This window comes from Rhinolophus sinicus, linkage group LG06, assembly GCF_036562045.2.
Source record: "Rhinolophus sinicus isolate RSC01 linkage group LG06, ASM3656204v1, whole genome shotgun sequence".
In the NCBI taxonomy this organism is placed as follows: domain Eukaryota; kingdom Metazoa; phylum Chordata; class Mammalia; order Chiroptera; family Rhinolophidae; genus Rhinolophus; species Rhinolophus sinicus.
Genome location: NC_133756.1, coordinates 80,936,158 through 81,007,111, shown reverse-complemented (window position 1 = coordinate 81,007,111; position 70,954 = coordinate 80,936,158). Strand labels below are relative to the sequence as shown.

Below are 70,954 nucleotides of genomic sequence, written 5' to 3'. Positions count from 1 at the left end.
ACCGCCACTCAATTTTTTTTCTCCCTCTGAGAAATCTTGCTCCCAGAGAAACCAAGAGTCTTTCTTACTAAGATTTTACCCACTGGGGCTCTGCCCCATCACACCTCCTCCCTCTCTCCTTCCTTTGTTAAGTAGAAGAGTTTCCCTCTTTCTCTTGCTGTCTTCCTAAGCATCATTTCTCCCTCAGAAGGACTCACCAAGATCTCTTCTCCCAATGTCCTGCCATTCTGCTCCCAGCTGCTAAGAAAATGGATTTGTCCCTCTATATTATGCCATTAATCAGGCAGGAAGACCATTCACTTAGGGACATATGAGCAGTAAGGATGGAAAGTCATGTTTTGGCTAAAAGGTGGGGGGTTCTTGGAGTTTAAACACTACTACAGACCATTTAGAAATGGCATGATGAAAAGAGTATTATATGAAAATTAATCCATAATCCAGATGGAAATGAACTAACAAAATAAAACAAAAACAAACTCATAGATACAGCCAACAGAATTGGGGAAGGAAGGGAAAAGAAAGTAGGGGAGGGGAACTGGGTAAAGGTGTAATGGAAGGAAACTAGACTTTGCAGGGGGTGAGCACTCGACAGAGTGTACAAATATTGAATTATAATGTCGTACACCTGAAATTTATATAATGTTATTAACCAATGTTACCTCAATAAATTAAATAAATTTAAAAAAATAATAAAAAAAATAAACATAGGGCCCCTCTTGGACATTTAGCATGTTTCCCCCAAAATAAGACCTCGCCAGACAATCAGTTCTAATGAATCTTTTGGAGCAAAAATTAACATAACTGGGTATAATATAATACCGGGTCTTATATTAATTTTTGCTCCAAAAGACACATTAGAGCTGATTATCTGGCTAGGTCTTATTTTGGGGGAAACACAGTACAAATACTTAATTATAGTTTATATTATCGTTTATTTTAACTATTAATGTCAATATTATTTATTTATATCTAATTATGTATTAATATTATTATTTTATAATTCAATATGTCCGCCGTGTGTTGCAATGGACATACTAAATGCGTCCATCTGGCTGACGATCTTAACTGGGGCTTATTTTTGGAGTAGGGCTTATGTTAGGAGCATCCTGAAAAATCATGCTAGGGCTTATTTTCTGGTTTGGTCTTATTTTGGGGGAAATACAGTAGTTAGGGTGGCTAAGGACTCTCAAAATGGGGGGTGGGGTGGGAGTGGGGGGTGGGGCATTGGGATACTGCAGGGCAAAACAGGCTTGTTTTTGTGCTTGAGAATTGGATCGGAAAGTGAAAGCAGTAGGGATGCCAATTAATGTGACCCACAGACCTCGAAACATTAGTCTTTGGGTAGGATATCATCAACACTTGCTTGGGTAACTTTCTGTTGTCACTGGGAAACCTGTGGGACTTTCTCTTGCAGATGAGCCAGGCCCATACACTTGCCACCTTCACTTGTCCCATGTGGCTGTTGCTGTGCGCATCTGCACTTGGCAGCTGCACGGCTCTCCCGTGGTGCTAATTTAGTGGGAAGGTAGCAGTGCACACACTCTCACATGTGTTATTGGCTCAATTCAGTTTCACACTTGGATCATCCTCTTTTATGTTCTCTGTTTTGTTCCTTGAATAAGGCAAGTCGTTGTAAGCGAGATATTGGTAATTTACCAGTTTACACTGACTTTGTACCCTTCAAAGCTCAGCTATTCTTACTCCTTTGATTATTGGAGTTGCCAAATCCCTTTTTGTCTAGGCTACTGGTTTCATGTAGAAACTGCTCCTCTCTCTACTTGCTCACCCAGATGTGGTAGTTAAGTAAATAAATGCACATCTGAACAATGAATTATTTTGTAGCCTATGTAAAGAATGACGTAGATCTATTTATACACTGATACAGAAAACTCCATAATATATTATTAGGTTAAAAGAAAAGTAAGTCACCAAACTTACTTGTGTGTGTTTGTGTGTGTGTGTGTGTGTGTGTGTGTGTGTGTGTGTGTGTATTTATAATTGCATAGAAATAGTTCTGGAAGGATACATTCTAAACTCTTGACTCTAGTTTTTGGAGTACATATATGACGGGAAAAAATAATTTCATTTTTCACTTTGATTATTATTTTCATTTACGTGTATTACTTTTGTAATTTGAAACAAAAATTTTAAAATCCCAAAGCCTTGCTTTCCGTATATTCACTTAAACCCTAATTTGGTGATATCCCTGAAGAAAATTCCTCAATTAGACTTCTTTCTGTTCTTGACTAAACAAGGGTTGATAGAACAACTATTCTGTGTCAGGTACAAGAATAAGCACTGGAGAATTAAAGATGAGAAGCACCTGTGTCCTTTTAAAGATGTCAAAGTTTAGAGGAGGAGAGAGACCAGAAAACAAGAAATTAAAGTACAGTGTGATAGATGCCTCAGAGCTACACTTGGGTGCTTGGAGAATAAAACGATGAACATAACCAACTTAGAGGAGGACAGAGGAGGAAGGCAGGAAAGACTTCCAGGGGAGGTAATAATCATGAACAGTCTTTTATTTTCACTATTATTTTATTATTAAAAATTTCAAACATACAGAAAAGTTGAAATATCTGCAGACCCACCATCTAGATTCAATAATTGTTAACATTTTACCATATTCACTGAATAAGTAATAAAAATAAATAAATGTTAAACCATTTGAAACCTCACCCCTAAATATCTAAGCACCTAACTCCTAAGAATGACATTCTCTTACATAACCACAATGCCATTATCAAGCATAAAAATTAACACTAATTTCCTTTAATATCTGATTAAAGTTCATATAAAAATCATTTCAGTTTCTCCAAAATGTCTCTCATGGGTTGTTTTCTCCTGATCCAGGATACACTCCAGTTTCACACATTGTGCATTACTGTGGTGGTTTGTACTATGAGAACTTGGTTAAGTTTGCCAAAATCCCCTTCCCTGGATGTTTTCAGGTTAGAGTTAGTCAAAAGAGGAATGTGCATGAGATTTGGAAGGCAGAAATGAAGCAGTAAGGATTATTCTCTGAAGGTCCTTGTGGTTGAGGTGGTGACAAATGGAGACAGAAGTGTTAGTGAGCTCAAGCTTGTTTTGCTTTGCTCTGATCAGTGTCCAGAAATTCTTCCCAATTTCTGATCCTGTTGACCAACAGCAGCCCCAAGCCTACCTCCAGACACTTGGTGGTGGACTCACAGAGGTGGCAGCTCCTCGAGCTTTCCCATCACTGTCCCATGTTAGCTAGGTGTGTTTGACTTCTCACATTGGTGACTCCTTTTTCTGAGTTCTCTGCTGATACCTCAGTTCCCCAGCTCCTTCCCAAACTGTAAGATCTCGTTCCTATAGTAAACTCCTTATTTTGTAATTAATAATGGTTCTGCTTCCCTGACTGCTACACTTATTGGTACTGGCTGTGGTCTCAGGGAAATAGAATCTTAAGGATGGAACTCTGGAATTAGTGCTCTGATCTGATTAAATTTAAATGCATTAATGATTATTGACAGTGGTAAAGGGGACACTGGTATTCCATGGCATGCAGTGACAAAACAGTCACTTAAATTCTCACTTGTAGTCACCGGTGATAAATGTTTATAGAAGGCAAGCCTTTGTGTAACCAAATATTTGCTGCCATAGAACATTTTAGTAGAAAAAGGAGTACAATGAGCTTCGTTGGTTGCGTCTAAGTACACTGGAGAGTATAGAGAAAGAAAATGATGAGCTTAGGGTTTTAAATTCCCAGCTCAAGATCTGGGAAAGAGACCAAAAAATTCCTATGACTGACCTAAAAGAAACTCTTATCTCAGGGTTAAGATTGTTGATAGCCAAACCCAAAATTTGTACTTGCATGGAATTAAATTTCAACATAAGTTGAATTCATAACTTAGCAGGGTCTCAGGTTAAAAAATAAGACATTGATTGGGAAGGAGTGAAACCCTGAATCTTAGGATGGGAACGTATAGACAAATTCTAATGAAGCTGAAGATCTTAAACTCTAAACTCTGCTAACCCTCCTTTAGCAGTAAAAGCAAAGTTAATCTTCCCTTACCTGAAGAACCTGTAGTGGCCTCCCTGAAGTAGTTGCCTTGCAGGTGACTGCTTATCTTCCTAGGTACCTAACCCTACCACCTCTTTTAGATCTATTACTAGATTCAAGTAATAGCAGGCCCCAATGTGACCCATGAGGAAGTACCACACACACCAAAAGAATATTGAGAGTTTGTCAATTTATATATTGTTTCACTTTTTGTTTGGACATAGCTTCAACCTTACTGAAAGTTACAAGAATAGTACAAAATAGTACAAAAATGATTCTCTTTACCTTTCATCAAGACCCCTTAAATGTCAGTGCATATTGACAGAAACCCAGAAAATATGTATGAGAAAAGATCCAAAATTTGTTGGCTCAGGATGGAAGGAATAAAATTTTGGATTGGGCTGAATGTATTAATCTCTGCACTAAGAGATTCTGGATTTAATGTGTTTGCTCGAATTGATTGGGAATATCACTAATAGTTTGCTCTTAAACCCAAAGATGTCTTGCACTGAATGAAGCTATGTCAAAACTTCCAGTACTGAAGAGGAAGGTTTCCAGAATGCTAGAGTGGATTTATAATGCAAACCGGCTAATGATATTTCTTGGTAGGATCCAGAGGACATTCCCTTTACCAAGGTTTTAAGAAATGCATTGGTGAGAAGAACACCAGCATCCCTGAAGAACTCTGTTGTAGCTATTCTCTAAAGGCAAGACAGAATAGTGGGAAAGGCAGTCATCAGAATGGGCTCCCTTAATAAATGCAATGGGAATGGTGGGCTATCAAAGTGTCAGGAGCCAAGTGGCAGCATTTAGTAACCAAGACAAAGTTAATGTAGTGACTGTAATGGGCAGAGCCAAAAGAGGCATCAAAGTGGTTTGTCCCATATAACTTTGGCATTAGCTAACAGAGCATAGTGTCTCTAGGATAGAAATGAATAGGCAGCCTACTAAAGCCTTACTTGGTTTGTGTAGGTAGAAAAACTCTTGTTGTGGTGAACAGAAAGAAGTATGACTTCTGACAATATATAAAGAGCCCTTTGACCAACTCTTAGATTGGAGCCAGTTCATAAACCCAATCCCCTGGAATGAAGGGAAGACTGGGACCACTTGAGGAAGAAAAATGCCAAAAAGTCACACTGTTAATCTTCCTCTTACCTTTCCCCCAAATGGACCTGCATCCATTTACCAGGGTGACTATGCATTTACCAGGGTAACTATACCTAGTATGCATTACTAGGATGGGGAAATATCAGATTTGGGGGGAATTACTGAACCTTTGCTCTGAACTTATACTAATCCCTGGAGACTCAAAATAACACTATGGTCCACTGTCAGAGCAGGGCTGTGGAAGTCAGATGATCTGTGGAGTTTTGGCTTGGTTCCAATTCTCAGCAAGCCTAGTGGTTCCCAGAAACCATCCCATTATTATTTCCTCAGCTCCAGAATGCACAGGTGGACATTGCAGTTTATATAGACTCAGTAGGTATCTGAGTAGATATACTCAGCAATTGGTAGACTCCCCACATTGGTTCTCTGACCCATGGTGTAAAGGCTATCATGATAGAAAAGGCCAAGTGGAAGTTACTAGAACTGTGTCTACATACTAAAATAGTAAACCAAAAGCAGGACCACATTTCTGGAAGGATTGAAGAGATTAATGCCACCAACAAAGTCTTGAAAGATACAGTGGTGGTGATTCCTACCATATCCCTGCTCAAATCACCTATTTGTCCAAAGACTGATGGGCCATGGAGAGTGAATGACAATGGATTATCCAAACCTTAGTGACTCCATTTGCAGCTGCTCTCCCGGGCATGATTTCTTTGCTAAAGCAAATCAACATATCCCATGGCACTTGGTTTGTTACTGATCTAGCTAGTGCTTTCTACCTTTTAGAAAAGAATATCAGATGCAGCTTTCTTTTAGTTCACAGGGCCTTCAATACATCTTCACTGCTCTAGTGACTCCTATGTTGTATCAATTCTCCAGCCTTTGTCATAATCTAATCTGCAAGGCCCTTTGATTCTCTTTGCATTCCATATAAATGTAAGTTTGTGCTGCTTGTTGGTAGGATACCTTAGTTCCTCAACACATGTGACTCCCCACAGGGATGCTGCATGTCCCCAAAATATTGTGGCTGGCTTTCCCAGAGCAATCTAAGAAAGAGCAAGGTAGAGGCTGCAATGTTTTATGCATTGCTTGGTGTGTTTTTTTGTTTGTTTGTTTTTAAGGAGGTTACAGCTCACAGTTGCCCATGTGGGGATCGAACCAGCAACCTACCTTGGGGCTACCAGCACCACGCTCTAACCAACTGAGCTAACCAGCCACCCCTATAAAGCTGCAATGTTATTTATGACATAGTCTCAAAGTCATACACTATCACTTTAACATACTGACTAATATCCTACTGTCACACAGGTCAGTACTTTTGAATGTTGGTAGGAACTGTCCAAGGCCATGAATACCAGGAGGCAAGGATTATTGGGGGCCATCTTGGAGGCTGGCTACCATAGTCATGAAAATTATGAAAGCTCTTTATTCTGTCTGTTCAACTTTTTGAAATTTGAAGTTGTTTTAAAATATGAATTTATTTCTTTAAATGCTATGTACATGCAAATACTATTATTAGGATTAATATTATCCATTGAGTGGATCAAGTCTTAAACCAGAAGACAAGGACCCTGGCTTTAGTTCCTACATCTAATGCTGACTTCGAACATGTCCTTGAGCATTTATTTCTCTTTACATCTTTAGAACTTAAATTCCCTGTTAGTAAATGAAGAACAAATTCTTGCCCCTTCCTCCCACTGCACCCCCAAATATGTTTGTAAAAATGATTTTAGTTCTTTAAAATCTGAATATTTACCTTAGAGGTCAATCCTATAAAGCCCTTAATTTTACAAATATGGAGACTGGTCTCTTGAGAAGTGAAGAGGTTTACCTAGGATCACACAGCTATTGTTAGTGACAGAGACAGGATTAGAACCTCGGTCTCTTACATCTCCTGTCTGTCCTGCTACCGTGTTTCCCTGAAAATAAGACCTAGCCGCCCATCAGCTCAAATGTGTCTTTTGGAGCAAAAATTAATATAAGACCCGGTATTATATTATATTATATTAGACCCAATCCTTTATATTATATTATATTATACCCAGTATTATATTATATTATATTATATTATATTATATTATATTATATTATATTATATTATATTATATTATATTATACCTAGTCTTATATTATACTAAAATAAGACTGTGTCTTATATTAAGTTTTGCTCCAAAAGATGCATTAGAGCTGATTGTCCGGCTAGGTCTTATTTTCGGGGAAACATGGTATATACAGCCTCTACCTTAAAAGAAAAGTTCTAGAGAAATTCTGAAAAGACTTTCCACATTATTTATGGTAACTCATAGGTTAAGATTAGATGTCAGCCTGGAGGAATATCGCTAATGTTGTGGTTCTTAAACTTTGTGGCCTCAGGATCCCTTGTACTCTCAAGAACTTTTGTTTATATAGGTTGTATCTATTAATATTTATTGTATTAGAAATTAAAATTAATAAAAATGTTAAATGTTTTATTTATTAACTGCCTTTAAAATAATAATAATAAACCTATTGCATGTTAATATGACCTTTTATGAAAAATAACTAAACTTTCCAAAAGGAAAAAAATGGTGAGAAAAGAGTGGATTTGTTTTATATTTTTGCAAATCTCTTTAATGTCTGGCTCATAGAAGACAGCTAGATTCTCATAACTGCTTCTGCTATTTCAACATCACATGTCATATAGCCTCTGGATAACTCCATAGTTCATTTATGATAGAATGAGAGCGAAAGAGACATTTTAGCACTATTATGAAAATAGTTTTGATCTCACAAACCCTCTGAAAGGGTGTCAGGGAACTCCAGGATTCCCAGACCACACTTTGAGAACCTCTGTGGTAATATTATGCCACAAGACCCCGTTTTGTCCTATTTCACATTTTCATTAATTACTAATGAATGTTTTGTAATTTTCATTAACTACAAAGTAATTAATGCTCATCAGTTTTGCAGGTGACACAAGCTGGAAAGGGGATTTTTAGAAAAGGTGACAATAAAAAATTTACATTATTTCAGCAGACAAGAGAATCAACCAAAATTAAATGTGGAATGTCTTGCATTTACATTTTGATATATTTATTTAGTTAGTTAGTTAGTTAGTTTGTCTATTTAAAGATTTTTACTGGGGAAGGGGAACAGGACTTTATTGGGGAACAGTGTGTACTTCCAGGATTTTTTCCAAGTCAAGTTGTTGTCCTTTCAATCGTAGTTGTGGAGGGCGCAGCTCAGCTCCAGGTCAAGTTGCCCATTGTTTGTTGCAGGGGGCGCAGCCCACCATCCCTTGCGGGAGTCGAACCAGCAACCTTGTAGTTGAGAGCCCACTGGCCCACGGGAGAATCAAACCGGGACCCTTGGGCATTAGGAGCACGGAGCTCCAACTGCCTGAGCCACCGGGCCAGCCCCCTACATTTTGATATATTTTTAATCAGTTGTATATGTACCAGAAGCATAGGCTGGGGAAAACTGGCCTGACAGCAGTTTTTATGAAAAAGATCTGGCAGTTTAGGTCAACCACAAGCTAAATATGAATCCAACAGCTTTTAACAACGTTAAGAAACATTGGTATACGTTTCACCATTGAGCTGGGGCAGACAGGCAGGGCACTTGGAGGAGGCGGGAGAAGACAGAGTTGTTACGCTTTCTTTGCTCCAGCCCCCTCCAGGCTTCTCAGAAAACTCAAGGGGAGTGGATAAGAGGCATGAAGTATTTGCTCTCTGCTAACAATGTGGTTTGAAAAGTTTAAGTGAAAGAAAACTAAATCCACAAAGTTCCCTCAAATCCTAGGCTTTCGTAGCCAAAAAGATAAGGACATCCTGTATGCTAGATCTGCAGGTTTCCACCAGTGTCCATCCCTCAGTCTGCACCAGGGAGGGCAGCCCTGTCCAGGATGTAGCTCCAGGCTGCCAGTAGGGGCTGTTCTCAGATTTCTTCTGGCCCTTCCAGCATAGCTCACCCCAGTTCACTCTGGCCGGAGGGCGCTGTCCAGTGTCCGCTTTCCAGTGCCCACTTTCTTCTGGACATACTCTGATGATCTCGGCATCACCTTGCCATCTTCCTCAACATTACCCTTCTGAACTTGTCTTGGTCACCTGGAGTTCACCTCTTCCTGGACTGGCCCAAAGGGAGATAGGGACTTGGCTCCTTCCTGCCTGTTGCATCTTCATGCCCTTGTTACGGAGTTGTTCTACCCTTCCCCTACTGGGTCAAGAAACAAGTTCTTCCAAAAGTTGGCAAGGATGGCCCTGATTGACACACATTTCACAGGCAATGGTGGCTTCTCCTACTCTGCTCGTCTGATTCAGTCTGGAGACCAGCCTCCTAGTTTGGGCGCTCCATCTTAGCGGATCATTAATGACCAGGAACAATTCCACAGGAAATGAGATGGATACAAAAGGCTCTGGAATCAGATGTAGGTTCAAACCCAGCTCTGCCACTTGCTAACTGCATGACCTCTGCCTAAGTTACTTAAACTCTGTGAACCTCAGTTTCCCCATTTATAAAATGAAAATTATAATATTGGGTATTATGAAGACTGAATGGAATAATCTATGTAAAGAGCTTCTTATATAGCATTTGGCACATGATAATCATTCATTAAATATTATTGTATACATTGTATTTTATATAAGTTTTTTTTTTAAAAGGGAGACAGGTTCTGAAGAGATGCCTTTCTGCCTACAACACAGGCCACTTTCATTACTTGACTAGAGAAGTAGTGTTCCTGGGCCCTAGGACTCCCTTGCAGAAGAGGAGCTGTGCTCTGCATTTGCATAATTAGAAGTCCCCTTAAGGGGTTTCCTTAGAATGAAAATAGATTAAGGTCAGCTCCTCCCCATTCCTGTAAAGGCTTCAAAGATTTTAGTGGGAACTTGATCAAGTTTTAGTAGGAACGTGAGCTCCAAGGGTCTGTGTCCCCACACCCTATCCATAGGAGGGAGAGTTCAACCCAGGAAGTTCATGTCCATCCATTCAGCCAGGCCTACCCCTGATCTAGCCAGGCCCAGGGCAAGAGTGCAGATGGAGGCCTGTAGACCATATATCTAATATTTAAAAGTTATAAGTCAAGATAAGACATTATGAGATAAAATAGGGTTTATCCTCCTACCATGACAACCACACCTTCGGAACAATCAGGAAGACCTACCTCTAATTTAAAATTCTTGCTTGGACTCCTCAGATTTTCTCCCCAGAATTTGGAGATGCAGTGAAGGCTGGCCTGTCCCTTTTTAAATCCCACACTTCCACCTCACAGGCAAACATGTGGACACCTCAATTAATACACCCAAGTTCCACCACACTAACCTTCAGTCAACTTGCCCACCTTTTAGGCCTAGGGATACACACATGTGCAGCCCAGTCTGTCCTTGGGGTGATGGGCCCAGGGAAGAGACCCATACAGGCCATACAGAAGAGAGCTGAGGGCAGTAAGGAAAGGAATTCCAGGATCTCAGGTTGGGGGTAGGGGGCTCTTTGTGGGGAGGAGCAGAGAGATGGGAGGACCACAACAGGGTCCTCTAAAGCACAGGCCCAAAGTAGGAGCCCCTCTTGCTCTGATCTTAGGATGTATTACAGTCAACAGGTATTTACCGAGCACTTACTATGTGCTGGACACTGTGCTAAGTGAATACTGAGGATGCTGCAGTCAAAAAGTCTGACAGGGGGTGGCCAGTTAGCTCAGTTGGTTAGAGCGTGGTGCTAATAATACCAAGGTTGCCGGTTCAATCCCCACCTGGGCCACTGTGAGCTGTGCCCTCCTTAAATAAAATATAAATAAATAAATAAAAGACTGACAGGTCCCTGCCCTTAAGGAATGTACAGTCTATTGCATGGAGTTGAACAATAAAGAAAAGGGCAAATATTTATACATTTTGACAAAATGCTATGAAAGGGGAACCTACTTTAGTTTGAGTTGAGGTAACTCTAAGGCTGAGTTATGGTGGAGGAGAAGAAACCAGAGAAGCAGAGAGTGGGAAAAGTGTTGCATATAGATGGTACTGGGAGAAGGCCAGTGGAAGAAGAGTGGGGGGTAACTGAGGATGAGATCAGAGGTGGGCAGGGGCCAAGCTGGGTAGGGCTTTGAGGCCACATCCAAGAATTTGGATTGTGTGTAAAGAGTGTTAAGAAGGGAGTGATTTAATTTGCACTTTGGAAACATCACTCTTGGTGCTGTAAGGAAAAAAGACTGTGGGGTGCAGAAGTGGAAGCTGGGAGACCAGTTAGGAGGTGGTGGTGGCAGTTCAGGTGAGAGTTAATGATGGCCTGGACAAAGACTGGGGCTGGGAGAGAAGTGCACAAACGGAGGCTACATCCACAGGACTTGCTGATGGGTTAAATGTGGGTGGGTGTGAGAAAGAAAGAAGTGTCCACAATAACTAGCTTCTTCCCCTCCCATCATGGCGGTGGAATGGGTAGCGTCCTCCTGTCCTGCACAGCGGAGCGCTGGAGTGGGGCTGGAGGTGGTCTGGGTCACTATACTGTACCACCCTGCTCCACCCTCCTCTGCAATTCTCTGTGCTCTGTGTCCACAGAAGAAAGAGACAGGAAAATGATGTGACATCAGATAAAAACCCCAGGCACGATTCAGAGAAACTGGATATTCCGTTGGCTCCATAAGTACCTACGGATTATGGCAGGAAAAGTGAAGTGGGTCCCTAATATCAAGAAGCCAGTGCTATCAAATATATGCTGATGGAAAGAGAACTGACTCTGGGTGGTGAACACACAATGGGATTTATAGATGATGTCATACAGAATTGTACACCTGAAATCTATGTAATTTCACTAACAATTGTCACCCCAATAAATTTTAAAAAAAAAGCCAGTGCTGATGAATAACTTTGAAAAGAGAAGATGGGTCCAAGTGAAGAAAGCATTGGCATTTTTGCTGAGTGAGGAACTTGCCTGGCTCATCTCAGCATCCCCAGAGCCTGCTCTTCCATATGCAATTCCTAGAACAGATATTTAAAATGGTTATGTAGTCAAATCTGTTGACATTTGCCTCTGCTACTTTTTCCCCCTTTTTTTTAATCTCAAGATCTTTCTTATCTCAAGACTTCATTATTATTTAGCTATTATTTCTTTTTCTTTTTACATGAGAGATTAATTTTGGTATAAGGTAGTACTCTTCAAACTGCTGGTAGCTACTCATTAGTAAGTTGTAAGATTAATTTACTGGGTAGAGACCAGAATTTTCTTTTTTTTATAGGACAGGATAGGAATGGAATGGAATCGAATCGAATCAAATCGAATCGAATGGATCAGAGTCTATCTGGCATAATAAGGATAAATATTGTTTTATGAACTTTTGCTTTCATTATAAATTTAGATTTATGAGTGCATTTACTGCGCTGAGATGTCTCATATTTCTTCCTTGGGTTATGGCCAAAAAAAGTTTGAAAACCCATGTATAAGATAAAATCTAATTTATCGAAGATCAGCAATTTTCCCAGCATCGTTCAAAGAATAGTGTGTTTTTTTCACCACTGACTAATGAGTCCTTCTTTAGCATCTATTACATTCTAATTCGGCAGTCAACAAATATTTTTAAGCATCTACTATATGCCATACATATGCTACATGGGGGAAATGTGAATAAAAACATAGTTCCTCTCCTCACCCCTGGAGCTTATACAAATGCGGAGGTATGTTTCTGGTTGTCTGTTACATTTCATTGCTCTTTCTCTGAATTTGTGCCCAATGCCCAATTGTTATGATTGTACTTGCCATTTACTGAGCAGCTGCTAAGGCTAGGTATTGTGCTAAGTGCTTTACATATAGTATTTCATTTAATAGTAGTAACAATGCTACACAAGGTATGATCAAAATATATGGTGAATGTTTAAATTTTTAAAAATATATTACAGTAAGACACATTGCTGTTAATCCCCCTCAAAATGCTCCCCCTCACTTCGAACATACTTATCCCATCATTCTTGTCAGTCTCTGAAGCAGTTCTGGAAGTCCTCTTTTGTGTCTTTAGTTGCACTGTCATGGCTGCCTCGATGTCCTGAATTGATTCAAAATGTTTTCCTTCCATGGTCATTTTGACTTTGGGGAAGAGCCAGAAGTCGCACGGTGCCAGATCCGGTGAATAAGGTGGATGAGGACACACCATAATGTTTTTATTTGACAGAACTTGCCATGTACCAGAAGCGATGTGTGACACAGAGCACTGGCATGATGGAGGATGAAGTAAAGACACTCACAAAAGAGGACTTCCAGAACTGCTTCAGGTGGCAAGAAAAACGGGATAAGTGTGTTTGAAGCGAGGGGGAGTATTGTGAGGGGGATTAATGGCAATGTGTCTTTTACTGCAAACATTTTTTTTTTAATTTAAACATTCACTATATCTTTTGATCACACCTTGTGTGTGGTATTCTTAGTCCCACGCTACTGGATGTGGAAACTGAGGCTATGAGATGTTAGGAATCTTTCCCAAAGTGGCTATATTAGCCCACTCAGGCTGCTATAACAAAATACCACAGACTGTGTGGATTAAACAATAGAAATTTATTTTCTCACAGTTCTGGAGCCTGGAAAGCCCAAGATCAAGTTTCTGCCAGGGAGCCTGGGTAAAAATGGTGAAGAGATTAAGAAGTACAAATTGGTAGTTACAAAATAGTCACAGGGATTTAAAGTGCAGTATGGGAAATATAGTCAGTAATATTGTAATAACTATGTATAGTGCCAGTTGGGAACTAGACTTATGGATAAATTATCACTGCATAAATTATATAAATGTCTAACCACTATGCTGTACACCTGAAATTAATATAAAATAATAGTGAATGTCAACTATAATTCAAAAATAATAATAACATTAAAAAAATAAAATGACAGAATTCTAAAAAAAAAAAAGAACGTTTCCACCAGAGTTTGTTTTTTGGTGAGAGCTTTCTCCCTGGCTTATAGATGACCACTTTTTTGCTGTGTACTCATATGGCCTTTCCTCAGTGCTCACCATGGGGCAAAGCGGGGAGAGAGATTGAATGCCAAGTATGGTCACATTAAAGGTTAAGACTTCAACGTGTGAATTTTGGAAGGACACAATTTAGTCGATAACAGTGACATGTCCAGGAAGTGGTGGAACCAGATTCAAACCGAGGTCTGCTTCTTCCAGAAACTGAATTCTTAACACTATGTTTGTCTGATAGGGCAAATCCCATCTCATTATTTTTATTTTCTTTTTTTAAAAAAAGCTATTCTTGGGGCTGGCCCGGTGGCTCAGGTGGTTAGAGCTCCATGCTCCTAACTTCGAAGGCTGCCGGTTCGATTCCCACATGGGCCAGTGGGCTCTCAACCACAAGGCTGCCAGTTCAATTCCTCAAGTCCCACAAGAGGTGGTGGGCAGCGCCCCCTGCAACTAAGATTGAACATGGCACCTTGAGCTGAGCTGCCGCTGAGCTCCTGGATGGCTCAGTTGGTTGGAATGCGTCCTCTCAACCACAAGGTTGCCGGTTCGACTCCGGCACAAGGGATGGTGGGCTGTGTCCCCTGCAACTAGAAAATGGCAACGGACCTGGAGCTGAGCTGCGCCCTCCACAACTAAGACTGAAAGGACAACTTGAAGCTGAACAGCACACTCCACAACTGAGATTGAAAGAACAACTTGACTTGGAAAAAAGGCCTGGAAGTACACACTGTTCCCCAATAAAGTCCTGTTCCCCTTCCCCAATAAAATCTTTAAAAAAAAAAGCTATTCTTGTCCATTTATTCTTTCAGAGAATGTCACAAGTCACTTCGGCACATTCCATGCTGGTAAAAATTGACATCTTCGCACCACTGAGTTGCCCCATCCAGGAACATGCTATGTGAGTATGCTGTCTCTCCAGGAAGTTGCATGCTTTTCCACATATAGGTCTCACACACGTTTCTTGTCAAAGGTTTTCCGAGGTGATTTTTTTTTTTTTTTTTTTTTTTTTTCGTTAGTGCTTTGTACACTTTAACGTGCATATAGTCATCTGGGGATCTTCTTAAAAAGCAGCAGCAGGCCTGGGGTGGAGCCCAGGATTCTGCATTGCTAACGAGCTCTCAGGTGACGCTGCTGTGGTGCTAGGGACCACACTTTGAACAGTAAGTTTTTAATTGTGCTAATTTGAATGGGATCATGTAGTGTAATATTTTAGAACTGGTTATTGTGATTATCTAGAAAACCTAGTGATTTTTATTTGACCAGTTTTGCATATCATTCCCTTGCTGAACCCAGCAGGTTTGCTTGTTGCTGTGGAGACCAGCTGGAACTGCCAGGGTTTGTGGAGAGGGGCCCATCATTCTGGTGCTAAAAACGGACCTGTGACATCCATGCCAGGACCAGGACCAGTTGCCTGGTAGCAGCCCACCTCCCACCCTCACCTCTTACAGTGTTCCTCTTCTGCATGATTTAGAAGCAGACCAGTGAATCATAGAGCTTGGCATAGAGTAGGTGCTTAATAAATACTTGCTGGGTGAATGATTCTAGGGCAACTCCCCCCAACAAACTCTTCTTGCAGATGAGGAAACTGAGGTCCAGAGAGAGGAAACAACTTACTAGAGCAGAGTTGTGGGCGTGGCTGGAATGAGAACTCACGTCTCCTGCCTTCTACTCAGAGTTCCACCTTGCCCTGGGCCCTGAGAGAAACATAAGAGAAGCGCAGTTAAACAAGGCCCCAGAACCACAGCATGTAAAACTGAGAGAGGACCTTCAAGGTCATCTTACCCAGGGCTTCTTAACCAGGAGTGTGTCAGAAGTAGGCCTGACCCTACCCCTGAAAAGTGATAGGTCTGATGTTGGCACTACAATTTTAATCCCCAGGAGGTTGATTCATTTACGCAGCCACCTTTGGGAACCACTGTCCTGACCCAATCCCCTTGTTTTACTGAAGAGGAAACTGAGGCTGGGAAGAGAAGCAACTTGCTGATGACCACACAGAACCATTCCACAGGACTACCTTAAGATCTGAGCTTCTAGAAGTCAGTCCAACCATGGGCTTCCTGACCAGGAGAGGGTGAAGGAGAAGGGTAGCAGGTGCTGAGATTGCCTTGGCAACTAGACTTGGCATCCCATTTCTCCAAGCATGGTGACAAGCCAAGAAAGTCTAGTGTGTAAGAAAAGCAATTATATAAGGGATGTAATTTGACAGATGCAGAAATCATTCACCCCATCTTTAAAAAAGTTGTGCAGGTCATATGGCAGAATGATTTAAAAAGCAGAGAGTTGGTGAGAGAGTTTATACTCAGCTCTGCCACCAGTATTAGCAAATTACTTAACCTAAAACTCAGTTTCCTTACCTGTAAAATGTGGGCATTAACAGAACCCACTCATATAACCTAGAGGCTGTGTATGATACTTGGAGCCACACTGGTTTGTTCAAATCCCAGTTTTGCTGCTTATTGGAGATGTGACTTTTGACAAGTTATTTAACGTCTTTATGCCTCAGTTTTACCACTTGTCAAATGATGACAATAATAGTAATTTCCTCAGAGGGTTGTGAGGATTAAATGAATGAATACATTTCCCTAACCTCTGAACTCTAGTGTGCCTTAGGCCACAGGCCTTCATCTCTTCTCTGCTTACACTCATTTACTTGGCTTTAAATACTATCTGGCTAGTTCCAAATCTACATCCTCAGCTCCTTCCTCTCCTCTGAGCTCTACTTTGAGTATCCAAGTGTCTGATAGACAACTCCTCTTGGACATCTAATAGCTATCTTAAGCCTCACATGGCCCAAACAGAACTCTTCATCTCCATCCCTAAAGCTGCTCTTTCCAAGGTCTTCTATATCTCAGTTCATGGCAACTTCATCCTTCTAGCTTCTCAGGCCAAAGTCCTTGGAGTCAGTCATCCATTAGTAAATTATGTTGTCTCTACCTTCAAAGTATACCTGGAATCTGATCACTTCTCACCACGTCCACTGTAACTACACTGGTCCACATCACCGTCATCTCCTACCTGGACTAATGAAATAGCTTCTTGATTTCCCTGATTTCAATTTTATTCCCCTATAATCTTTTCTTGAGGGCGCAGCTCACAGTGGCCCATGCGGGGATCGAACCGGCAACCCTAGTGTTATTAGCACCACGCTCTAACCAACTGAGCCAACCGACCACCCCATCCCTATAGTCTTTTCTTAGTGCAGCATCCAGAGTGAGCCTACTTAAACAAAGGTCATATCATGACACTCCTCTGCCCCAAACCCCCTAATACGTCCCATTTTAGAGTAAAAGCCAGAGTTCCTACTGGGGCCTCTGAGGCCTTATACAATCTGGTCCCACCACCTCTTTGCTGTCATCTTCTTTACACAGTGCTTTCCCCACTGTACTGCAGCCAGACTGGCCTCCATGCCTGTCACCATACTTCTGAATTTTTGTACTTCTAGCTGCTTCTAGCTGCCTGGAACAGTTATCCTCATGGCTCGCTCTCTTAACACCTATAAATCTTCCCCCCAAAGTCCCCTTCTAAATGTCAGACCTTTCCTGACAGCTCCAGCCTTCCCTATCCTCCTTCCTGCTTTGCCTTCTTTAATAGCACATATGCCCTTCTCATATACTATTTATTAATACCTAATTTACTATTTAATTTGCTTATTAATTTTGTTTATTATATGTCTTTCCCCTTTAAAAAGTAAGCTCCGTGAAAACTTGAGGACAGGGGTCTTTGTCTATTTTGTTATATCCTCAGAACCTAGAACAAAACCTGGCACATAGTAGGTTCCTAATAATAATGTTGAATAAATTTAATAAATATCTGTTAGCTCTAATTATTCTTTTAGCATTTTGGAAACAGTAAGAGTCAGAAAAAGAGCAACTTTAAGCATTGGCATTTCATGCTGAAAACCTCCAAACAATGTGTATGAGTTCATGCTAAATGAAAATCACACGTATACTATGATTACAAATTTTCAAGATGTGTATAAGAGAAAAGACGGTGCACAGATTTATATTAGCTCTTATTATGACATTATTGTTGATTTTTCCTGCTATTTTTCAATGCTATGTAATGTTGATTCTAAAAGAAAATAAGATTTGGGACGGCTGGTTAGCTCAGTTGGTCAGAGCGCGGTGCTCTTAACAAGGTTGCCGATTTGATCCCCACATGGGCCACTGTGAGCTGCGCCCTCCACAGCTAGATTGAAACAACTACTTGACTTGGAGCTGATGGGTCCTGGAAAAACACACTTAAAACAAATAAAAGTTAAAAAATATAAGATTTTAACTTCCTGAAATATGAGCAATATGACATCCTTATATAAAAATGAAGCAAACTATAAATGCTTAACCCCTATGCTGTACACTTGAAACCACTATGAAATAGTATTGAATGTCAACTCTAATTGAAAATTTTAAAAAGGGGGAAAAGATCAATAATATTGTGATAGCGTCAGATGGTTGCTGGACTTATGGTGATCACTTAAAATCAATAATGTGGTAATAACACTATATAGAGCTAGGTGGGTACCGTTGAATAACTGTGATGTACACCTGAAACTCATATAATATTGTATGTCAGCTGTATTTTAATTAAAATCTTTAAAAAAAAAATGAAGCAAAACAATACCTTATCTTTTCTGTGGTGCCTGGACAGGTGTGGAGAGTTAGTACACTGACCTTGCTGCTGTGGTTACTCCTGAGGAGAAGGGGGAGCACATTGTCAGTATTGCTCACAGGTTGTTTGTTTGTTTGTTTGTTTGGTAGTGTTTAAATCATTTACAAAAATAATGTGTTCTTATATTGTACAATTAGATTTAAAGAAAAAAAAAAAGACAGAAAAAACACTTAAAAATCGTTAAAGGAAACGAAGTGTGGTCTGTAACTAAAGACTCCCCAAACCAACAAAACTCTTCCTGCCCACACTTCAGTTGCTTCTCTCTAAACACAGATGATGGAGCTGGAGAGTAACCTGGAGAGCTCCGCTGCCCCCTACGGATATGGCTCCAGGTGACACACCCTAAAGTCCTCAGCCAGTTTTGAGGTAGATGGGGGTAAGGAACACCCTCTCTCCTTTTCCTTGCTTCTAGCAGGGCTGTAAAAAAAACCTCATATCAGAGACCCCCAGCACAGGGAGGAAAGAGTGGATGGACCCTCTGAAAGCAGGTTCCACACAGATTTAGTCTGCCTGGCTGGAGAGAGACTATGGCCTCCCAAGGGTCCTCCGACTGCAAATTCCTCCAGCTCAGTGACCTCTGGGCAACAGCAAAGCCAGCCAGTTTCTCTCAAGGGCATCCCACACATGCCATGTCACTGTCAGCTAGCCTCAGATTACAGACAAGAGCCCTCATATGCCTTTTGTGCCACTTGTTCTGACAACGTCTCTCTGATGTGTTCCAAACTGCTCACCTCATGGGAGAAATTGGGTGTACAGAAAGTTGTTGAGGCCAATTTCCTATCCCTAAGCACCTCCCCAACGCCTCTTCTTTCTCCAATGGCCCAGCCTAAGGAGTCCTTTCTTTGCAGCTGACCAGGACTCAGTCTCCCAAACCAGTCTCCAGGACAGTGAGTTCCACAGCCATAAAGCCTGGGCAGATGTCCATTTTCTACACACTTGGCTGGTTTGTAGGGCTCAGTGTATTGTGGCTTTCTCCTCCCCACCCCAGGTCTGCCAAGGGCAAAAAGCACTAATTTGTTTCTGGGTCACCATTAAGCAAAGGGTGACTTGATTGCCCTCATGGACAAGCCAAGCCTCTCTCCTAGCTCTGCTTCCATGGCAAACTTTTAGCACCCTGACAGGGCTTTGAGGGATCAAGGGTAGATCACCCACCCAGAGGACAAGAATTCCTCTGCCTGAGGCAGAACATCAGGAACAGGGCCAGCTTACGTTCATTTGGTTTCCAGAACAGCTTGCTTAACTCTAAGTAGGACTTTAGACTCCAGAGGCTGTTGATTCAGTTTTCATGCACATGTTTATCCATCCATTCATCAAACCTCTGTGGACTGCTGCCCTGTGTGGCTGTACTGTGCTAGATTCTAATCTAGTAGGAAAGAATCATCAAGTACACAGATGTCTCCACCGCAAAGAGGAGTAAGGCAAATGCCCACCCCACCGCCATCGCCCACCTGAAAAAAGAGGCTAAAAAAAAGTACTCTCACTTGGATAACTGGTCAACAAACTTTATTGAGCACTTACTAGGTATTGGGTGTTTTCATTTATTGATCATATATTGATCCTCACAACAATCTTTTGAAGAAGGTTTTATATCATTTACACATGAGGGAAAAGACAGAGACTTGTCCAACGTCACACAGTTACTGAGTACTAAAGCTGAGGTTCAAAGTCCACAGGAAGCCACCAGGGAAAGCCAAACTCCCCTGGGTCCTATCCTTTACTTCCCACCACCCCTCCACTGGCCTCACCCTCATTCCCTCTTCATTCATTCCTTCAGTCAGTCAAAGACAATTATTGAGCATCTACTAGGTGCAAAGTTCTTGAAGACAGGGGAGAAAGGATGAATCATGAATGACTTTGTCACCGAAGACTCTCATAGCCTAGTAGGAGAGTATAGAACATAAATAACCACAATGCAGGGTGAAATGTAAGAAATATAGGTAAAGTGCTAGGTCAAGTTTACGGGAAGAAAAAATCAATTTAGGAAAATCTTTGTGGAGGACGGGGCGCTGAAATAGGCATGGAGGCTATCACAGCAGAAATTAGAGAGACGAGCTGCCAAGATTCAGGCAACACGTTAAGCAAAGGTGTGGAAGCAGGAAGGGGTAGAGGGAGCAGGAAGGTAGAAGAGTATAGGAGTTGGGGGCGGGGGGTTGTCACTGTGTGAGGGATATAAATGAGAAATGTCTAACTATTACATTGTTTTGTGCACCTGAAAATAATAAAATGTTTTAAAAAAAGAGTATAGGAGTTGGTATGCTTGGAGGATAGTGCACATGAAGGGGAGTAACAAGATGTAAGTTTGGAAAAACACAGTAGACAAGCTATAAATATTTAGTCCCTGAAAAACAAAAAACAGTACATTGGGACCAGATTACGGGGACCTAAAATGCCAAACTACAGAGTCTGGCACTTGTTTCCTTGCTAACAGGAAACCATTGATGGGCTTTCCCAATGTCCTCCTTTGCCGGGTAAGGCTAGGCGTCTGCTCCGTCTCATCTGCTCCCTGCCTCCTCTCCAACGCCGATCCCACACTGTCAGCAACCCTATCCCCCACTGCTGTGTCATCATTTACTCTCTTTCAAGTGCCTGGCCCACACCCAGCAGCCCCCATACTGCAGCCCAGAAAGCTTCCTTCCTGGGGCAGCAGGGCTAGTCATTTGGAAACCTCTCTCTGTTGAGCTCGGTGATCAAGGTGCTGATACGGCAGGTGGGCCAGCCTTACCATGTCCCCAAGCAAGGAGGTGAATGCAGTGGTGTGTTTCGTTGGGCTATCACCTCTGCCTTGGGTCTAGTTCACTTTCACTGCCAGAGGCGGTACAAATGCCTTTGACAACGCCATTGCACAACCCAACTGCAGACAGCTTCCTGCCTTTGCCTCTCAAGGTTGCTCTGGGCCACCAAGGCCAGGCCTCTCATCCACAGGTCCTCACTCTACCCTCACTTAGAGGCTCTGAGGAAGTAGACATGGGGAAGATTAACTTTTTGCCACTTTAAATCTCTAGAACAAACCAGCTATCTGTCCCCCTGGGGGGCATTTCTCTTGCTCTTTGGAGAGCAGAGCACTGCGTCCAGGGTCTGAAGATCTGGCTGGGCTTCCTTTCCAACTGGATAGACTTATGCAACTCATGAGAGTTGCTGGAACCTTGGTTTTCTAAGAACTCCTGGCTGGCGCCCTCCACAGACTTCAGATAACGCCCTCCTGAGACAAAGAATGTGAAAGGGCTTCATAAACTGTCAATTAATCTGGGACTATTACAGTTGTAGTTACTAGTTTGTGAAGATTGAGTTCATGTTATTATTCGCTCTCTTTTCTTTTCTCTTTTCTTTCTTCTCTTTTCTCCCTGTTCTTTTCTTTCATAGCACTTACAAGTTTTTATAATTGTATTAAAGTTATTATTACTAAACAAATAGTTTATGTGTTTAATGCCTCCTCCTCTCCAGAGTATAAGCTACGACAGGGCAGGAGTTATGTTTAGTTTTGTTTCTCGTTACTTTCCCAGCATCTAGTTCAGTGCCTGGAATGTAATGGAGGCTTAAGGAATAATTGACTGATAAGTTATTTGAGGACCTACCACCCATCCTCACTAGAGACATTTACTGCGCTAGTCTGTCTTGTTCACTGCTAAATCTTGGAACATAGTAGGCAATTAATAAATGTTTTTTGGCAGTTGAAATGAACAACCCTTCTTAATTCCAGCTTCGTTGTGTAGTCCTGTTGCTGAATAATCTGCCACACTTCCCAGTTGCCCTGTCTACAATCCAAATGCCCAGACAGGCTCTCTGTGCCAATCAGTACATTTTCCTTGCTTTGTCCTTCTTCCACATCTTCCTCTGCTTGAATCCAGACAAACTGCCCACCATCTTCTCCCCAAGATACGCTTGTACCACCTGCAGACCTCTGCTAGGGCTGAGGCATTCCCTATTCCTTCCCTCAAAATCCTGCCTAAACTTTCTTCCTTTCCAAGCCCCTTTAAAAAAAAGTGTGTGTGTGTGTGTGTGTGTGTGTGTGTGTGTGTGTGTGTGTGTGTTTTATAGCACTTCGTACCTATGGAGGATTTCTATTTGAGAAAAGGATTTTTACATGCATGATAGTATTTAAGACAAACAATAGCAAGATTGGCAGTTACAAGCATTTCATAACTGTACAGATTCAAAAACTAAAGCTTAGAGATGTTATATTTGTAACTTATATACCCAGGGATTGTGAATTATTTGTGGATTCACAAAAGTAAGAGAGAGAGAGAGAGAGAGAGAGAGAGAGAGAAGAGAAGAGAAGAGAAGAGAAGAGAAGAGAAGAGAAGAGAAGAGAAGAGAAGAGAAGAGAAGAGAAGAGAAGAGAAGAGAGAAGAAGAGAGAAGGAGGAAAAGGAGAAGGAGAAGAAAGATAGAGGACTGAGAGAGGAAGGAAGGGAGGGAGAGAGGAAGGAAGGGTAGAAAGTATGAGTGTATCACACATACTGAGAATAAGTATTGGGGCCGCCAGTTGGCTTAGTGGTTAGAGCGTAGTTCTCATAACACCAAGGTTGCTGGTTTGATTCCCACATGGGCCAGTGAGCTGCGCCCCCCACAACTAGATTGAAAGCAATGACTTGACATGGAGCTGATGAGTCCTGGAAAAACACACTGTTCCCCAATATTTCCCAATTAAAAAAAAAAGAATAACTATTATTTGTGAAATTTGGTGTGTGTGTGTGTGTGTGTGTGTGCACGCACATGCCAACTAGGTTGTAATGCAAAACATATTTCTTAATTGAGCCATGGATGGTCAAAGTGATTGGGTTACATGGCATGCTGAAGTTTAACTAGCAGAGTTTAAATGCCACCAATTAGAATGGAGGCTGAGTTGGTCAGAGAGTTGCCAGAGATGGGAGCTAGCCCGAGTCTGGGGAGGCATGATCTAAATCTTAGCTACGCCAGTTTGGACCCCAGGGAAGCTGGATATTCTGGGGAAAACCAACTGTGGGTTGTGGTGCCGGTTATGTGAGGTGCTATCAGTTGTTCCAGAGAGGCATGGCAGTATTTGTGTGGAGGGGCTGAAAGAAGAGCTGGGTTGGGCTGGGAGCTCCCGTTTGGGATCCCAGCTGTGTCATGGCAAGCCATCTCCGTGTACCAATCCTGTGTAGCCTAAAGCAGTGGTTCTCGAAGTGTGGCTCCCAGGCTAGCAATGTTAGCATCACCTGGACGCTTACTCGTACTAGCAGTGCTGATCCTCATGTCCCACCCCAGACTTCTGAGGGAGGGTCTAGCAATCTGTGTTTAATAAGCCCTCCAGCTGATTCTGAGGCATAAAGTTTGAGAACCACTTTCTTCATGTTCCGTGTTTGGTGTGTTTCACAACGTCTACACAGGGTCTGGTTTAAAAGCAGCCTTATTGGAAAATGGAAGTGCTGGGCCTCTAATCCGGGCATTTTGATATAAAATCCAGCATTCTTTCCACAGGTTCCCCAGGATATTCACGCACAGCACTTACGTGTGAAGGACAGCGGGGTTTATCCTTCTTGCTCTGTGTGCCTTCTGCACTGCTGAGCTCAGTCCACACTGGGTTCATTGACACAGTACATTCATAATACTGCTTCAAAATGTTCCCAAGTTGCATGTGTATATGAGTGTGCAGTCTTGCCTACATGTGTCTGTTTTTCCTCCTCTGCCAGACAAAGTGATCCCTGGACAGAGCCTAAATCCCTTGATCGTCACATCTCCCCTCCAGCTGGGACACAGCTATACTCAGTACACAAGCATCTGATTCAAGCACTTCACTCACTCTCTGACCTTGGCCACATAGCCGATCCCCAGGCCGAGGTTCTCAGACACTCATGGCCCCTATAACCTTGAGGCGACCTTGATGAGCCTACCCAGCACCTGCAGCCCATTTCCTCCCCGCAGGACTCCTACCTGTTACCTAATGAGAGAGGAGCTATGCGTGGGTGGGCGCTGGCTTCCAGCACTGAGAACTTTTACCACCCCACTTCCTGTGTTGATTTGTATTGTGCTTCTGGGTCTCTGGTGTCTGAGTGAGCTGTTAACATTCACAACTACTTCCCACTACTGCTCAGTTTCCACATGTGTGATAATGTGATAAAAATAACACTTAAAGACTGTTCAGAGGATGAAAGGAAATCGTGTGTGTGAAGTTCATGGCACATAGGAAATACCTGATAAACAGCCCTTAAAGGGTTTAAGCAGTTTTCCTCTTAGATACCCAGGTTAAGTGCCTGTCCCTTGCAAAACTAAATCTCTGGAGAAGGTTGTGTGATCTAGTGGAGAAAGCCCCAGGTTTGGTGTCCACAGAGATGGCTCCAGACCCTGACTCTGCTGATTGCTTTCCTTGTAAACATGAGCGATGAACTGAACCTGTTTCTTCATCCCCTCAAAAATATGGCCGGGGATAATGCCAATACCTCCTGCACAAGACATTTGAGGATTAAATATAAATAAATGTGAAATTATCTTAAATATGAAGATTAGATAAAACCAAGTTTAAAAATTGTAGGCTTTGTAGATTGGTAAATAGCATGTAAATATTATTGTTATTCACTTTGGGTGCCTAGAGGAATGTCCAACACTTTCTCAGGCGGACTAGCTCACTAGGTGGGGACCTGTGCAGCTTTGTTCTGAACGGTTGTGAAAGACCCAGAGAAAGAAGAGAACTAGATCTCTGCCCAGGTCAGAAAAGGTTCCACTCTGTGGAACAACTTGATTTTTCTGTACAATGTGGGAAATGAACTTCAAGACAAGGGATTTTATCTAGTATCTGGACTAAATAGGAACTGTTAAATAAAATTACTGAGAAAAAGCTGCTTGAACCAATGCTAAGCAGCCATCCACCTAACACAAACCCACTCTTGGGAGAACCACCAGTGGTCATTTTGATGAGAAGCCTGGAAAACAATTCAGCCTCAGGGGGCTGTCTGGAGTGGGTATTGGGATCCCACATAGTAGAAATATAAGCAGGTTGCATATTGAAATAAAATTTGTGCTGCGTCACCTGGAAGCATCCTCTCCATCTGATTGTCACACCGGTGGGACCCCTGCTTTCTCATCTTTCAAGTCCAGGGATCACAGCCTAGGCATTGCCCCCTCTATCCTGGGGGCTAGTCTGGCTTTTGGGTTTGACGATCATAAAACATCTTTTCTTTTTTTATTTTTATTTTTCATTTACAGTTGACATTCAATATTATATTAGTTTCAGGTGTACAGTATGGTGGGTACAGAGGCAATTATTCTCTGAACCTTCCAAAGCAACATTAGAATTCATGGTCAAAAGGTATTTATCCACTTAGGGCAAACTGACTTAACCATCTAAGGTCAGTGCCTGGGTCAAGTGGGTCTTGGGAACCTATAGCATGTCCCAGCATTTAGAGAGACAGGAAGGGATATCTGAATATGTCCATGGTACAAGACGCACCCAGAAGTCAAAAGACTGGGGAGCAGTTCAAGTGGCAGTCACAAGTATTTTTGCTTCGTAAAACCCAAGTCAGCCACTGAGAAGCAGTAGATGCCTCGCTGCCCCACACCATCATAGCTGAAACGACTGTCATCTCCTGCTGCTGCACTGGAGAAGTAGTCCTGAGCCTCCTGCCAAACCCCTCTTATAGAAGAGGGGTCTGCAACACAGCAACGGCAATGGACAACTGTGGGAAGAATAGGAGAGGAGAAAGCTGCAAGAGCAATTCCCACCTTGTCCAGTACACACACCAACCTCCTCCTGCTGCCCCCCAACATCATCATCATCATCAATACCATAACCACACACCCCCACATCTTGAGTATTCTTTCCACATATTTTCTCACAGTCCTCATCATCTCCCATGCCCCCTACCATGCACCTTCCCCTCCAGACACTTCAGGTCTTCACTCTATCCAAACCTTCAATGTCCAGCTCATATCCTACTTCTTCCATGATGTCTTGCCCGACCTTTGAGAATAGTAGGTCTCTAATGGCATGAGCAGGGTTCTGTTTTTGGCATTGTTCTGTCAATATTTTCCATTGGATAGACCCAAGGATGGCATGCTTATCTAAGTTGTCATCACACCACCAGATGACTGACTTAGGATTTCCAAAGTTTCCTTTTATAAGCTGAGATGATGGATTAGAACAGCCAAAATGAAGTTTGCTAGGCATGTTATGAAGGAAAGTGGGAGCCCGTGGGAAAAACCATTTTAATTGCAGTTATATAAGTATGGAGTCTTGAACAGGAAATTCTTATCTTCCTATATTTTGTCCCAGTCAGATAATATGTAGACCATTAACCAGAAATCACCCAAAGGTCAAAGAACAGGATGACAAGAGACCCAGGAGCCATGTCCTTTGAAGACTGACTTAAGACATCGGGAATGTGTGTTTTGGAGAAGAGAAGACTAATAAGGATGTGATATCTGTCTTCAGAGGGTGATTTCGGAAGAGAAGCTAGACAGCCTAGACAGAAGGCAGAGCCAGGACCTCTGGAGATGAGTTACAGGGAAACATATTTTTGACTCAGAATGAGGGATAAATTTCTAATAATTAAATCACCCTATGTGAAAACACAATCTCTTGAAAGGAATAAGTTTCTCACCCTTGGTGCTCTATGTCCAATACTGGGCCACCATCTAATAAGAATGTAGTGACAAGAATCCTGCATTTGCTGGGGGCAAGAGAGGGGGTATGAGGATAGATTGGTTTACCTTCCAAATTCCCTTCCAATTCCTATATGATTCGATATACTATATGCCTTCCTGATCAATGTCCATAGAGTAGCAAAAATATATCAGTGGATTACAGGGGCAGGGATGCTGGGAGTTTGGGGGGTGTTGAAAGAATGGAGGATGCACAGCCAGCTTGGGACACTGGAGACATTGGAGCCACTTTCTCCCTCAGGTTTCAGGACTGGAAGTGCAGAAGAGGAACTCCCACCCTTGTCCTGGAAGTCTTCCTCCTTGAAAGCAATTGCTGAAGGTAGTGAATGAAGAGAGGAAAGGAAAACCACAACAGCACAAATAGAGATGGAAAACTTCTCAAGTTGTTGAAACTCAAGAAAGATGTATCTGTTGGGGGTCACAAGCAAGGTGTATAGGAGAGAAAGGGAGAAGATGAATATGGAGGAAAAGGTGAGGGCAGGCACTAGAAAGGATAGAGTCCTAGCAAATGGTCATCTGGCTGGAAGCGGAGGATGATTACAAAGGTTGAGTGAGGTGGGGCAATGAAACAGTAGAACATGCGTGGGCACCCCTGTGTGTGTAGTCACTGTTTTTAAATCATTGTGGACCAGAAGAGAAAATGCACTCTCCTGAAAGAAAAGACACAAAGATGAGACTTAAGGGGAAACTGATCAATGTCTACAAAGGGGTTTCTTAAAGGAAGAGGTCCTCAGATAAAGCCGAGTTGAGGGAAAGGAAAGGGGTCACATGAGCCTGTAAGAGTGGCAGCCTAGTGTATAGAGAAAACACTGAATATGGAGTCAGGAAATCTGGGTTCAACTCCCCGCTCTGCCACTGGTTAGCTGTGTGCATCCTGGAGATGTTATTCTCCCTCTCTGGGCCTCAGGGCCCTCCTATGTAAAAATCTACTCTAGCTGAGTAGTCAGTCTATGATGCTAATAATTTACATGCTAACCAAGTTAATTTGTAGCTAGAACATCATTATTTTTGAATCAGAAAATGACTGCAACTGTTTATGTTATGAGGCTTGGTAATTTGGGTAATTTCATTTTTGTCTTCCAGTAATGTTCTAGTGTTGTTCCCTTTGAAAATATCTAACCTATTTCTTCTGAACTTGAGCTAAAAAGGGAAGGGGTTTTGCCGCAGCCAGGGCAAAAGGATGGTAGTAAGTAGTGTCCCAGTTTGCCTGGGACTGATGGGTTTCCCGGGAGAAGGGACCTCTGGTCCTAGGCAAAATGAATGATTGGTCACCCTACTGGAGAGAAAGATGAAGGTTTGGAGATGGCTTGGAGGAATGGTCCTGGAAGGTGTCTCCTTCTGTTCCCTTTCTATGTGGAGTTTCCCTCATTAACCCCACTGACTGCTGTGGTTTTCATTATAAGGTACTACTCCCTTATTGGAAGGCTGATGGAGGAGAAGTGGAGGACAGGCTTTAAACCAGTCACAAGCCCCCAAAGAGACAACTATAGCCAGAAAAGAAGCTGAAATGCTTGACTAGCACTGAGGCTATGGGGATTTTCCCTTTTTCTTCAAAAAAACAGAAAAGACCCAGTGGAAAAAAAAAAGTGATGAGTTGTGAGGCAGGCAGCGAGTCCTACGCAGCCCCAGGAGACAGCGCACAGCTCATTTGTTTAAATTTGCAGCTGACGGCTGCCACCTCTCTATAGGTACCAGGCGAGTCTCTAAACATCAGACAGTGAGTGACCTGGGGACACACAGCTACAGCTATGAACTACCCCTTAGCCCTGGACATGGACTTCATAAACGACAACCTGCGGGACCTGGTAAGTAGGGACATAGCGCATGATCACCCAGGATACTTGGTGATACTTGAAATGCTGAATATCTTGTGCCCAGGGCCCGAGGAAGAGGGAATAGTTGTGGAGTACCCTCCCAGTCTGGATCGGCAGAATCCAGACAGACCCATTGGCACCTGTCTTTTAAGATTTTATTTCCCATTCCATGGAGGAAACAGATAAACAGAACTGCTGCCTTAAATAGACATCCTTTAGAGGGGATTGGAAGTACGGGTTCAGGTCCTACATCCTCCCTGACTTGATATGTGACCTGAAACCAGTCACTTAGCCTCTACATTCTCTCCTTATCTCTTAGGACTGGAATAAGGGGCTACACGGGAAAGTACTTTGGAGTATTTCTTAATGTCAGGAGGCTGTCATTACTAGTCGACCCATCAATGTATATTTATTCATCTCTTGCTCTAACATATCATCGGGACACTGTACTCTGTGTTCGATGGAGAAGTTGAGGAACGGGTCTTGGCCCTCAAATTTGGCTCATGGTCTAGCCAAGAAGAAAAAAAATCACTCACCAGAAGCCAATAGACAATGATTATATGCTAAACTGAGAAAGTGTGAGACCAAGTGATCAGCATGGGAGGGGACCCCAGTAGGCCAGAGTCAGGGGGCAAGGGATCCCAAGTTGGTGAGTGAACTCTGTGTTAAACCTAAGGATGTATTAGAACATGTTGTAGACTCCCTCAAAGGCCTGGAATTTCTAAAGAAAAGGTATTCTTGGGTGGGCTTAGAAAATGGTCCCCAGCATCACTCTGCCCCCCACCCAAGTCTCTCCCATGAAGTAGAGTGGTTCAGTTGGTTCAGTTGTCACTGGGCTCCCAAAGGATGTGTGTGGGGAGCAGCTCAACAAGGGCTCCTGTTTATAGGCAGCAGAGGACTGTTTTAAGGATATTCCAGAAACTTCTTTGTGGCCTTTTCTCCCTTTCTCCTGTGGCCAATGGTTCTTCTAGAGAAAGGACCAGTCTCTGAGATGCACTCTGGGCTGGATCATGAAGGATCCAAACCCTTCCTCTTGTAGCCACCAGATCACCTGACTTTAAACTCACCCTGAGATGTTCTCCGACCCCCTCCAGCTCCCCAGGCTGGAGTCTGTACTGTAACTGCAACAACTGTGTTCCCAGACTTGCCTGGAAAAGTCTGCCTCTCACTTTCCCAGATCTTAAGGCTTGGAAGAATAAGTAGAACATGGGGAGAAGAAGGTGAGGAGAAGGGCTAATTACCCAAAGTCTGACCTCTTATATCCAATCCCCAGATAAAAGCAGAGCCATAACCATCAATCTTATCAGACCTGCTGCATAATTTGTGAGGCCCAATGCAGAATGAAAATGCAGGGTGTCTTGTTTTAAAGTTATTAAGAATTTCATGATCGCAACAGCTGAGCACTAAACCAAGCGTGGGGCTCTTCCAAGTACAGGGCCCTGTGTGACTATGCAGGTTGAACGCCCATGAAGCTGGCCATGAGTCTAATAACAGTCTGGGTAATACCCCAGATCAAACTAAAACCCCCCTTCCCTGACAAGGCAATGTGCTCCCACCTTGGCCCCCACTCCTGGCCCCTGGGCTTGCCTGTTTAGGATATTGGGTGTCTTCTTCTGCCAGCAGCTTCAAGCTGACCACGAGCCCTGACCCAGTTGGATACCATAGTAACCTACCCCAGACCTGGCTGGTCCTGGCTTCTGAGAAACCTCAAGAGTTTCCCCTAACTGCACGTCTCACTCCACTGCGTGACCTACTAGAGACAGGTGTGGCTGGGGGAAGGGAGACAGTAGGGTATGTCCCATATATCAAAGAAAACCTACAGCCCAGGGAGAGAGACCTGGTGACTTTCTTCAAGTCATATCTCAACTGAGTGGTCTTAGACCAGGCGTCCCACTGGGCCGGAACTCTCTCAGTCAGGGTCTATCCTGGAGTCCAAGAGTCCTGTGACCATCTGGGCTCTGGAGCTCTTCTTCTACCAGCTCTCAGTGCCTCGTCCCACCTTTACTTACCTCCTGTACACTCTCTACCTAAGTTTGTTGCCCCTCACAAGCACAGACCCTTTCCTTCCCCCTCCAGCCACTCACAGCAGGGCCTTGCGCAGTTTTGATGTTCTCCCTGACAGGGCCTGGGCTGGAGTGGCAGAGCAGCAGAAGCATCTTGCAAGTAGTGTTTCTCAGCATGTAGTGACTGATTTGTGGTGCATTAAAGGTCTTAGCTCCCCATTTCTCTCTGCAGTTAATCTAGCTTCTCTTCTTTTTGCTTCCTATTCCCCTCCCTGTCCTTGTACAAACCACGAATTTGTTCACTTTCCTGGAACACTGGGTTCTATACTCTAGTGTTGGGTGAAGAACTGGGGGCTCTTGGCCATAAGTCAAAAGTTAGTCATCCTGTTTTTGCTTTCTCCTCTTGAATTCTAAAACCAATTCTAGCTGCTCAAAATGTCCACTTTCTTAAGGTATACTACAATTCCCATGAGTGAAGGATCCAAACAGAAAAACAACTAGATGACTAAGTATAAGAAACAAGGAGCCAGGTCCCTGGGGTGTGCATGCCAGGGACCCATCCTGCTGAGAATACATATGTAGGCAGACCTAGAAAAGCCTCTGTCCATAGGAACCTTGATATGAGAGCGTGGAGCCTCCTTTTGACAGAACCAGGGACTGGGGCACCTACGGGGAGGGGCCAGTCATAAACTCCAGCCCCACACTGCATACCAGCCAAGAGAGGAAGTTGCTATAAAGGGTCCTGCTCCAGGGCCTGGTTTCCCCTGATCCCTCGCTAGTCGTGGCCTCCATAAGTTATGACTTCAGTGTGATAAGAGAATCACAGGCTACAAAGCCAATCCACATGTATCATCTTATTTCATCAAGCTGGTGTGAAAAAGAGGAACCAAAACCAGCCCAGGCACTTCTGGGCTTTATCTTGGGGGAGGGTAGGATGCCCCCCAACCAGGCCAAAAGTCCCAGAAGAACCCTGGTGGAGTAGGCACCACCTGGATGTGATTGGAGGGATCAGAGATGAGGAACATACCCAGGACCAGCCTGGGGAGGGGCCGGCATTGGGGCAAATCTGGGCTCAGGTGCACCATAGTCTCCATCAGGAACTCTTGCCTTCCTTGAGGACACAGACTGGCTGGTCCACTCTGGCACAATGGCATAAAAAGTGGCCATGGATTTGACACTGAGAATCAGAACACAAGAATGAACATTCTTTCAGAAACCATGGGACAAAATATCTCAATCAGCAGTTACCCAAATGATGGTTTCAAGAGATTGCTGTACACACCTAGGAGACATCTACCTGTCCTTCAGACTGTGTGACTCTGTCTCCACAGTGCAAATTGATTTGGAGTGCCAAGGAGTACCCCCTTAATCTTAAATGCTCAGTGCAGAGATTGGGGTAGTTTAAAGTCTCCTCCCAGAACCACATCCAAAGTAGTACCATATTTCTAATGGGTAGAGATGGAAGAGGAGCTTGGCACACTCCCTCCTGAAGGGAAGGGGCAGGGAAAAGGGGAAATTTGACAAATGGCAAACCAGAGTCTCAGATGGTCTTTTGGGAGTGTGGTCCTCCAAAGGAAGAGTGGGCTAAGGGGTACAGAATTCTACCCTCACCCTTAGCCCAGTCTCATTCCTCCAGAACCCTGCACCCCGTAAGCCACTGAAGGGCAGAATGAGAGAGATGCCCAAGCTGGTCCAACTCACAGCTCTTGAGCCTTGGCTGGGAATATCCAGACAGGGGCATAAAAGGAGCTGGAGCCCTTATGTGCTCCCTGTGGCTGGAGAGATGATCTGCATGTGTGCGCAGATGCCTCTTGCAGCCGGTACGACTCAGGTTCCGGGAGCCTTGGGCTTCAGCCTGGATGAGCCATGCACGCAGCAGCCCTGCCTCTCTCCTCAGGGATGAGTAGCAAAGTCAGGCTAGGGCATTCACTGGCTGCAGAACAGACAGGTGAAAGAAGTAACTGGCTCCCACCCAGGTGCTGAGCTACCTGAAGATCATGTTGAGAACCAGCTCAGCCCTAGGCAGGGCAGGATAGCCAGAGAACCTGAGCATCTGGGATCTGAGAGGGAGGGGAATTTGAGAGCATGGCCCACCCTCCTTTCTGGGGTAGGACTCCCTTCCCACACACTGGGGCTTAAACATTCCTCTTCCTCCCAAGGACCCCAACCCATTGTTGGACAGTTCTGCCTGTTACAAGGTTCTTTCTCCTCTGACTGAAACACCCACAACCCTAACCTCTGCCCATTTCTTCTGGTCTACCCTCCAGAACCATACACAATAAGCCCAGCCATCCCTGTTGCCTATGGGGGCTCTTGCCAATCCTTAAAGAAGACAGTTTTCCAGGACTCAAATCTTCTCTTCCCCAGACTCTACACCTCAGTACCTGGAAACGTCCTATCAGGCTGGAATTTCCAGGCCCCTCAGCAAACTGGTCACCCTTGTCCAGACCAAACAAACTGGGTTGGTGCCAGATGCCCCCCTATGGGTTCTGTTCACCTAGAGTGAGATAACAGTAGCACATCTGGTAGCCACATGACCCCGTTGACTCATCTTAAGCTTGCAGTCAAAAAACTGTCAGGTCTTTTTCTCATCAACTGTCTGTCATCAAGCCAGATCTTCCCTAACTTGTCCCTGGACAGTTGACGCTTTAAACCTGAGTCTACCTCTCTATATTTTCCCCTATCAGTTCCAACTGGCCAGTTTGAGCTCATAATTCCAGATTGCAGAGAACTCTGCATTATCCAAAAGTGTCCTCCAGCCATGTCATCCAAGACAGGGCAGAGAGTGTAAGAGGAGAGGGTCCAGGACAGAAAACCCCTGCCCCACCTTGCTGACACATAATCCCCGTCAGCAAATGTTTGCTGAGCTTCACACTGGCCAGTGCAGGGCAGTGAGGCCGTCTTATTATTTGGAATCAAATGAGGCTTGGAGACATTAATTATACATGGAGGGGCCTGGGTCTTACAGTGGCTCCTGAGGAAAGAAAGAAGGGAAGGGCAGAGGGAGGATTGGAAGGACGGAGAACAGTAACATTTGTAATCCCACCACACCTGCACTTCCATCTCTTCCCCCCATCCTCCCTTCTCCTGGCCCCTCAAAACCAGGACAGACTGTTTTCTGCCCCATCGCAGTGCTCACAGCCATTCTCCACCTACATTCCCGGATCTGCACTCAGCTTCATCCTGGTCGTCATGTTTTCTTGCCTTCTTTGCCGCACGGGTCCTTGGCCTCTGTGTAGGCTGTGGTCTGCTGGTACCTGCCTGTACCACACATTATCATGGCCTCAACTGGGCATGTCTGTGTCTATACAGAGTACATGCTGCTGTCAGAGTGTGCGTGTGCGTGAGCACACAGCTTTCCGTTACCGTTCAGTCACACTACCCGCATTGTGTTCCCTCTGGACATGAATCTTGGAGAGCGCCCTTCTGTACCCCACTCCTTATGGTATTCAGAACTCCTGATTCTTCACCTCCCACCAGGCCACAGCCAGGCTTGCTTGGTTTGGAGAAGGGTAGGGGTGCCTGATCCACTGGGTATGGGAAGTGGCTTTAACACGTGCCACTCCCAAGCCCCCAAAATGTCTGTTTGACACCTCCTGCTGAGATGTACTGCCAACTCCCAGCACCCCTCAAAACAGCTTTCTCTCTTCTTCCCCTCTCTGCACTTTGCCAAACAAATACCTCTTGACAAGGAGGAAGAGACAGCACCCCCCCTCCTAACCCTCCTCTAAACCTGGGTTTTCAGGAGATGAGGGCTCCGGTCCTGGGGACACATCCAACTGTACTGACTTTAAATGAGAAATAAACCAATCAACCTGGATGCTTTAGAGAGTAAGGACTTGAGTGTTTCTCATTAAGGGCCTCTGGCCAGACAGGCTAAGCCCTCCTGGCACAGCCAGGTTCCCACCACTGCCAGGGTGGTGGAGCCCAGCCCCACTGACTACCCCAAGCCCTGCATCTCTCCTCCCTCTGAATTGCTTTGTTCTGCATGAAGACTGCTCATCTCACTGTTTTCCCCTTTAACTCCTGCTGAATTCCAGTATGAGTCACACGGTTATACTCAGTGACGATAATGTAAATAGCTCCCAACACAGAGAGAGAACCCAAAATAGGTGCTAAGCTATCAAGGGCATTGGGAGGGACTGAAGAAGGGTAAAAAGAGTGTCTGAGTGTCCACTGAGGCACAAAGAGAGACTTGCCTAAAGTCCTAGACTACAAGGGCCCCTGCCTGGCCTTCTCTGGGAAACTGCTCTCAGAGCAAACCAGCACACATCTGTTGCCTGTCCCTTGTGTGTTAAACACATGGCATTGAAGGAGGACGCAGAAGGCCTGCCTCCAGGAACTTGCCATCTAGTGAGGAAATAGACATCCCAACTCTGAGTGCTGTAATAAAGGCACACGTAATGCAAAAAGAGAGAATGTGATTCCAAGTAGAAGAGCTAGGAAGTATGTAGGAGGATGTTACTGAGTGAGGCCTTGAAGGAAGCATAGGAATTAGGTAAGCAATTTTAGGAAAGACTACTCTGCAAAAGGAAGAGTTTGAGCAAAGCTTTTGAGACCAGAATGTGCTGGGGTGACAGGGGTGGGCGGCCAGTAGAATGATGAGCCTGAAAGACAGGGTGCCTAAAGCCATGAAGCAGAAGATGACGTTTGAAAGGTCAGAGGAATATACATTTTGTAGAGATTTAAAGGCACTTTGGGGGCATTTAGACCTCACCTGGCAAGTCCAGGGTTTTCAAAACAAAGTAGAATCATTTTCTCAAGCAAAAGCTTTTGTGTGAAATACCATGTAAGACAAGAATAGAGATGAATAGGTTTAAAGGCAAAGATGGGAGACTGGAGCCTGTGTCGCCCTCTCCTGCCCCAGCCCCAGTGAAAGAAGTCCATGGAATCATGCTGCAATATTGCTACAAAACTTAGCAATGTGGGTTAAACATCTTTCCCTAAGAAAACATGTAGATGAACCGCACTTCTTTCTGAGCACTGCCTTGTATTCTATCTTGTGAGTGCATTGAAGTTGGCTCACGCCAGGCTTCTATTGATGAGCTTTCTCACAAATGCGACTTTTTCTTATAATTGGCTTTGCTATTCAATGTGAAATTGGAAAAAAAAAAGACACATTAAGACAGAAGAAAAGGAAAACCATTGTTTGGAGGTAAATCGGGAACCAATAAAGGACTTTATGCAGGACACCAATATGATGGATTTGTGGGTTGGAAAACTCATCTGTCCTCTGCATAGGAGATGGACAAGAGTGGAGACCCACAGAGAGATGGTAGTCTCGAGCATTAGGGTAAAGAAGGGCTGGACTGAGGTGATGGCAGAGGGATGCTGGGGTGGAGGGTTGGCAGATGTCTCTACCATTGTACTAATGTGTCCCATCACCCCCTTTACACGCCCCAGGGACCAGAAGGAAAAACCAAGTTGGGGAATGGGTCTGTCTGCCACTGACAGTGAGTGTATGGACCCACAGCTGAGGGTCCTGGGTGCCAGTGCAACCACCCCTGCTTGTGTGGGACCCTCACTGTCATGGAAGGAGGGAAGCATGAGATGACCCAGAGCCATGGTCCAGAGTACCCTCTCCCATCCTTTTCCTCCCTGGGCTCATGGGTTATAGAAATGTCTTTTTGAACCCACATTAGTTGGTTATAATTGGTTTTGAGATGCTGTGGGGAGGGGTCTGGTTAGGGAGGGGTCTGGTTAGGGAGGGGTCTGGTTAGGGAGGGGTGGGAAGAACAGAGCTGGGAAGTGAGGAAGAGCAGGTGCAGGGGAACAGCTGTGAGTGAAAGGTATGAAAACATGCACCATGTCTTCCTTTGTGGTTAGCTGGGTAAACAACCTGAGTGCTGGGGGGAGGAGGGAGAGGGAGAGAAGGGCGTTTCCGGAGGCAGGGTGGGCACATCCCCTTCACTTGGAACAGGCTCCCTCCCTCCCCACTGTGTCTTCTTTCTGCCTCTCTCTTCTGTCTCTGGGCTTTCTGCTTCTGAAGCTCTTCTTGCTGTCAGCAGAGAAGGGAGAAGAGCAGCGACTGTGCTAGTGACGGGCAGGCACTGCTGCCTAGTGGTGGAAGGATTCGCTCTGGCGTGAGATCAAGTGCGTTCAAATAGACCTGATCTTTAGCGAGACACATTGGTATAAATAGGGATATTACATACCTTGAGCCTGTTGTGCGGGTGAAATGAAACAGGAGGCTATTACTACAATTTCATTTATAATGAAGACAGACAGGAATAGGGGGACAAATAAAGAGGAAGCCAACAGGACACATCAGCACCCACCCCATCAGCGGGATCCTAGGTTTTAGTATCCACTGTTCTGTTTAGAATTGGAACAGATGTCTCCTTGTCGCAACTAGAGCCGTTCCCAAACTGAGGTCCTGGGTCCAGCCCCTGAGCCAACAGCTTTCCATACCTGAGGACATATAAACACAGACTAACTTACAGGTGCACAGCCATTCAGAGTTTGTGAAGCATGTCCACACCATATATCTTCTTCTATCTTCATCACTTTCTTGTGAGGAATTAGTCCCTTTTAGATGAAAATTGAAGTTGGAAAAGGCAAAGTGATTTGGGAATTGGGATTTGGTCAGTGAGACATATAGGGAGTACAGGGACAAAATCAATTAGCCTGAGGGACAGGAAAAATCTACAAGGGAATCAGGGTCCCTCCTGGAGAAGAAAGATGAGTCCTCAGTTCTCTGACCTCCTGTCTTTTTGCCTTGCATTACAAGGAATTTGGTAACTACAGTGACAGCACAGAGACGTCCCCAGTGGAAAATCACATCTGCTCTACAGTCGAAGGCCCCCTCCTCACCTCCTTCAAGGCCGTGTTCATGCCCGTGGCCTATGGCTTCATCTTCCTCCTCGGTATGATGGGCAACATCCTGGTGCTGGTGATCCTGGAGCGGCACCGGCAGACGCGCAGCTCCACGGAGACCTTCCTGTTCCACCTGGCGGTGGCTGACCTCCTATTGGTCTTCATCCTGCCCTTTGCTGTGGCTGAGGGCTCTGTGGGCTGGGTCCTGGGCACCTTTCTCTGCAAAACTGTGATTACTCTGCACAAGATCAACTTCTACTGCAGTAGCCTACTCCTGGCCTGCATCGCTGTGGACCGCTACCTGGCCATAGTCCACGCCGTCCACGCCTACCGACACCGTCGCCTGCTCTCCATCCACATTACCTGTGCGGTCATCTGGCTGGCAGGCTTCTTCTTCGCCTTGCCAGAGGTCCTCTTCGCCAAAGTCAGCCAACCCCATCACAATGCCTCTCTGCCACGCTGCACCTTTTCCCAAGAAAACCAAGCCGAAACCAATGCCTGGTTTGCCTCCCGCTTCCTCTACCATTTTGGAGGGTTCCTGCTGCCAATGCTGGTGATGGGCTGCTGCTATGTAGGGGTGGTACACAGGCTGTGCCAGGCCCAGAGGCGCCCTCAGCGGCAGAAGGCAGTGAGGGTGGCCATCCTGGTGACAAGTGTCTTCTTTCTCTGCTGGTCACCCTACCACATCGTCATTTTCCTGGACACACTGTCGAGGCTGCAAGCCATTGGCAATAGCTGTGAGCTGAACAGCTATCTCTCTGTGGCCATCACCCTGAGTGAATTCCTGGGCCTTGCCCACTGCTGCCTCAATCCCATGCTCTACACTTTCGCTGGAGTGAAGTTCCGTAGTGACCTATCACGGATTCTGACCAAGTTGGGCTGTGCTGGACCTGCTTCCCTTTGCCAGTTCTTCCCTAGTTGGCGCAAGAACAGTCTCTCTGAGTCAGAGAATGCCACTTCCCTCACCACCTTCTAGGTCCCAGCCTTCCTTTGTTTCTGCCTTCCTTGGGGGATACACTGATGTTGGAATCCCTTCCAATAGGAGCTGGGATCCTAAGAGCTCACTGTGGCTCATGTCCTCAAATGGGACAGCAAGATGAACCAACCTCTCTCCGGGACATCCCTGCCAGCTCTTCTCCTCCCAACCTCAGGGCTAGGCTAGAGTCCAGGGAGGGGAAAGCAGCCCAAAGGAAAGCAAATGATACCTGTGCCCATCGGCATCACCTTGGGCTGATAGGACCACACTTTCTCTCATCTTAACCATCCAAAGCTCAAGAAACTATTTCTGTCTTTGCCAATATGGAAAGTCATTCCCCTCCCAGAACTCACACTCCATTATCTTATGGGCCACTGTCTTCCACAACTACCCACCTCTCCTCCCACCCCACCTCTCCTCCTACCCCACCTGCCAAAAAAGCTAGAAGCTGAACACCAGGGGATGGATGGAGATAAAGGCTGAAGAAAGGCCCGCTGGCAGCAGAGAATTGCCTTAACAGGTTTCAATCCTTAACAAACACAGAGATTCTGCCAGGCCACCACCCTGCAGCGTCTTGACCAAGCAGGAAGCTCAGACTGACCCAGTCCAGGTAGCTGCCCCTGATTCTGAACCAAATGGTGCTGGGCCAGCTCTGTGTCATGGGGCCCTGGAAGGTCTGCAGACTGAGGGTGGACTCCATGCACCCTCAGAGACCAGCCAGTGTCCTAGGGAAAAACTAAGGCTGAGCAAGAAGAGAGGAACTCAACCAGGGAAATAAAAGAGGAGGTATAAGTACAAACCAAAGCCAGCCATCTTCTCTGCCCAGAGTGGAGAGCTCCCAGGGCTGGCCAGGGGTGGCTGGATCCAGGACCCTGGTGGTTCTGGGCACTGATGGGTTAGGAGGCAGACTTGTTCTTCCCTGTCCCCTCCCCATAAGCTACACAGCCAGGGGAAACTCCTCAGGCAGCAGAGGGGTCCCAATCACAACAGAGGAAGCACTTAGCTAAGAGTCAGAACAAATATGTAGACCCCCTAAGGAGCAAGACAGAAAGAGGCCTCTGGGGACCATCTCATCCAGCCCCTGCCTGGAGGCGAAGCCCAGGGCACACTGTCTCTCTGGGCCTCAACAAGAGCTACCTGCAGCATCCCCTTAGGCTGGACAGTGAGAGAAGCAGGCCTGGGCAGGGAAGTCCCCAGGCCTCAGGAAGCGGAGCCCTGCCCTAGAGAGGATACTACTCAGATGGAACCAGGGGAAGCTGCTCCACGCTAGCTCCCCACCCGCCCACCAGCCAGCCTGCCCTGGGGGGAGGTTCTCCCTCCCTCTGCCCAGACTGTGGTCTGGCTGGAGTGGAACAGCAGGGACCCCTGCACTTGTTGAGGGCAAGTCTGGGTTGCCCACTGCCACGCAAGCCAATCAGCCAATCTCCCTATGAGGCTCCCATGAGGGAAGTCAGAGCTGTTGACCCAGGGCGCTGTCTTCACAGAACCTTGGGGTCCCCCTTTTTTCTCCTAGCGTCCAACAAGAAGCTGGGCAGTGGAGGAGCCAGAGACAGAAGCAAAAGGCAAAAGGTTGGATTTTTAATTTTCTTTTTAATAAAAAGGCACCTATAAAACAGGTCAATACAGTACAGGCAGCACAGAGACCCCCGGAACAAGCCTAAAAATTGTTTCAAAATAAAAACCAAGAGGATGTCTTCACATATTGTATTTATATATTTATATATGTATATTTATATAATGGTACAAAATGGCTGGGATATGGCCATGGATGGAGGGAAGTAGGCTGGCCTGTGTGGTTCACCTTGAAAAGCTAATCTGATGGGGCAAGTAGAAGAGGAGAATGGGGAGAGCACTGGGCCCTTTGCAGTCTGACCCCTCTCCCCTCCAGGCAGGAATCAGTTTGGGGAGTCTTGGGTCAAGGATGGGGGCTCACGGGCCCAGGGCCCAGGTTGAGGCAGGGCTGGCAAAGCGCCTGGCTGAAGCGTAGGTGGCCCCTCGACACAGAGGCCTGGGCTCTGGCCCCTGGAAAGTGCTGGGGAAGGCAGGAGCCTGTAGCCAGCCCGAGGAAGCGCTTGACCTGGCTGACGGTGGACTGAGGACAGCACCAGACTGGGAGAAGTGAGGGCAAATTCCTTTTGTGTCACAGCTGCCAATGCGAAACTAGGCCTTACAGGTCAGGAAGGCTGGAGATGAGGGCCATGGCAGAAGACACCTTGTCTAGAAATGGCCCCTGGCCCTGGGGACACGGTAGAAATAGGCCTCAGCCAGGGAACTGCCTTGCCACCTCACAAGGCAGGAAAGGAAGTGAGAAAAGGAGAAGTGTTTTACTCCTGGGGCCAAGAGGGGCAAAACACCCAGTCATGTATGGCTTCAGCTCTGACCAGAGGTGGGTGGGGAGGTCTTTGGGACCGAGGGGAAGGCAGTGACTGTGCCTGGGTGGGCACAGAGCCCCAAGCCCTGGGCAGAGGGGTCTTGCCGCTGAATGGGCAAAAGAGAAAAAGCAGAATGCTCCCCTACTCCCTGTCCAACACTTTTTCTCTAATCCATCCTCAGGGAACAGAGGCTGGAGGAAGGCAGGCTGGGCCAAACCCTTTTCTTTCCTCCTTTGGGGACAGAAGTAGGTGACAGCCTCTGAAGAGTCAGGGAGGGCCCTGGCATTTACCTGGCCCAGGGCTACTGCAGCTGGCACAATACTATCTGGGCAACCACGCCCCTCCTCCAAGGCTCCACTCAAGGCCACACAGTCTCCACCTTTCTCTTTTCCTTCATCCCAGGCTGGGAACCAAGGACTTCAAGTTCTGGCTAAGATGTAGCAGCAGAGGACACCAGACATCCATAACCTGGAAGCCAGGAGCCCATGTCACTGTGTGGGACAAACATGGATGCACGAACACAGGTTCTCCTGGATGACTCAGCAGCAGTCAGGCTGCCACCCTGGGGTGGGTCTCAGCCTGCCAGGGCTCACCAGGTGGAATCCTAGGTGGTCTGACCTCAGTTTAGGTGGGCGTAACTATGTCATTTCACCATTTGGGGAGAGGACAGGAATGGTATCCTTTATGGACACAGAGACACTACAAACAGTGGATAGGTGTGTCAGACTGCACGTCCCTGGGTCCAGGGGAATGGAAGGGGCAATGATTTGAAGGGGGGAAGGGTTTCTTTTATCCTTTTTGTTGTTGTGTGACTTCTATCAAAACACAGAAATACAGCACACACACAAACGGGCACAAAAGTGCAGCGCTCTATTTACAGCTACGGCTGGCTCCTGCCCACCTGGCCAGCTGCCTGCAGGGAGAGGTGGGAAAGGGGACCAGCCACATCAGCAGGGAGAGGAAAAGAGGCAGGAAGACCGAACTGGGTGGGAGCAGAGAAACCAAGAGGAAGAGAGTGAAGCTGGAGCAACGAAGATAGCAGCAGAAAGAGATAGAGAGGGGACACTTCACCTCTCCTCTCCCCCCCAGGGATTTGATAAAGGACTCCTACAGCATAGCTGAACAAGGGTGGGTAGAGACAGAGAGAAAACAGGCTCCACAGAACTTGAGAGAAGTGGGGAAGGGGAAGCCCTGGTGGCCAAAATGGAACAAACCCCAATCCGATGTCCCCCACCCCACTCTGCCACTCCCCACTGCCAGCATATCTGGTTTGCACAAATGCCACTCCTCACATGAGCCCCCTCCCATCCCCTCCACCAGACCCTTTGACCCAGGCCATCCCAACACTGGAGGGGAAGAAACTTTTTTCAGGTTATCATATTTGCAATATTGCCCCAGCTCCAGCCCCCTCAACAGGGAGTGCTAGAAGGGCAGGTTGGCCATGCTGCCCGGTGCAGGGAGGTAGCCCATCTGGCTGTCCAGAGATACACTGCGCTGCCGCAGGGGGTGGGACACCATGAGGTTCTGCTGGGGTGGAGGGCCCATGAGGGGACCCTGCGGAGAAAGCATGTGGGGGGGCTGGCTGTAGACCTCACCCCCCACACCCCGTTGCTTCATCAGCATGAAATTCTGCTGGGTCATGAGGCCTTGTGGAGGGGACATGACCCCCTGATGCAGGCCGTGGGGCACCATGCCCTGCTGTGGGGGCACACCTGTCCTGCCCAGCAAGGACATCTGTCCGGGGTGGCACATGGACATGTTGAGCCCCCGCTGGATGCCCTGCTGGCCTGGAAGGTTGGAGGGCCGTGAGGGGGTCTGTTCCGCCATCATGTTCTGCAGGTTCATGAGATGCAGATTGGGGGGCTGGGCTTTGGGGGGCTGGTTCTCACTCTTGGGGAAGTACTGGAGGGTGCTGCTTGGCTTCTCAGAGGGGATGATCCTTGACAAGTCGAACTCAGGGATCCCCGTCGGGGTGGGCCGGATCACCTCACTCAGCTCAGGGTCGTTCAGCACTGATGCCACCCCCGGAAGCACACCTGGTGGGTATGCGTCGCCCATACGCCCAGCCATGCCTTTGCCCATCAGGTGCTGCTGTGGGGGCATGGGGCCGGGCGGCTGGCTGGGTAGGTCCTCTGGGGGCAGGGGCATGCCTGAAGGGTAGTGCGGCTGCAGGCCAGGCCCCCCACCCCCGCCCCCACTGGGGGCCATGGCACCATGGGGCTGCTGCAGCCGAGGGGGGAAGGGCATCATCTGGGATGAGCTAGGCACAGCGCCACAGGGGGCATTCAGGGAGTCTGGGCCCCCTGGAGCCATCATCATGGAGTTTTGAGGGGGTCCTCCTGTCCCCTGAGCATTAGGGTGTAGTGGAATGTTGGAACCCAGAGGGGTGGGGGAGGGCAACATGGTAGGTGGAGGCTCATGGGACAGGGGCTGTTGGCCTGGCAGGTTCATGCCCATGGGGCTCTGGGAAGCAGCTGAGTTCAGGTGCATCTGGTTGGGCTGGTTATTGCTGATCCCTATAGGGAAAGAGAAAAGGGGGTGAGGAACTATGTGCACCCAGCTGGGGGAGAGTGCTGAACTCAGTCCTCCCCCACACCCCAGTCAGACTGGTGCCAGGGGTGAGGACTTTCAACATTGGCCTGCCCTGGCTGGGCGGGAAGGGACTTGAGGCATTTAGGTTAAAAGCCAAGAGACCCAGGTTCTGGCCCAGTTTGCCATGGACTCACCATTGGATGCTGTAAAGACCACTCAAGTGCTCTGGGCTTGGTTTCACTAAATGACTACTCGAGTGGGAACTGTGTCCCAGGACATCACACCCCCACTCCCAGGGCCCTCTGAAAGCACATAAAAGCCAGCATGACCACAGGGGCCATTGCTGGCCATGCCCACTCTCCCCACCCCCAGTGCCGACATCAGCTCTTCTCCCTGTGGCCCCCTTCCTGTTCCCGCACCTGGCCCGGAGCCCTGCGGAGGTGGTGGCGGGGGTAGCAGGGGCCGGTCGGGCAGCAGCTCGTCATCTGAGGTGGCGATGGTCTTGATGGCATTGTGGTAGAGCGGGGTGGAGCTGGGCATGGCATACTTAGACATCTGGGACATCATCAATGACAGAGGGTTCTGGGAAGGCGTGGGGTCTGGGGAGGAAGTGAATGGCAGGCTGGGGTTCATGAGGCCGCTGGGAGGGTTGGCGGGAGGCGCTGAGGAGCTGCTCCGGGGACCGCTAGGCGGGAGGGCACCTACAGAAGCGGGGAGATAGAAAGACCAGGGGGTGACTGGGGAGGGGAAATGAATCTGGCTGTTCACATTGGGGGTTCAGGAGAGGTCAGCTCCCAAATCTCCACCTGCCTCCTCCAGGCACACCTACCTCTATTCAGATGTCTCACTGAACACAGACCTGCCCCCTGCCCCCCATTATCACTACAGTTCATTTTTCTTCAGTTTCTGCAGCCTCAGGGCCCTGGGCAGTGGGGAAGATCCCTCAAAATGCCTGGGAGAGTAACATGTGCTCCTGTGAAAGCCCATACACAGCTGCTAACATCTGCCCCCAAGCAGAGCCATCCACCTCTAGGCCCCAGTAGATGCCTTAAATCACGCCCCTGCCCCAGCATGAACACACCACCTGAGAGACTCCCAGTTTCAGAGTCCAGTGCCCACTTGCCTGGCCCAGCTGACTCACCTTGCTCCATGTTGCCCAAGGTAGTAGAAGAATTCATGTTGAGAGGCGGCTGCTTGTTCTGGGGGACCCCAGGGCTGGGCATGGCTGTCTTGGGAGAGGCAACCCAGCCTGGAGAAGGCACCGCCATGGAGGGAGACTTGAGCCTGCTGGGAGAGCCAGTGGGCGAACGGACACTGAGAGAGGAGCTGAGGACCTGGGGTGACTTGAGAGGTCCTGATGGGTTGGCCGAAGGTAAGGGCACCATCTGTGAGGGAGTCTGGGGTGACTTCAGGTTGGCGGTGGGCGATGTGACCAGGGGTGAATGCACTTGGCTAAGGGTGGGCGACTTCAGGTGCCCCATGCCAGGTGAGGCCATCTGATTAATACTGATGGTGAGGTCCGAAGGCCGTCTGCCCAGCCCCCGATTTGGGGCTGAATGCACAGACCCGGGAGGATTGGATGCAGCGGGCAGAGGCATGTGACTGAGTCGAGTGGTGCCCACATTGCCTAAGGGCATTGAGCTCTGGTCAGGGCTGAACATGTCTTGGGTATTGCCCATGTCCTGGGGCAGGGCTTGGTAGGCTCCCTGGCCCCCCGAGAATCCCTGCTGGCCCTGGTTGGGAAACTGCGAAGGCATCAGCATCTTCTGCGGGCCGCCCATCATGCCACTGCTGTTCTGAGCCCGCACTCGGGCCATGTCCTCAGGACTGAGGCCCTGTGGCCCCATCATATCCCCAGGGCTCCGCATCTTCTGTGACATCAGCATCTGCTGCTGTGGGGTCATCTGCACATTCAGGTTCATGTTCATGTTCATGTTCACATTCATGTTCATGTTGAGGTTGCCTGGCCCCATGGGTGGGTCCACCTCCCTCAGCCCAGACTGCCCCATGGTGGGGCTCAGAAGGCCCCGGCCTCCGCCAAACTCCATGCCCATGGGAGTGCCTGCCAGGCCCTCGCCACCAGCCATCTGTCCGGGGAACATGGCTGGATCCATCTGCCGGTGCGCCTGCATCATCCGCTCCATCTCCACACCCTGCCCCATGCCACTGCCACCAGCCATGCCCAGGGGGCGCTGCATGCCCAGAGACCGCTTTTCCAGCAGCTGGTGCCGCAGCAGTTCCTCGCGAACCCGAGGGGTCATGAATCTTTCAGCTTCACTCTGCCCACCTGGGTAGGGCACAGCGTTCTGGGCAAAATTGCTGGGTCCCCCTATGGGGGGCAAGTCTTCGGTCCAGCCCATACCCGGCCTCACAGGCCTCTGCATGGCATTCACGGGCACCTCCATGGGCAGGCCTTGCATGCCCCCAAACCCAGGCACCCGTTGCATCTGGTTGCCTGGGAAACGGGGGCCGGGGAAAGGTGGTCCACCCCGGAGCTGCATGGGATCTTGGACATCCATGGGCCCCCGCAGCTGTGCACCCATTCCAGGTGGCCACTGATCCCCTGGCTTGCTGTGGTAGGGAGGTGGGGGCCCCCTCACCATCATGCCCCCCATGCCCATCATGTCCTGCAGAGGGCGGCCCCCATGCAGCCCAATCTGCTCCTCTTTCCGTCGTTTCTCCTCGTAGTACTCTTCCTGCAGCTTGCGCCAGGCCACCTGCTCAGGCGTCAGGCTATCCTGGCCCAGCCTCTGCATCATCATGTTCATCTGCTGCCCCATGTCCCCACCCGGGGGGTGCCCAGGCACTTCATGCTCCAGCGGGGGGCCCCCTAGGCTCTGTGTCTGCGAAATCATGGACTGTAAGGGCTCCTCATACTTCTTCAGCCCACTGGGAGGGGCCGTGGGTGGCTGCTGGGGGGCAGAAGGGGCTTGTGCTGGTGGTCCCCCCTCACCTGCTCCTCCCGGGGGTCCCTTGAGGAAGGGCTCAGTCTCCCCGCTGCGGAGCAACAGCCGCTCAATGTCTCGAAGTGTCTGGAGGGAACGCTCCCGATGCTCCAGCTGCTCCTTGGACAGGCCCTCTGAGCCCAACAGGCTCCGCTGCCCATTTCCTGTGGGGGCGGCCTCCCCTAGTAGGGCAGGGCCAGGGGCACTGCTGGGGTCTCCTCCAGGAGGCAGTGGGTTGTTGTTGGTAGCAGCTGTAGGGGTGTTAGGGTGGGTACCCCCAGTCCCACCACCCGTGCTGGCAGCTCCCACTGAGTTGGGTGTCAGGTCCTGACTGGTGTCCTCAGGAGGCCCCTCAGAAGGCAGAGCAGGAGGGACACTGCCAGGGGCTGGGGGTGGCGGTGGCGGCAGTGAAGGTGGCTGGGCCTGTGGGGTGCCTGCTGATGGTGTGCTCAGGGGTAGTGGTTCTGGGGTAGGCGGCACTTTGGGGGCCTGCAAGAGGATAAAGGCAGAGCATGAGATAGGTAAGGGGACGCCACCAGCCAATCTGGCTGTTCAGGGATATGCCACGCCAGGGCCAGGTACCACACTCACCTGGTCAAGCTTGGCCCGGGGCACATTCTGCTGGTGGTAGGCGAGGATGGAGTCGGCCCGACCCTGCAGCACCGCCTCTGCAGCCCTGAAGAGGGGTCAAGCACAAATAGCTCAGAGAGGTAGGCAGGAGTGAGCCCTTCCCCTCACCCTTACAAACAGGCTCCCATGTGCCTGGCATTCTGAGGGATAATTATAAATGTGATTCCATCTAACCACCACCTCCCTAGGAGGAAGGTGTCATACCCTCCACTTTACCAACCCAGGACCCCTGTAGGCACTCACTCAGGCCTCCAGGCTAAGGGGTGCTGGGTATATGGAGAGGATTGGTCTGCCCTGAAGCACTTACGTGTTGGCCAGGTGGGTGGTGAAGACATACACGAACTGTGAGGGAGTCTTTCCAGGAACACCCCCGCCCCCGCCCCCGGGGGCATCAGGCCGAAGGCCTGGCTGGGGTCCATGCGGAGGGCCTGGTGTACTGCTCTCACTGAGGGGGAGTTGGGCGGCTTGGCCAGGACCCAGCTGTGGGGCCGCCATGGCTGGATCTGCTACATTACAATCTGCACGAGAGAAGAGAAGGAAAGAGGGTAAGCAGCCCAGATTTAGAAGGAAGAACCAGCTGGCACCCTCATTGCCCCATACCAGAGATGTCCAGAGACAGAGGCTCACTGTTTTACAGCTGGTGCCCACAGGTCATTTGTTGCCACACTCTGGTGTTTTCACTAGAATGGGTCCCATACTTAACTTACCCTAGACTAGTCTTTAACCAGGATGGAAATTGTGGGGACCATGTGGAGCAGAGAGAGAGGAAAAGTGTGACGCTTACAAACAGGCTCCCATGTGCCTGGGATTCTGATGGATAATTATGGATGTGATTCCATCTAACCACCACATCCCTAGGAAGAAGCTGTCATACTCTTTACTTTACCAGTGAGGAAACAGCCTCAGAGGGATGAAGTTACTCTCCCAGGGTGAGTAAAGACAGTCAGTGTAAAGCCTGCTCTTAGCCCAGTTCTGGCCTCTCATGCTACCGTCTGCATACGTGTGCACACACACTGACAGGTGAGAGGAGAAAGCAAAGAGGTTGCACACATTGATGATTCAAACAATGGATGGTTTTTCATGCTAGCCCCACCACTAACTGTGTGATCTTATGAGCAAGACACTTCATTCCACTAAGCCTCAGTTTCTTCATCTATAAAATGGAAACACTAACTCCCACCCTGCACAGGGGGCAGGTCAAAGAACTTCTATATTTTTATAGGAGTTTAGAACCAAATCACAAACTGAAAAATCATTGGGAAAACAGAGAAAAGGCTGACATCATAGGTGCACTCCCAGGGTGGACTAGCCACCAAGAGAAGCTTTGTTCCACAATCACAAACTTGACTCTAAGTCCCAGCCTAGAAAAGATCTACAATTGGTCATTAATGAGTCTAGGTGAGTGAGTGGACCCATTCCCATGCCAGGAAAAACAAGTTGAAGTGCCCAGCCTGCACACGGGAAATTACAGCACTCTCAGTTTGTACAAGGCCAACTTCATGAAGTTGCCTCCCTTGAAGCAGGGCACCAGCCACTTTCCCACAGGCCCAGTGTTAAGTTCCTCTCCTTGGATAAACCTTCTCTAACAGTCCTACCTCATAGGAGCCCTGGTCTGGACCCTGTCTCTCCAACTTTATACAGAATAACAGAGCCAAAAGTTTGTGGAGGGTAGGACTTGAGAACCAAGTTCAATGTGTGAAGGCTATCCTGGGGAAGAGGGAGGGGTGTACTCAGAATACTGAACTAGGACTCGGGGATACAAGTTATGGGGAGGGAGGCAGGATTTATTTCAATAAGGAACTTTCTAGTACATTAATAACAATAATAAAAGCTAACACTGTTCTAAGTATGTTATATGTATTCCTCATTTATTCCTCATACTAACGCTGAGGGAAATATTTTTACATATGAAGAAACTGAGGCCCTTTTCCCAATTTACACAAATAATTCATGGAAACATGGAATATAAACCAAGGTGGTATGCTTGAAGGGTCTGTGCTATTAACCTCTACATTACATTGCCTGCCTATTAAGAACTCTTCAAGAATCTAATGGCAGGACAGCCAGTTCGCTCAGTGGTTAGAGCACAGTGCTCATAACACCAGGGTCGCCAGTTCGATTCCCACATGGGCCAGTGAGCTGCATCCTCCAAGACTAGACTGAAAACAACTTGATTTGGAGCTGAGCTGTGCCCTCCCCCGCCCCCAACAATTAGATTGAAAACAACGACTTGACATGGAGCTGATGGGTCCTGGAAAAACATACTGTTCCCCAATATTCCTCAATAAAAATGAAAAAAAAAAAAAAAGAATCTAACGGCAGTACAACTAAAGTAGTAACAGTGGTTGCCTTGGTATTGGGCATAGAATGTTACCAATATCTCCTTTGTATTTCCATGTGTCTTCCAATGTTTCTACAATGGTGCAGTCTAATATCAAAAAACTGAATGGGGTGGGGTGGGGTGGGGTCGGTCCTTAGAGATAGTGACTACTCCCATCTGTCAGTGATGGGTTCAGCCAGGGGCTCACGAACCGCCAGTCAGTCCCTTGGGGGGAACCTAGGGCCAGATGACCTTTAAAATCGCAGCCAGCTGCAGTAGCTTCAGTATTTGATCCCATGTACTCCATACACATGGTCTGCTTATTTTATGAAGATTTTTTAAGTCTGTTTCCTCCTCTGCAATAGGCATCATAATAACACCTACCTCACAGCGCTGTTGTAAGGCCTAAATACCACAAAGTAGCAAAGTGGCCAGCATGTTTTTTTTTCTTCCTTCTAAGTCCTCGCCTTCAACAAGTGAACAATTTGACATTCTCTGGCTAGCTTCTTATGCATTAAACTATTTCTCCCCACCAATCAGCTGTAAACTTTGAGGGAAAGCACCAAATAAATTTGTATGGGTATTTCCAAGGCAGGGGGCCCCATCAGGCCCAAATAAATTCTGAACAATAAAAGAATGAGGAGTGGGCATCCACTCACACCCACACTTCGTACTGGTGAAGCACTCTAGGTACTTGCCAGGATTCAATTAGAGGTTAGGGAAGGACACCAGAGACACAGCCAGTGTCAGCTCACACCCAGGCTTAGCATCACAGAGCCAGCCCACCTGTCCTGCTCCCAGTGATGCCCTCTCTCCACTGACCAGTAGGTGGCAGCATAGGCCGGGAATTCATGGAAGGAGGTAAAGGTGGCAAAGCCAAGAGAGGCCACCCAAGGTTCACTCACCGCTAGGAAGAGGGGGCCACTGAGCACCTGGGAGGCAGGGGCAGAGCTGTCACAGTGCAGAGTGGGACAGAGTCCGCGAGGGGGGATAGGAGAGAAGGAGCCTGGGCTCCTGACCCTTGCTCTTTGCTCAGGTTGTCTTCTAAAGCCCTAGGTGAAGAGAGGGAGGCTCCCTCAGGGCAGCCATGGACCACAGCACCCTGGCATTGATAAGCACTCACTGTGGGCGGCCCCAATGGGCTTGTCCTCCTCCTCGCTGTCTGGTCCTGAGCACCATTCATCCCCGCTGTATGGCTGCTTCCGCTCCAGCACACACCGTCGCTTACTCCGGGGTGCCACCTCTGCCCAGGCAGGACAGAGGAAGGCAGGGGTCAGAGTGAGTGTCCAGAGTACCTGTCCTCCCACATCCAGGCCCATTCTCCCAGATGCCCCACCCCAGAGGGTACTGCCCAGGATATGGTGGGCACTTAGCCAGCCCTTGGCCCCCACCACAACACCATTTGGTTCTGATTTCTCTACCGCCCTGCTGTCTCCCCTCCCCCAACCAGCACCAAGCACAGCATAATCCCCAACCACAACTGGTTCTAATTAGGAATGGGGGGGGGCTGCTGCTACTCTTCCAGGCCAGTGCCTGCTCAGCAGCTCCCACCAGCCCAGATACCAGGAGGTTCCTGAGATGTGTGGGTCTGCTCCTCACCCAGAGCACCTCCCTCTTCCCCTCTGGGGGCTCTGGTGGGAAAGCAGAAGAATAAGACTGACCAGAAACCCCATCACTGTGTGTGGCCCCTCCATGGGTGGCACCTAAGGATGATAAATCTCCACCCTGGCCAACACCAATCCTGAGAGAACAACCAGGTTGGTGGGTATAACAGGGGTAAGAGAAAGGTGCCCCTGCGTAAATGCAGGAGAGGAGCAGGGGATGAGGATTAGGCAAGGGAGACAGAAAGATGGTCTCCCAGCAAGTTTGGGCGTTGGACTGTGGAATATGGTGGGATCTTGGGGATCAGGAAATGGGGTACCTTTGGCCTCTGAATCCAAGGATGGGGTCCCAGACTCTCGCTGCTCTCCGGAGTCAACAGACACGCTCCGCTCCCTCTTCACTTTGCCTTTGAGTGAGCTGAAAGGGGGCACCCCTGCCTGGGTGTTCTTCAGATTTGAGTTGCTAGGTGAGATCTGGTTGGCCTTGGCCCCATGGTTCCCCGCCCCCACGCCCTTCGAGCCCAGGTTGCAGGTGGGTCCTTGGTTCACATTCTGGTGCTGGGATTGGGCCCCACCATTCCCTGTCTTGCCATGATTGGTCACCTTATTTTCTGGGTGCATTGGCTTGGCTGGGGCAGGGGGGCAGTGGCCACGGGGGGACAGTGGAGGGCTCCCTGGAGCTTCTCTCCTCCTGGGGTGGGGTAACCTGGGAGGTGGGAGAGACATAAAAAGTTAATCTTGCTAGGGACTTTTAACATGCCTTGATTTTAAGTTGCCCCATCCTGCCTCACCTAATGGTAGGGGAAGTAGGGGCTGAGCATCTTAAGACCACCAGCTATTCCCTACCTCCTTCCATGGCTTCTCAGACAAGGGCAGATACCCTTCACGTTGGCGAGTGAAGATGGGCAAACCCCTCCACCCCCAGCCCCCACAATTCAAATGAAAACCAGGGCCTTTCATTGGCAGAATCCACCCACAGCCCCAGCCCCAGCATCCATCAAGCTGCAAGCCTCCATGGCAATGCCCCGACTTCCACTAGCACCTGACCAACACCTAAGCATCCTCTCTTCTAGGATTTGCTGTCTTCAGATGCCAAGGTCTCAAACCTCAACTTCCATGTGTCCCACACCAGCAAGGAAGGGACACTGGACCTGAGGGTCACTGCTCATGCCCCAATCCCATTCCCCTGGGGACCTGGAGAAAAGCACACCAGAGTGGTACCCACTGGTCCAGACAGCTCCCCAGAGCAGGAGGGGGAAAGCCTGAAGAGGGTTGGCAGGCAGGCCTGGCGGGCAGGCACAAGCAGGAGGAAAGGGGGAGGGGAGTGGTGTGTGGAACAGACTGGAGTGCAGCTCGAAGACAAGGATTTCTGCAGCCTAAGCTGCGGTCCCTTTAAGATCCAGCCCGCTCCCCACACCCCCTCCCCTCCCCGGAGACCTATTAATAGCCGCTGGAAAGATCACATCGCAGGAGAGGATATTTATCCCCCCTCATTCCATACCAGCTCAGATTTATTTCAGCTCTGCTGTCCTGCTGCTGCCGCCTGGCCCTGTCTGCAGGCTTCTCCTGGGAAAGGGGAGGAAGGAAGGCACAGCCCCTTCCCTCTAGCTCCCACCCCCAGCTAGACTAAGGCCAGAGGGCACCACTGGACCCTACAGTGGAGTAGGGGGTAAGGGTTCTGCTCAAACCTTTTTTAAGAGGAAAGGGCTAGAAGGGACTAGAACAGCAGGCTTCGCTGATTGACATTCCCCTCTGTCCCCAGGGCCCTGGCACTAAGGCTTTGGGCTCCTGCCTCTGGGCAGGCCTTCCCATTCTGACCCCCCTTGGGCCCACTGGTGACCTGGAAGCCAGGTGCCCAGGGAGGCTCACTCTCCAAGCCAGTACAGCTCAGCCCCATCACCACTGGGCCCTTCCCTTCCCCGCACTCCACACACACATCCCACCCTCCACAACACCCACACACCTTGTCTTGTTAGCCAGGATCCTCATGGCTCCCACACACAGTGGGGCTACGGCCCCTGTGCGTGCCCAGGGCCCAGCCAGGTACTCGGTACTGGAGCACGGACTGCAGCAACAAGCCCCAAAGAGAAAACTTGTGACTTGGGGAGGGGGTGTAAGAAGGGGAGGGGAGAAGGGAGGACCCAAGAGCCCTGGGACTATGGAACTGGATAGGGTAGGGTGGGGACGGAAAGAATGGACTACTAGGTGGGGTCTCAATTCTAGAGGCCGGTCCTATCCCAGTCCTCCTGCACTTTACCCTCAGGGAGCTTGCAGTCTCTAGCAAGCCCCCATCCCCACCCCCGGGCCGCAAAGGCAGAATGCACTAAAAGGATAGGTTGCAAAGGTGCCCATGTGGGGTGGCCATGAGGTCTGTCCTGGCTCCCTAGGGGACTCCCGCTCCCAGGCACGCCCCTCACCCCGGGTGGGGAACCCCTCACACCCAACACCACCACCCCACGCGCTACACCCCGCCCCGGACACCCCCAGCGTGTTGGGAGCCGGGGATGGGAGCCCTGCTCCGCCCCCAGCTCGAGGCCTAGCCCGTGCCCATCCCAGCAGGCCCGGACCGGCAGCGAGAGGCCTGGCGGGGCCCCGGGGCTGCAGCTGGGCTCTTCTGGAGACCAGTAACGCTGGCTCAGATTCCTCCCCGACCGCAAGAATGCAGGAGCCTCCCCTCCCCGCCCCCTCCCCAGCACCCCACCCCGCCCCCCTCGGCTGAGCCAGAGCAGAGAGGCAGAGCAAGCAAGCCAGCAGGCGAGAGAGCGGGAGGCGGACAGGACTGCAGCTCCCCTCCGGGCCCCGCACGCGCCGCACGGACAAACACACTGTCCAAGGCCGCTAAGGCTGGGCGCCCCACGACGGGGCCCGGGTTCGGCTTAGCGCGCGGTGCTGCCAGGCAGGGTCTCCGAGAGCCACCAGTACCCGAACTCTGACTCACACACACTCACAGCTCACACGTGGACCGGGAAACAAAGACACGCACGGAGCCCAGGAAGCTACAGGCGCGCCCACGCCGAGCCAGCGGAGGTGTGCTGGAGGGCGCGGGAGGCGCCGGCCCAAGCCAGGAGCCACGGAAACAGCCTGCGGCCCGCAGACACCCAGGCTGCCGGAGCGCAGCGAGTGAGTGCGCGTGCCGACTCATTGAACAGATGAAAAGACTGAGGCCCGGCCACAAGAGAGCCATAGAAAGTTGAGCCTAGTAGTCAGAGAAACACACACAAAGCCATAGCTACAGCACCAACAAACAAGGCTTAGAGAAATACAGAAGCCTCACCCTACCGCCCCCTGCCCTGCCCCCACCTCCCCCAGGCGATCCCGGTAAGGGATGGGGGGAGGGGAGGAGTCTTGAGACTGGAGCTTTGTCCAGGTGACAGGCCCAGACAGACACAGGGGCACACTCCCCCGCAGCTTCCTGCCTGGCTGCTGGAGGCTGGGCTGGGACCTCAGGGTGAAGGGGCCCCACCTGTGACCCTGTAAGTCTAACCCTAACTTAACCCCAGGGCACATTGGCCTCCCTAATTCCAGCACGGTCTCTGGAGGGAGGTGCCTCAGGGGAAGGTTTCAAAGTCCAGGGCCTGGCTGGGAAGCAGCCTGCTGCTAGCCCCCATCTACTGCATCACCACAGGGGCTTTAGAGATGGCAGGGAAGGGCTGGAGGTGGCACTGGGCTAAGGGGCAGGCCTATGGCTGACATAGGTCTCAGGCTCCCACCTTCACTTCACTAATCGTCAAAGCTACCTAGCACCTACCAGGAGATAGGTAGTTTTATTATCTCCATTTCACTATGAGGAAACAGGTCTGGAAAAAGGAAGAGACATGTCCCTGAGTCACATGACCAGTACCGGGCAGCACCACGACCCTTTCCTGCGGTGTTTCCCCTACACTGCAGTGTCCTCCGCCTCTGAGTCACGACTGCTCATCTGAGCCTGTACCAGATAGGTGGGCTTCCCACATGCCAAGCACTGGGATCAGCCCCCTGTGGGGTGCAGGAGCAGGGCAAGGGCCACTACTACCTCCTGTATTTACAGCTTCAAATATTGGGACCTGTAATAATTTGGGAAGGGGCTGTTTAGAAAACTAGTCCTCTTCAAAGTCCCGTCAGGCAAGACTCCACCCCAGAAGAATCCCGGAGTTGCCCTCCACTAGGGCTCCACCCCTTGCTCCCACCCAACCATTGGGCGTGCTGAGTCAAGCACGGATGAGTCAGGACTTTCCCATCTCACACCTCCCCCCTTTTACTCCTCAGGAGTCTGCCCAGCTCCCAGGGACCCCCTCCTCCTTACAAACTGTCCCAGAAAAGGCCTGGGAGGCCTCAGGGGATGGAAGGCAGGAGGGCTGGTCCTGGTGGGTGCAGTTTTTAAATAAACAATGAGTGAAGTGGGCTTCCCAGCACCAGTCCAGGCGCCCTTGAGATGGGTGAAAGGAAAAGGATGGGGCTCTGGGAACACTCTACTGTGGCTGCCTCTTAGGGGGTAGGGTGGGGAGTGGAGCCATGATCACAAATATGCAGCAGGTGCAAGTCACCTGAGTGAAAGGCCAAGAGCATACTCATGAGAATGGAACCCAGGAGGCTGTTGAGACAAAGAGCAGATCTTTTGCCCTTCCTGTGCAACTTGGGCGGGCGGGGGAGCAGGGCCTGACCCTGGCTGGGGCAGGATACCAGGAAAGCTTCCATGGATGCCCAGGGCCTCCAGCTCCTTGCTCAACACAACTGCCACAAGTACAGGGAACATTCACACACCTGTGGCAACCTGACTGTTTCCAGCTCCCCACCCCACCCTCTTGGGAGCCTCTGGTTCTCCAGCAGGCCCACAAGAGTCAGTGAGAAAACTGTTTAGAGGGTCCATGCTCCCACATGGAGTGGGCAAACACCTCTAGAGAGGAAATGGGCTGCTAAGACACCCTGTGATGGTTGAAAGGACAGGGCCCTGCAGGGAGCAACAGGATGGGATACTTGGCCTTTGGCTTAAGGAGATGCAGCTCCTAAGACAACAAGGTCCGGAGTCCCCTTTTTTCTGAGTGTCGGGACTCCTTGGTCCCTAGAAACTCCTCTACCACCCAGGTCATTTCCTTTTCCTGAGGTAGTGACTCAGGCCGGTGAGGAGGTCAAGGATTCATAGCCCAGCAGGAAATCTGCTCAAGGACCAAGGTATTGCTCTGGGACCCTCTATGTGGGGACTTCCAGGCTCAAGGGGCCTTCCCCTTGCCCTGGTTCCTAGCAGCTCTCCCCACTTCCCCCCACCTCCTGCCAAAGGAGACCATGCAAATCAACCATTTTTGTCTGGGAGTTTCCAGCCCAACCCCACCTGCAGCCCCAGGGTAATGTCAGGCAACCCCCAGCCCTGCAGGGACATGGAAACTCCTGGCCCCAGACGTTTCTAGTCTGGGGTCTTTGAACAGGATGTTTTGGCAGGGGATTCTACCCATTCTGGTGCCCACTGTGCCTCTGGAGGTTACGGGGACAAGTGGCATTGCCTAGATAAGCCTGAAGTCACCTCACTTGGCTCCTTCAGCCATGCCAGTGTGGCCTTGGGAAGTAGTCATGCCCTGGCAATGAGGTGCCCCCAAAGTCAGTCTGCTGCCCAATCCCTGGCTGCTCCCTCCCACAGGGGTGGGGGGGGAAGGGGAGTGGGGTGGGGGGGCACAAGGAAACAAGACAGGGCAGGAAGCCCAGGCAGGCGGCTGGCACTCTGGGCCAGGCACAAACAGCCAGTACAGGAAACCACAGCCCACCCCCGCCCACCCCACCCGCCCAAAGCTCTGGGAGAGAGGAGTGCCAAAAGCCTGGTACCCCAACAGGAGCAAAGGCCAGGAGTTAGCCCAGGGCAAGGGAGGAGCAAGAAGCACTCCAGTCCTCTCTCTGCCCCAGACCTTACCTGGGGAGGGGGAGAGGAAGCCAGACTGGCAGGGATGGTGCTGCCTCTTTAAATCCACCGAAATCCTGAGTTAGGCCCAACCCAGCTCTGGTTTCACAGGAAGGAAAGGAGCTCAGGAGCCAGCAGGGCAGGCGGTGGTGGCTGGAATTAGCCCCACCAGCCCAAATATATCTAGTCTCCGCCTGCCATCCCATTGGCACTTCCTGCCCCCTGGCACCTGCATCACAGTGGGAGTGAGAAAGGGTCTAGGTGCTACTCCCTACCCTGTGGGAGACCCCAATCTCTAGAGATGCCCTGCAGCTGGGTAAACATGGGTAGAAGGTGACTTCCCAAGCCCGGATTCCCAGAAGGGAGGAATGGGCACAGTAGCAACCTGTGGACCTTTACCTGGCCTCTGTCTTTCAACGGGTTAATCTGGCCCCTCTTTGGGGGATGGGGGTTAAGGGTGGCCTAGGAACCTCCTTTAAACTGCCAGGCGGGCTGGGAACAATGGGGCCATTGTGGGAGTGGAGTGCGGGCAGACTGCTGGCACAGCCCAGCCAGAGTGCACCACGGGCGGGACCTCACCCAATGCTGCCTGCTGGCTGCTCTGCTCTCTCCCCTAGGTACTGCCAGCAGCAGAGAAACCCTCCCAGCCCCCTCACCTCGCCTGCCTAGCCCAAACTCTTGGCACCAGCAGCACCTGGAGGGCCCTCAGCTCTGCCCACGTTGACATTCAGACTGCCATGACCCTACAGGAAGCAGGGGCATGTGGGCCAGGACGGGGTGGGGGTGGGGGCTGATGAGACAGGATGTATGCCTGTGATCCTCCTGCAGGGAAGACAGGAAGGCCAAATGGGGTTTCTGGTGTCAGTCCTGGCACCCTCAGGCAAGAAGGGTTTAGGGGATTGTGAGAGCAATGACAGGCTGGGTCCCCTGCCCCCCAGCCTCCTTTCTCACACTCATTCCATAAACTTGTTCCCTAAGGCGGTCTGGTGCCCCTGTCCCAGCAGTCCCGCCCTCTGGGTTGGAACACTGGCAGACAGTGTGAGTGATGCAGTAGAATGAGAACTAGGTTTGCAGTCAGGCAGACAGGGTGCCAATCACATCCCACCCCTTCTGAGCTACAGGATCTTGTGTACCCTTTCAGCCTTCTGATCCTCAGTTTTCTCTTCTGCAAAATGAGAATAAATTTATAGAGGGAAATACTATTAATGAAATTATCTAACGGAATGCCTATGACATATTCAGTCCTCAACAAACCACCTCTGGACATGATGTCCCCTTCTTTATGCCCTGAATGGCAGGCACCCATATACATAGTATTTGGTATAGGTGGGCATTGTCCAGATATTTGCCCTGGGGGAGTCCAAGGGAACGGGACCCATGGTCATCATATTCATGGTACTAAGTACAAAGATTTGGCTCTTCCTCTGCCTTCCTCACAGAGGCCAGCTCCCTTTGCTAGCACTCCCCTGAGCATCTCTGGGTTTAATGACAAACACTCACACCCAGAGCATGAACCCGGAGAGCTTTGTCCACTCTCTTAGCCTCAGGTCTGTGTCTCAAAATCCAAAGAGGCAAGCAAAGGGGGATTTCCCTTCAACAGTGGCCTGTATCCCCTCCGCCAGGCAACCCTCTCCCTGCCTGACCCTTTGGCAGTCTCCCTGCAGGGTTTGAGCTAGAAGGAAGCTGGAGCCTACTTTCTTCCCACGGACGTCTTTAAAGAGTGGAGGGTCTAAGAGGGAAAGAAGATAAACTGGGACACACAGTTCTGGAAATTAGGGGTCCAAGTCGAAGACCTGTTCTTTTCTCAACTAGAGAGGGATGTCCTTCTCAAAGTGGCTCCACAGCCCCAAAAGGGTTAAAAAGGCCCTAAAAATAACATGCTCCCAGCAGGACCCGCTGATTGGAACCCTCCAGCCATCTGTTCCCATTTTCTCCTGTTCACATTGGAACATCTGAAACCAGCCCAGAGCCCCAGCCCGATCCCAAAAATAGCCCCAGCCTGCCCAAGGAATAGGTCCCAGGGGCCGGGCGCAAGCAGTGAGGCCAGCCCAGCAGTGAGGCATGGTCCAAGCCAACTCTGAGCCCTCAACCCCAGGCCCATGGAAGGGAGGTATCCCCTCTGGTCCCAGGAGGTAGTGAGTAGAGCCAGGGGCTCCAGCCCACTCCTCTTGGTACCAGGCCAGAGAAGGTACCCGCTAGCCAAGCCCAGGCCTCAGACCCAGGAGCCCGGGTATCCCAGGCACACTGCCACATTTTAATCAATTTTCTCCAGGAATTTGGACACTCACATCTCAGAAGATTTAAACCACCTGTCTATAAAGCTTCCCCCCATTGTGGGCATCCCATCCCTGCTGCCCAGTCCCAAGCTCCTCACCCAGAAGTCCCTAAGCCTCAGCGCCTCCACCATCACATTCCCATTCTAGGGCCTTTAAGAGACCTGCTCACTGAGCATCATCAGTACTCTTCTATGTCCCCAGGGCACACAGGGCTGAAGCAGACTTTTTTCAGACTGCCCACACTCACCCATCAGCCCAGGAAAGGATTCTAGGGGTATCCTCTGGATACCATAGATGCTGATATAATCCCACCCCTCGTCTGGGCTTCAGGACGCCTCCTCCCTGCCCATCTGTGTGCAGCAAGTGCTAGGCATGCCCATTTGGGCTTCTATACATATCACAGGCCAAGGCACTGCCCTACCACACTCAGGGAAAATGCCCAGGTGGGGTACAGGGAATCCAGGGGACCCTGGGCCCTGAGGCAGGCCTAACAGCTGCCATCCATGTCACAGCTCCACACTGCCATTTTTTTCCTCCCCAAGGAAGGTCCCTGACCTCTTAGCCAGGGGAGGAGGCAGCCATTTAAGTCATTTAAGGACAGAATGTCTTGTTCAGCCTGGTGAACAGAACAGAGCAGCAAGAGAAGGGATGGTGGGAGGGGAGCTGAAGCTGATCTGAGTTGACAGCTTGGGGGAGGGAGGGCTCAGCTCTGAGGAGTGCTGGGACATAGGGAGGAAGACATGTCCTAAGTCCCCCAGGCCCCTCTCTAGGCCCATGGCTATTTGGCAAACTTGCAATCAAGATGTCAGCCAGCACCAACACTGGGGAAACTGAGGCAGCAAGAAGGTGGGTCTGGAAAGGTATTAGAATCTAGGAGTCTGAAGTGCTGGCAAGGTTATCTCTTCCTAACCCTCCACACTCCTCCCACCCCCCTCAATTCTTCCCCTGCTAAAGCCCCTGGGAGGGTCAAGAGTTCCTGTGAAGAGCTATGACTAATATCGTGTTTCCCCAAAAATAAGACCTAGCCAGATCACCAACTCTAATGCGGTATTATATTATATTATATTATATTATACCCAGTATTATATTATATATATTATATTATATTATACCCGGTATTATATTATATATATTATATTATATTATGTTATATTATATTATATTATGTTATGTTATATTATATTATATTATATTATATTATATTATATTATATTATATTATACCAGGTCTTATAGTAAAATAAGACCGGGTCTTATTAATTTTTGCTCCAAAAGATGCATTAGAGCTGATTGTCCGGCTAGGTCTTATTTTCAGGAAAACACAGTAATAATGAGGTGATCTCTAGCATTATTGAGCATTTACTCTGAAACATCAAGCTCTCCTGAATGCTTCACATGCATTATCTAATTTAATCCTCAGAACAACTCTATGTGGAAGTACTTCTATTATTCCTACTTTACAGATAAGGCAAGGGGAAGTTAAGTAACTTGCTTAAGGTACACAGTCCAGAGTTAGAAGAGTCAGGATTTGAACCCAGACACTCCAGCAATTGGGTTCTAAACCATTTCACAATACAGATTCACCCTGGTATCAGCCCTCTGTGCTATGATGAAAGAATGGGTGTCTCACTCACTCATTCCACAGACACACTCCCTCCACGCACCGTGAATACCAGGTCCTAGCTAGAGGCCATGGTTCCTGCCCAGGTAAGAGATGAAAGAGAGGGCACCAGTCCATACCGCCTCAATGCAGGTGCCCAGCCTGGCTGGGGCTCTAAGAGCAAAGTTCTGGGACTGCCCCCAGCCCTGCCTACCCGTAATCCATTAGATCCTCACCCATCCTGGTCCCCGAGAATCAGGGGAGAAAGCTAGGCAAGTTACCATGACAACAGCACAGAGTCCCGACTCAGGGAGGACCAGAGGCAGGAAAGGAGTCTGCTGCCCATCCCACTCACAGGTGGAAGTCAAAGGTCAAGTGGGGTGGAATCCAAGCCCTGCCCCACCACCTGCTCTGCCACACCTGTCATTGCTCCCCACTTTTTTCATTGCCTGAGTTGGAAGCAGTACCACTTCCTCCCAGTCCCTGAGGGGTAGTGGCCTCTGGCAGCAAGGGTTAGGGGATTAGAAGCTCCTCCCTCCTGAGAACACTCCAGAAGTCCCTCCCCCTGGTCTGCAGCTTTCTCCAGCTTTTCCTAGTCAGACCAGGAGGCTACAGGCCTGTTTGTTGTGAATTCAGGGAGTTGTTGCTAAGTAAGGGAGGAGGGGAGAGAGGGAGGAAAAGAGGGGGGTGGAATGTGTATCTCTCTAGGGAGAGAACGTGTATCTCTCTAGGGTCCAGGGCAGAAACCACATTATGGTGGCTGGTAGCCACCCTGGTTTTGACTCAGCCAGCTGAAGCCAAAGCCAGGAACAAGGAGGAGCAAGGACTTGGGATGACCAGGAAATCATACCTTGTCCTCCAGGGGTGACTGGGCAGGAGCTCCCCACCTCCCACCCCAGGAAAAGGATCCAGCTAACAAGATGGCTGGGACTTTTGCTGGAGTGGCTGCTTTAACCCTTCCTGCCCCGGCTTCACCCCACTCTCTACCAGGTGCCAGGTTGCAAGGCTGTTGGCCCCCACTCCTCTGGGGGGAGGAGAATTGAAGGAGAAGTGCGGGCAGAAAGCCAGGAGGAGGGAGCCCAAGAAAAAAAGCGAAGCAGGAGGCCATGGCAGACACAGATCAACAAGGAGGCTGCGGGGACACACACTAGCAGATGACCTCTCACCTCAGGGATAGTGTGTGTCTGGGCTCAGGCTCAAGGGTGTGGTCTGGGATGGGGGCTCCCTGTGGAGAGAGGATCATAGCTAGAAGCCCCAGGCCAGCAATCTATGCTCCTGCTCCTCCCATAACCCTAGTCCCACCCCCAACACGCACACCAAATAAACATGTACACACATACACTCTGCCTGCAACTCCAGGAAGTCTCTGAGCTGCTGGGACACCCCGCCCCCTCCAGGACTTCTGTGGATTGGCTAGGAGCCAGGCCAGACCAGCTGCCACACCACACCTCTCCCCCTCCCCATCCTGGAAGCAGGAAAGGAGCAGGCACTGGAAGATGCCTCACAGGGAGAGGGATGGGGCAGACAGAGGACTCCCTGGCCTGAGGACCTGGGGCGAGGTATGGATGGGGAGGCCTGAGGACCCTAGCTTCCAGCACCAATCACCCCCAGGGTTATCCTATGTCAGGGAAAAGAATTGTGTGGATCCCATGTCCCTGTGTAGTCTCCTTGGCTACAATCCTTGTCCCCTGAAGAAGCAGCAAAGGGGACCAGAACTGGTTCGGAGGGCCTGGGGTAAGAGAATCAGGCGTAGTTCAGTAGGAGGGGGCTGGGTGAAGCTCCCACAGGCAGGCAGGAGGGAGGCTGGTGGCTGGGCTCAGTTTGTACTGGGGGTCAAAGGGGAGTTCTTTTCCAAAGAATTCTGGGAGAGACGCCAACTAGAGCAAGCTGCTAACCACCCCTCCCTCTCTCTCTCACAGCCCTGGGGGGGGGGGGCCTGCCAACCAGACTTAACCCTCTCCAGCCTGTGTTGCTCAGAGGTCCAGGATGGGGGAGTTGGGGAGAGGACCTTGGCTGGGCTCAACCTCTAGTTCTAGGGGTCAATCACAGGACATCTGCCAGAGTAAGGCTGGTTCCACATTGCCCCATCTGGTACTGCCCTGCCCTACCCCTCAGTGACTTTTCTAGGCTCATCTCCTGAAGGTGTCTGCAGTGACGTGTGTGTACGTGTCTCAGAGACAGAGATTGAGAAACAAACTGAAAATTCCTTGCCAAGGCCCTCCCCATGCTGGGTCACTGAGCACTGTACCAACCTGTGCCTCTACCCCACCCTTCCTCCCACTTCATCCTAAGACCAGAGGCCATGGGGAAGGCAGCGGTAAAAGGGACAGCTTATACTTTTGCCTACCTCATGCTGCTATCTCCACAGGCCCATGACTTTTACAAACAGCCCCTGCCCCAGCCTTCCTTCCTCACTGATTTGCCACAAGTGCTTCTAGAGGAAAGCATTCAATTATAGCTTGAGATCCCAGGATGGCAAATTGAGTCATAGTGAGGTATCAGGGGGGTCCCATTGCCCACATCCCATGCAGACATAACTCTGTCATCACCTCCCTTGCTTGGGGTGGGGTGGGGGGGACATCTGGCAACCTCCCCTCCTGGAGAACACTGTCTAACTGCAGAAGGAAGGAATGAGATTAAACATCAAAAAGGACTTCCCAGGATCAAGGCTATAATGGCAGCTGGCCCCACCCCAAATGCTTCACATTTCTGGGGTGGCACATCACCCCCTTAGGATTTGACCCCTCTGTTTTCTGCTCAGGCTGAAAATATGAGTGTCTAATTCTTGTTTTACTGTCTGCCCCTTGCTAGAAAAGTCAAACATCTGAAACTTAAATTAGCCACCAAGCTTCCAATTCCAATGTGGCTGGCTGTTTCTTCTACCCAGTGAAGCAAGTAACCCCAGGGGTGGAAGGTTAACTTTCCCCAGACCTTTCCTTTAGGGCACGGGGCTTCCCTATGACAGACACCACTGTATCATCAGGACAAGAAGAGGGTGGTGTTGGGATCCCTCAAGGTGCTGGGTGTCCGGGAGAGGCAGAGGAAGAGAGCCCAGCCCTGGGGACACTTTTTCCCAAAGTCTCTCCACTCTACCACTTTTGCTCCAAGGACCACAGAACTGCCAGAAGGCTTGGCCCCACTCCAGAAAGGTCCCTATCAAAGGACAGAGGACGCCATGTCCCAGGGAGCTTCAAAAAGATGTGTGACTACACACCCCAGACATGTTCCCAGGGAAGAGAGAGGCCGGAACAGAAGCAGAGCACAAGCATGTGTGTGTACATACATTCATCAAAGAGACACAACCCCAGGCACACATACTCCTCAGATACTCCCAGACACGTGCAAGTAAGAGATAAACAGAATCAACTCCCAAAGACACACATCCAAGATACCTCCTAAAAATTATCCCAAACTCCCCAAGAATGGCTCCTTCAGGCCTTAGAAGCTTTCATACTCATAGAAAAGGCCTAGGAGAGCTCAGGAAACAAAAGTCAATACACAGAATTACTGATAAACAATACACGTACACTGGGATACACACACACACACACACACACACACACACACACACACAGTAGTAAGCACGTGGCCATGTGCTCACACACACCCAGGCGATGCACAGTGTGAAGTCTGGTTAGAGGACTAAGTTATGGGCTAGTGAGGAGCAAGGCAGTCAGAGGGGGTGGAGAAATACTCAGGGATTTCAAAACAATCCTGGTTTCGAAATGCTGGATTCAGGGCCATTCCCAGTAGAGGCTGGTGGGTAGAGAATGAGGGGGTGGGGGAAGACAAGCCAGCACAGAGCTACCAGCCCATTGGAGGAGGGGTTTAGACAGAGGGAGTCCCACCCCTGGGGAAAGGGAGACTAGAAGAGACACCAAAGTTAGAAGAGACACCAAAGTTAGGAAGTGTAGGCACCCAGGGCCAAGCCGGGAGGGCCTGGGGTAGAAAGGAGGCAAAGGAAAGCTCTCTGCTTTTGCCACTGACTGGCAAAGCAGGCAGGGGAGGCCACCCCCTACCCCCAGTCATAGGCCATGGTGACTACCTTCTCCCCTAGAGAGTGGCACCCTGGCTCCCCTCACCCACCGGCTAGCAGGGCCCCAAGGTGGGCCTAAAACTAGGGGGGGAGAGTTGATGGGGAGGGGGTGAGCAAGGGCCTGCAGGGGTCAGGGATTTTCTAGGGTGAGGGAGAGCTACCTGAGAACCCAGAACTTCCCTCCTCTCCATGAGGGGGGGCCTTGGAAAAACTGAGGCGATGCAAAATACCCCCACACCCAGGAAGTTACCCCTCTACTCCCAGAGCAGCAGAATGCCCTGACTGCCCCTCCCCCAACGTCCCGGGAAAGTCTGCAGTGGCAGTTCTCTCCCAGGGAGGGGAGTTCAGGCCAGGCTGGGGGTGGGGCTCTGGAGGCCTGGCCCTGGCACCCGGCAGAGGAAATTCCAGGCTGTAACTCCACGCTGCTGCCTTCAGGGCCTCCCATCCAAGTGACATGCAGCACCTCAGGAGCTCTAGTGCTATGGCCTTCTTTCCCTGGCCTCCACAACTCCTAGCTACTTGGCTACTTGGTCGTCCAGCTGGCTCCAGCCCCAACTCTGGTAGTTAGAGGACAGGACCTGGGGAAGCTCAGCACCCCCAGGATGAGCCTCTACCAGCCCCCTCCTGGCCCCTTGGCCAGGCAGAGCCTCCTTTCCTCAGATCCCTGGGGTACAGCCACAATGTGGCTATGGGTGGGCAGCTGGTGGGGCTGGCAGGCAGGGGCACAGATGCCAAGCTAGAGCAGCCAGGTGCTCAACAGGTCGAGCCAGTCCCTGGAACAGCCAGCCCCACCCAGGGAGAGCGGGCCTGGCAAAGGCTCCCTGCCCGCGGCACCCAGCCTGTACCCGCTTGGCTCCCATGGCTGCCCACTTTCCCACGCTGCCACCCCTCTCTGCCCCTTCCCCCTATGTCAGCACCTGGGCAGTGCCCAGGGCTCCTGGCAGAAGGGATGCCATTTCCCTGTCACCTTTGGGTGCCCAGGTTCTTGTGGTACCTCATTATGAGCAACCAAGAAGCCTCAGGCAGAGTAAACATGGCATCAGGGTAATAAGAACCCCAAAGTGCCCCCCACCTCTTTCAGGCCTCTTCCAGTCCTGGGGGACTTGGGACACTCAGATGCCCTACCTCCCCACAGCCCACAGCCACTGGGACAAAATTTCAGCCTGTGGTGCCAGAGGCAGTGTGGGGGTACCCCCCAGCTCCTGTCTTAGACTCCCTGGAGGAAGGGCTGCAGAACTGAACTGGGTGACTGCTGGCCCCCTACACTCCTGCTAGAGCTGCTGCTGCCTGCAACCCTGGGCCTTTCGTTCTACCCCACTCGTGGGCTCCATGGAGCCCCATCCCAGCGACCTCCCCCACAGGCAGGCAGCCCCCCTTTTCAGGCATCTCCTTTAATCTAAAGCACGTGCTGAGACATTCCAGCCCTTGCTGAATCGACATTGCCACCCACTAGGCCTCTGCCCAGAAGGCTACCCCTGCCTGTTCATGGAAATTGAGTCCCTAGCCCAGGGCTCCTACTTAACCCAAGTACCCAGAAGATGGGAGGCAGGAACTACCCAAACAATCATGGGTGCTCAACACAGATTCAATAAGCAAGGTCACTAGGGCCCACATTACCACTGTTGTGCTAGTCCCAGATTTCTGTGGACAACGGATCCTTCTCCAGGACTCTATAATCTCTTCCCACCTTGACTCTCAACCCCAGGATTAGAGCCTCCATATGGACCTCCAGAATCCATCTCTTGCCATGGGCCCCCTGCTACTCAAAGCACAAGAGTTACGCTGGATCAGTTACCCCTCAACAGCACTTTTTACAACATTAACCCCTACCCCACCCCAATTAGGAGCAGCACAGGTAAGCAGAAAACTTCTGAAGGGAGGTGGTCAGAAGGCTGGCCTTCAAGCCTGGTTCTTCTCCAAGGCCAAGGACTCTGATCACCTGGGGGAGGCAGCAACTTCCTTCCTGGCACCAGATTCTGCCAACCACTCATCTTCCTTGCCATCCTCACTCTGTCCTGAGGCTTCTATCAGCAGGCACCTCAGAGCTGACACCAGAAAGATAGGGCCTAAACATGCTCTTCCCCTAGAGCCATGAAATCACAGTCCTGACCCAGAGAAGGCAGACAAGCCTGTGCTGGGGGGCAACAGAGGAGCCAGGCAGCCCTGGCACAGAAGTGGCTGCTCCCTGGAAAGGCTGAGGAGAAGGGAGAATAAGGGGAGTGGAATGAAAGCCCATCCACCCTGGAGGTCTCATTTGGAGAGCTGCCTAGAGGCATCAGTAGGGTTACAGCAGGTAGTGGGAAGACAGCTTTCCTAGGTAAGACAGAAAAACAAGGCCAAAGATCAAGGGGGCCTCCAAGCCCCTATCCCAGGGCTCAATCATATGCCCAGCTCACCTCTCCCAGAGCAACACTTTTCTTCCCTGCAGCAAAGGCTCCTCCACCCCAGACACACACACACACACACACACACACACACACACACACACACACACACACACACACACACCCCCAAGCAGCAGACACACAGAAAGAAGAGGGTACAGGGGGTGTCAGAAAACCCGGAAGGAAGGAAGCTGGACAGACAGACAGAAGCTGATCCTGGCTTTACTGTTCCATAGAGACACTCTCCAGATTCCCAGACTGTGAGGGACACTCTCCTTCTCAGCCCCCAGGAGGGAGAAGAGGAGAGTAGACCTCAGTCTCTGCTGAAACCAAATTCCGCAGCCCTGAGATAGAATATACCCCAGCCAAGCAAGAAGCCCTAAGCCTCACTTCTCTTCCCCTATAACCTTCCCACAGGGCTCCTTAGAACCAAGGCAGGGGCCACCTTTCCTTAGCAGTGCAGGTACACCTCTAAGGAACTGTGTGACTGCCCCCACCCCCCAGCCAAACCCACACCACTAAGAATCCTTGGCAGGGGAGACTCTTCCAGTTACAGCCCCTGCTGCTCCTAGGCAGTGCTTGGGGGCAGAGGGAGACCCAGCAATCCCCAATCCCAATGCACCTCCTCTAGAGTCTCCCATCAGCCAGGGGAGGGGAGCTGGGGTGCTGAGACCCAACGGGTTGGTGAGCCTGGGAGGGGGACTACATCTCCCAGAAGCCCCCAGGGCAGGGTTGCTGCTCCAGCTGGCCCAAGGCCGGCCTTGTTCTCTGCGCTAGGGTGGCAGGGTCCTCCGTCTGCCCCTAAGCCCTCCCCACTGTGCTCTGGGGCTGCTAATCTGTTTGGGGGCCCAAAAGTAACCTCCACTAACCCTGGGAGCGCCCCCACCCCTTAAACAGCTCGGGGTACGTACCAGAGGGCAAGAGACAATCAGACTATGTTTCCCCTCCCCAATTCGAACTGGATCTCCCTCCTCGCGCCTCTGCTGGCTTGGCATGACTTTCGCCTCTAGCCCCAGCTCACCCCTCACCTCGCGGGGGTCGGGGGTCCTCAAGCCAGGCCGGAGGTGGACGCCATGACCAGGTCAGGGTCGGTGGGTGGATTAGGGTCCTCCTGCTCGCCAGTTGGTGGTACGGAGTGGGGCGGGCAGGCGGTGATCTTTTGATCCTGGACGCCTTGATCTCAATCAGCCCGGCCCGGGAGAGAGTATCCGGGGATCGCTGGGCGCCTAGGTTCCTGCCTCCCAAACGCGGAGCATGGTCGTGGACGCCGGGCAGCGGCGGAAGAGCGCTCACACCCTCCCGGCCCCGGGCTCGGGGCTGGGGTCTCAGCCCCGAACCTCAAGGCTCTAGCTCCTGCTCCTCCTCCCTTCCTTCCTTCCTTCCTTGCTTCGCCTCCTCCTTTCACTTTCCCCGAGGCCCGCAGGGACGGCGGGCGCGGGGAGGGGAGGGGGCTGTCTGGGCGCTTATTGTTGGTCGGACGCGGAGGGTCCGGGTCGCAGCCCCCGGGTGGCGCGGCGCCGAGGGACCCAGGCGTGCGGGCGTCGGGCCGGCTGGCTCTGGGCGGCGGCGGTGGTGAAGCAGCCCCGAGTCCGGGGCATGTCCGGCCACTGGCTCCGCCGTACGCCACCGCCTCCCCGGGCTCCCCTGCGCTGCCGGAGCCTTGTTCGCCTCTCCACTCGGCTCCTCTCCCCAGCCTGAAAAAGCATCGGGGCTCTCTGGCAGCCTCCTTCTGCCTTCATACCAGAGCCCGGAGAGGCCCCTGTCAAAATAAGAGCTCCCCCATCTCTCTCTCCTCCTCGCCCAACCCGGCTCCCCCAGCCTCCCAGCGGTCTGACTCGGTAAGGCGCCCGGCGGGCTAGCGGGGAGGCGGGTTGGCCCAGAGGTAGGGACAGGGCTCCTACCCTTCTCTCCTCCCCATTCCCAACTGGGGAGGAAACGCGCCAACAACTTCCAAGGCTAGGGTGTGGTTTGACAACCTACCCTACCCTCCTATCTACACTGATTGGAAGGAGCGGCTTCCCTCGGCTCCCTCAACCCCCAACACACACACACACACACCTGGGTCCCCTCTTCATTGTACCCACCCACATTCATTTTGCACTGAGCATCTCCTTTATTGATCTCTCTTTCCTAGTAGACCATGAAGTTCTTGAGGACATAGAGTGATTTTTTTCATCTCAATTCTCAGCACAAAGTGAATGCTAAGAAAATGTTTGTGGAAGTGAAATCTTTGTCTTCTCCAAAGAACTCTCACACACAAGACCCTACATGGGAGTAGATGCAATGAAAAAGAAATTTGTAAAGCACTTTTTAAAACATTTCACATGTTATTTCAATGTTTACCACAAACCCGTGAGAAAGATGCTATGGCCCCATTACACTAATAAGGAAACTGGGATTTACACTAGCTAAGGAGTTATTCAGGGTTACACAACCAAAAAGTGGTGAGCTCAGGACTAGAATTTGATTCTCCTTATCCTGAGGCACTTTCCCTGTATCCCACTGTCCCCATCCACCCAGAATTAATACCAACAAGTAATAAGTATTGACTGTCTCAGAAGGGAAGAGGATTGGCAAGCCTGTTTGCTCCTGCTATTATTTGATTCCTCTGCTCGCTTCCCATCCCTCCTCACAGATGGTCCCCAGAGAGCTCTAGCCCCCATCTACCTCCATCTACTCTACGTCCTTCTCTTATGACCACCTATTACATCTATGCATCCAACTGGGTACCTACTTATATATTTTCTCTTGATTTTCATACATATATATGTATACATATACACACATATATATGTGTGTGTATATATATATATATATATATATGAGAATATATACATATATATATAATCTCCAAAAGATCCTTGTGGGCCCAGACCATGCCCTTCTATTCCCCACAGCACTCAAGTGCTGGGGTCATAGTAGGGCTTCAATAAATATTCATTTGATGGGCAGATGATGACAGCAGCTGGGCACTGGGCCAGGTCTGGGGAGGCACAGGAAAAGGGGGACAAACTCTGAAAGAAGATAACATAATAATCCCCGTGGGTGCCTAGCATCACAATTTGCAAAGCATTTTCATACACATTATTTCTTTTTTCTTCTTTCTTTTTTTTTTTTGAATTGGGGGGTATTGGGGAACAGTGTGTTTCTCCAGGGCCCATCAGCTCCAAGTCATTGTCCTTCAATCCAGTTGTGGAGGGCACAGCCCAGCCCCAAGTCCAGCCGCTGTCCTCAATCCCAGTGGCAGGGGGCACAGCCCACCATCCCATGCAGGAACTGAACTGGCAACCATGTTAAGAGCTAAGGCTCCAACCAACTGAGCCATCCGGCTGCCCCCATATACATTATTATTATTTTTTTTTATACAACATACATTTATTTCTCACAGTACACATTATTTCTTGATCATGCTTTATTCCAGTCAGTGAAACTTCCCTAAGTACCTACTAACTGCTATGC

General features: G+C 49.5%; 2 protein-coding genes across 8 annotated transcripts; one reads left to right on the top strand and one right to left on the bottom strand.

Annotated features, from left to right (window-relative positions):
* Window positions 1-28,975: 28,975 nt before the first annotated feature.
* CXCR5 (C-X-C motif chemokine receptor 5) lies at window positions 28,976-40,635 on the top strand. The gene is made up of 2 exons (XM_019716300.2): window positions 28,976-29,133; window positions 37,876-40,635. The coding sequence occupies exons 1-2, from the start codon at window positions 29,077-29,079 to the stop codon at window positions 38,935-38,937; spliced, it is 1,119 nt and encodes a 372-aa protein (XP_019571859.2). The 5' UTR covers window positions 28,976-29,076; the 3' UTR covers window positions 38,938-40,635.
* Window positions 40,494-69,384, bottom strand: BCL9L (BCL9 like). Of its 7 annotated transcripts, XM_019716294.2 has the most exons (10): window positions 68,524-69,384; window positions 62,242-62,300; window positions 53,301-53,402; window positions 51,658-52,043; window positions 50,860-50,979; window positions 47,724-47,934; window positions 47,378-47,462; window positions 44,983-47,275; window positions 44,261-44,542; window positions 40,494-43,825 (listed from the first exon to the last, which is right to left on the bottom strand). In XM_019716294.2, exons 3-10 carry the CDS (start codon window positions 53,324-53,326, stop codon window positions 42,732-42,734), a joined length of 4,497 nt encoding a protein of 1,498 aa, XP_019571853.1. In that variant the 5' UTR covers window positions 53,327-53,402; window positions 62,242-62,300; window positions 68,524-69,384; the 3' UTR covers window positions 40,494-42,731. The 7 variants fall into 7 exon arrangements, with proteins under 7 accessions (XP_019571853.1, XP_019571852.1, XP_074191450.1 ...); XM_019716293.2 differs by lacking the exon at window positions 62,242-62,300; XM_074335349.1 differs by lacking the exons at window positions 62,242-62,300; window positions 68,524-69,384 and adding an exon at window positions 68,407-68,437.
* Window positions 69,385-70,954: the final 1,570 nt, after the last annotated feature.

Coding starts and splice junctions, on each gene's coding strand:
- CXCR5 (XM_019716300.2), top strand. CDS start 29,077: ATGAACTACCCCTTAGCCCTGGACATGGACTTCATAAACGACAACCTG. Junction 29,134..37,875: donor ACGACAACCTGCGGGACCTG/GTAAGTAGGGAC, acceptor TTGCATTACAAG/GAATTTGGTAACTACAGTGA.
- BCL9L (XM_019716294.2), bottom strand. CDS start 53,326: ATGAGGATCCTGGCTAACAAGACAAG. Junction 50,980..51,657: donor CTTGGATTCAGAGGCCAAAG/GTACCCCATTTC, acceptor CTGCCTGGGCAG/AGGTGGCACCCCGGAGTAAG. Junction 47,463..47,723: donor ACCACCCACCTGGCCAACAC/GTAAGTGCTTCA, acceptor ACCCCTCTTCAG/GGCTGCAGAGGCGGTGCTGC.